This window comes from Bufo bufo, chromosome 1 (assembly GCF_905171765.1).
Source record: "Bufo bufo chromosome 1, aBufBuf1.1, whole genome shotgun sequence".
In the NCBI taxonomy this organism is placed as follows: domain Eukaryota; kingdom Metazoa; phylum Chordata; class Amphibia; order Anura; family Bufonidae; genus Bufo; species Bufo bufo.
Genome location: NC_053389.1, coordinates 591,168,192 through 591,229,139, shown reverse-complemented (window position 1 = coordinate 591,229,139; position 60,948 = coordinate 591,168,192). Strand labels below are relative to the sequence as shown.

General features: G+C 46.3%; 1 protein-coding gene across 1 annotated transcript; it reads right to left on the bottom strand.

The window, feature by feature from the left end:
- Positions 1-8,896: 8,896 nt before the first annotated feature.
- On the bottom strand, positions 8,897-53,114 carry TMEM209 (transmembrane protein 209). Its single transcript, XM_040413432.1, has 15 exons — positions 52,858-53,114; positions 45,038-45,179; positions 44,466-44,524; positions 41,393-41,524; positions 31,648-31,889; positions 30,126-30,330; positions 29,610-29,785; positions 27,101-27,172; positions 26,400-26,496; positions 25,077-25,202; positions 23,980-24,077; positions 15,942-16,056; positions 13,534-13,631; positions 12,435-12,508; positions 8,897-9,690 (listed from the first exon to the last, which is right to left on the bottom strand). Exons 1-15 carry the CDS (start codon positions 52,901-52,903, stop codon positions 9,633-9,635), a joined length of 1,740 nt encoding a protein of 579 aa, XP_040269366.1. The 5' UTR covers positions 52,904-53,114; the 3' UTR covers positions 8,897-9,632.
- Between the last annotated feature and the right edge of the window lie 7,834 nt (positions 53,115-60,948).

Here is a 60,948-nt window from a genome sequence, read left to right as displayed (position 1 = left end):
CCTTAGTTATATTACCCCGCCCTGTATAATTTAACCTGATACCCCTCAGTTATATTATATAACTGAGTGGTATCAGGGTACATTATACAGGGGGTAATATAACTAAGGGGTATCTATCAGGGTACATTATACAGGGGTAATATAAGTGAGGAGGGCTATCAGGGACATAATACAGGGGTGAGGGGTAAGATAAGTTATATTACCCCTGTATAATGTCTGATAGTAGCCTAGCCCTCCTCAGTTATATTACCCCTCATGTACCCTGATACCCCTAGTTATATTACCCCCTGTATAATTTACCCTGATACCTCTCAGATATATTATATAACTGAGGGGTATCAGGGTAATACAGGGGACAACAGAGGATTCGTAGCACTGTGGGACAGGGGGGGGTACATACTTCTTTTTTTATATGCCCTCACCTCACCAGCTAGCAGACGGCCAGGCGCGCAGGGTACTCAGATGCAGCGTGACGTGACGTCAACTCAGCCTGCGCCGCACAGCACGCACTTCCTCTCTGCCTCCACCGAGTCTGGGACTCCGCCCCCCTATTTAAATACTAGCCACCGCCCACCGGCAGCCCACAGCCAGGTATTGTAAATGAACTGACCGTGCGGCGGGCGGCGTCAGCCAGCAAAACACACAGGGGAATCAGCTGGGGGCAGTGCGCACCGAGGTGATAAACCTATTAGGGTGTGCCCAGGCACACCCGGCACAGCTGGGTGAGCGGGCATTATAAAATTGTGAGCGGGGCCACAATAATTGCTGCGCGGCCGCCCACCCGCGCAGCTTAGAGGGAACACTGGCGCCAAGGCCAAAGCAGCATCTAGACTAAGACCCACATTGAAATCATGAATCCCTTCCTGTAACCTTAACACTGTTCTAAATGGTCAAACAATGAGTCAGTTCGAACCTCTGAATGACTGACCACTACAATTTCTATCTTTCAAAACAGTCTTTCTAATAGCAATCACGTCTGCAAAGAGGCTGGGTGAAATCCAGTCTATTTCCATCAGGGAGCCTTATCTTAGAATTTTGGAAGATAGAATAGTGCTTAGACTGGACCCGGGGTTCCTTCCTAAAGTGGTGTCAAATTTTCATAGGGATGAAGAAATTATCCTCCGTTCCTTTTGTAACAACCCAATAGTAAGGAGGCCTGCCTTTCACACTCCAGATGTTAGACGTACGGTTCTGAAATACTTAGAATCTACTAAGAGTTTCAGTAAGTCTGATAGCCTGCTTATTCAGTTCTCAGGGAAGAATAAAGGTAACAAAAAAGTGTCCAGATCCTCTATTGCTAGGTGGATAAAAAACACTATAGTATTCAAGGGTTTTCTTGTCCCAATAACTAAAAAGCTCACTCCACCGGGGCTCTGTCCTCATCCCAAGCGGAGAAAGCAGGTGCCTCTTTGGAAGAGATTAGTAAAGCTGCAACATGGTCCAGTATGCATACTTTCATAAAACACTATCGTTTAGATTTTTCCAATACTTCTTTGTTGTCTTTTGGACGTAAAGTCCTCCAGGCAGTAGCCCCCCCCCCCCCTTAATGTTACAATTTTGTATATCTCCTTGTTACGTGGTAATGGTGATGAAAATCTGAATTAGACTTACCTATAATTCGGTTTCCATGGGATCACCATGACAGCACATTAATCCCTCCCAATTTTTCTGTGAAGGTTTATCGCTGGTATGAAGTAATACCTTATGATCCCATATTGTTATGGTCACTATAATTTTACCACCTCCCGTTGACTATAAACGTCCGGGAGGTGGTTCTCTATCTCTGAATGGACGTTTCTGAACGTACATTCAGAGATCGCAGCTGCACGCTAATTGTCAGTGACAGCAGGGCAACCCAGAGAGAAGGCAGGGACAGTTCCCATGTGTCCTTGCCTTCTAGATTGCTATGCGCTTCCTGTTCCTGCCTGGCGTCATCTGAGAGTCCGGGAGAGTGCAGCAGCTGTCGGGTCTTCTACAGACCTCGATTAGCCCTGCACTGAGGCTGTACAGCGCAGTATACCGCTGTACAACCCCTCTGGGGGGTGTATTTCTCCTGTAACTGGGGCTACTATGTCAGCCCCAGTTACAGGATAAATCAATAGTGAAAAAAAAAAAAAAGTTAAGTTAAATGTCCCCCAGAGGTCTAGTATGACCTTATGGGAGACATAAGTGTAAAATAAAAAAAATAAAAATAAAGTGTTAAAATTAAAAAATTTAAAAAAGGTTTCACATGTAAAAAAAAATAAAAAAATCCCCAAGGAATAAAAATAAAAAATGTTAAAAATAGAAAAAAATAATGAAATAGAAACCGTCAAAAAAAGCAATGATGCAGAACAAATTATTATTATTAACAGAATTTTCAATAAAATTTATCAAGGTACTCACACAATCTTAACCAAAAGTAAATCAATCTAAGGGAGGGAACTCCCAGTGCCGTTGGGGAGGCTAATGGAAAATCCAATTACCGGTAAGAGTGATTAACCCTTTTCCCCGGCGCCTCCCCAACAGCACTGACAGGAGGAATAACAGAGAATAGTTATACTTTAGGGAGGCACCACTGTAAAAAGGATTCTACGCCCGAAGTACAAGTCCTGATTATGAGCCACATCGAGCCTGTAGTACCTAAAAAAGGTCATAGAATTAGCCCAGGTCGCCGCCTTGCAAATCTGTTCAATTGACACTGTGGCGTTCTCTGCCCAAGAAACTGACATAGCTCGGGTCGAGTGGGCTTTAAGCCCTGGTGAAGCAACCAGATTCTAAAAAAACTAAATCGCTATTAACCTCGCTGAGGATATACATATTTATAATTGTGAATTCATGCAATGGGAGCATATGGATCACAGTAAGCATGAATAAAACGTAACTTTTAATGTTAATTATTAAATAATCAATGATCCACCCACTTCAAACAAAACATAGATACATACAAACATATACACTGCTCAAAAAAATGCAGGGGAACACAAAAATAACACATCCTAGATCTGAATTAATTAAATATTCTTCTGAAATACTTTGTTCTTTACATAGTTGAATGTGCTGACAACAAAATCACAGAAAAATAAAAAAATGGAAATCTAATTTTTTAACCCATGGAGGTCTGGATTTGGAGTCGCACTCAAAATTAAAGTGGAAAAACACACTACAGGCTGATCCAACTTTGATGTAATGTCCTTAAAACAAGTCAAAATGAGGCTCAGTAGTGTGTGTGGCCTCCAGGTGCCTGTATGACCTCCCTACAACGCCTGTGCATGCTCCTGATGAGGTGGCGGACGGTCTCCTGAGGGATCTCCTCCCAGACCTGGACTAAAGCATCTGCCAACTCCTGGACAGTCTGTGGTGCAACGTGACGTTGGTGGATAGAGCGAGACATGATGTCCCAGATGTGCTCAATTGGATTCAGGTCTGGGGAACGGGCGGGCCAGTCCATAGCATCAATGCCTTCATCTTGCAGGAACTGCTGACACACTCCAGCCACATGAGGTCTAGCATTGTCTTGCATTAGGAGGAACCCAGGGCCAACCGCACCAGCATATGGTCTCACAAGGGGTCTGAGGATCTCATCTCGGTACCTAATGGCAGTCAGGCTACCTCTGGCGATTACATGGAGGGCTGTGCTGCCCTCCAAAGAAATGCCACCCCACACCATTACTGACCCAATGCCAAACCGGTCATGCTGGAGGATGTTGCAGGCAGCAGAACGTTCTCCACGGCGTCTACAGACTCCGTCACATGTGCTCAGTGTGAACCTGCTTTCATCTGTGAAGAGCACAGGGCGCCAGGGGCGATTTGCCAATCTTGGTGTTCTCTGGCAAATGCCAAACATCCTGCACGATGTTGGGCTGTAAACACAACCCCCACCTGTGGACGTCATATCACCCTCATGGAGTCTGTTTCTGACCGTTTGAGCAGACACATGCACATTTGTGGCCTGCTGGAGGTCATTTTGCAGGGCTCTGGCAGTGCTCCTCGTGCTCCTCCTTGCACAAAGGCGGAGGTAGCGGTCCTGCTGCTGGGTTGTTGCCCTCCTACGGCCTCCTCCACGTCTCCTGGTAGCGCCTCCATGCTCTGGACACTACGCTGACAGACACAGCAAACCTTCTTGCCACAGCTCGCATTGATGTGCCATCCTGGATAAGCTGCACTACCTGAGCCACTTGTGTGGGTTGTAGACTCCGTCTCATGCTACCACTAGAGTGAAATCACCGCCAGCATTCAAAAGTGACCAAAACATCAGCCAGGAAGCATAGGAACTGAGAAGTGGTCTGTGGTCACCACCTGCAGAACCACTCCTTTATTGGGGGTGTCTTGCTAATTGCCTATAATTTCCACCTGTTCTCTATCCCATTTGCACAACAGCATGTGAAATTGATTGTCACTCAGTGTTGCTTCCTAAGTGGACAGTTTGATTTCACAGAAGTGTGATTGACTTGGAGTTACATTGTGTTGTTTAAGTGTTCCCTTTATTTTTTTGAGCAGTGTATAAGACCTGATAGTCTCAATGGTATCTGAGGGGGAGGGCACTCCAGGTGGTCTCTCTCTATGTAGTAATTTAAGTCTTATTTGATATGGACATTATGGCACCCTAATTGGGCGCCTTGATTATAAATTGCTGCCCCGGGGCCCCCCTTGGATTAGGTGTGAGGATCTGATGGACATTGTATCCATAAATATAGTATTTGCCTTGCCTTTCTTCCTTTGCCCTGCTAGACCATCGGCGATCATTGTGGAGCGCATTTGCGTTCCATAGACAGGAAGTCAGCGGCAGGTGGAACGCATATGCGTTCCAATAACCGGAAGGGAGGCGAGCGCTCCATAGAAAGGAAATTCTAGCGGTGAACGCACACATGTGAAGCTAGCATGTGCTCCATTGACCGGAAATGCATGAGATGAGACAATTTATTTCAGCCCTATAAAGAGGAGTTTCGTTTTTGGCACACACAGCGATTTTGCTCCCAGAACGTCCGCCTCTTCACAAGCTCCCTCCACCAGCAACATGGCCATGTAATGTATACACCAGGTTTCCTATCAAAAGGACAAGTAAGAGGTTCTCGGACCGCAACCTGTTATCCTACTCTGAAGCTGTATATGAGATTGATATGTACTGGTGATAAGTGCTTGCATCGAAATAAGGTCCACAGTATGTGACATCGTTAATTTCATACATGTGACCTGGAGGAATAAGTGCTTGATTGATTATATTAAAACATCTGAATAATGATCAGTAAGGTGACCAATAAGCGTTTCTTTACATTGGTGTGACTCCTGTACATATCATATAAATCGTATGTTTATCATAACTACATGAGCTGGTGTCATAAGCAAGATTGACTTTAGGGGCTTTTGATTAATTTCAATATCTGTACCAGTTATTGGGTGACATATCGAGCTTTCATCTAAGACTTATACGTTATTGTATGTGTTGATCTGTTTCTTTACCCATTATCTCTCCCCTGATGAATCTATACTAGGGGAAACGCGTTGGAAGGTTTTAGGGTCTTTTGAGGGAAATTCAGGGCAGGTACGGGACCACAGGCCACCGACCATCAGGGTGTTCCTGTGGGTTAAGGTAACAGTGAGGGTCCCCATAGGGATAGTGAGGTCCCTTGCGTTGCCCTGCTCCTCTAATTCTGCCCTCCCCCTCAGATACCATTGAGACTATCAGTTCTTATATATGTTTGTATGTATCTATGTTTTGTTTGAAGTGGGTGGATCATTGATTATTTTATAATTAACATTAAAAGTTACGTTTTATTCATGCTTACTGTGATCCATATGCTCCCATTGCATGAATTCACAATTATAAATATGTATATCCTCAGCGATGTTAATAGCGATTAATAAATATTGAGTTTTGTTCGGCTGTTAACCCTCAATGTGTTAAAGAAAAAAAAAATGGATTAAAATGGAAAATCTGCACAAAAAAGTGAAATTTAAAAATTTGATCTCCATTTTCCTTTAATTCTTGTGGAACACCTAAAGGGTTAACAAAGTTAGTAAAATCTGTTTTAAGTAACTTGAGGGGCATAGGTTCTACAATAGGGTCATTTATGGGGGTATCCACTATGTAAGCCCCACAAGGTGATTTTAGACCTGAACTGGTCTTTAAAAAGTGGGTTTTGGCAATTTTCTTAATGTTAAGAATTGCTTCTAAAATTCTAAGCCTTCTAACGTCCTAAAAAAATTAAATGACATTTACAAAATGATGCCAACATAAAGTAGACATATGGGGAATGTTAAGTAATAAATATTTTATAAAGCATCTGTTTTAAAAGCAAAGAAATCGAAATTTTTATAAATATTGGTGATATATTGACTCAAATTCATGACTATAATGAAGTACAATCTCTGAATGGCTTGGATAAGTAAAAGCGTTCCAAAGCTATTACCACAAAGTGACATATGTCAGATTTGCTAAATTAGGCCTGGTCAGGAAGGGGGCAAATGGCCCAGATGTGAAGTGATTAATCATCACCAACTTGCTCTTTAGTAATTTTGGAAACACTGGTGTATGGTGGAGGGAGGGGGTGTTTTAACCTCTCTCTGTTCCTGCCCCTACAGAGGTCAGGGGTCAATCTCCTTGTTACGCAGTCATGGTGATCTCATGGAAACCGAATTACCGGTAAATCTAATTCAGATTTTTTATATTAAATTAAAAAAATAGAGACACTTTCTAATATGCACCTTGTGTTTCTCACCTCTTGATCCGCTATTTGCCCAGGTAGCAACAGGCTAAAGCTTGGACTGTGTATGATAAAAGCTTCTGTAGCAAGGGAGCCACACAATGTCATACTGACATTAAAGGGATTGTCCAGGATACAAAAATATGCCTAAAGTTGGCCAAGATACAGCTTATTTTAGTAACACCTGTCGTCAACCCTATGTGTATGGCCACTACGGAAATCAGATCTCACCAAATTAAAGTCGACCATACACATGAGAAATACAATCTGGAATCATTCCCATGGCTGGAGGGAAAACACCTAGAATGGGCTTGCACAACATAGTAAAAAACTGGCTGAATTTGGCTACGCACTTGTATTTTCGACGTCCATTTTCCAAACAAACAGATCACATTTTTAGAAGACTTAGTCTGCCATTGGCCATGATAATGTAAGGCCTCTTTCACACTTGCGTTGTCCGGATCCGGCGTGTACTCCACTTGCCGGAATTACACTCCGGATCCGGAAAAACACAAGTGTACTGAAAGCATTTGAAGACTGAACCGTCTTCCAAATGCTTTCAGTGTTACTATGGCACCCAGGACGCTATTTAAAGTCCTGGTTGCCATAGTAGGAGCGGGGAGCGGTATACTTACAGTCCGTGCGGCTCCCGGGGCGCTCCAGAATGACGTCAGAGCGCCCCATGCGCATGGATGACGTGATCCATGCGATCATGTGATCCATGCGCTTGGGGCGCCCTGACGTCACTCTGGAGCGCCCCGGGAGCCGCACGGACGGTAAGTATGCTGCTCCCCCACTCCACTTTACCATGGCTGCCAGGACTTTAGCGTCCCGGCAGCCATGGTAACCATTCAGAAAAAGCTAAATGTCGGCTCCGGCAATGCGCCGAAACGACGTTTAGCTTAAGGCCGGATCCGGATCAATGCCTTTCAATGGGCATTAATTCCGGATCCGGCCTTGCGGCAAGTGTTCCGGATTTTTGGCCGGAGCAAAAAGCGCAGCATGCTGCGGTATTTTCTCCGGCCAAAAAACGTTCCGTTCCGGATCTGAAGACATCCTGATGCATCCTGAACAGATTTCTCTCCATTCAGAATGCATTAGGATAATCCTGATCAGGATTCTTCCGGCATAGAGCCCCGACGACGGAACTCTATGCCGGAAGACAAGAACACAAGTGTGAAAGAGCCCTAAATCCCACAGAATCGGACAGAGAGCCAAGCACAGGCTTGGCCAACTCTCCAACCATTTTCCACTGCGTGATGGGAAGCAGGAGATATGAAGCCATGTAAAATAAAGAAAGAAGCACCCACAAATACAGGCACATTATCTGCCAATTAATTTACTGTACTAAAATAATCTCTGAGAAGTGGGCCTTGCTGTTCACAGAAACCAATCCACACCTGTATGTCAAATAGCATTTAAAAGCTAGTTTTTTGTACCCACTCTACATAATGGGAGGTTTTATACTTAAAACATAAAAATTATGAAAGACAAAATTTAAAAAGTTTATTTCTTAAACAAGTCCATATAAAATACTTACAGCTCATGAAAAGATAAGTTACAAAACCGGCAAAGGGATAAGTAAATGGAAAGATTTCTCACAATGTGTTTTTTGTAGCTTTCATGTGATTAATTTAAATATATACACTCCTGTACATGCACCACTGGTAATACATAAACCATTTTATTGCAATATCCAATCATTTTGTTTAAAAAAAAAAAAACACTCAATATCACTGAACATAGCATCTCAACTGAAATCAGTGTATTCTCATGATGTCCTACCAAGACTCTACAGAGACAAAAGGGGACTTTAAATGGGGTTTCCAGGAGTTCAATACTGATGGCTTATTCCCAGGATTGGTCATTAATATCTAGCAGTGGGGGTCCGACACGCAGAACCCCCCCACCAATCACCTCAGAGGCAGTGAGCACTTGCCTCCTCACAGCTTAGTATCCATTCACACGCCCGTAGTGTATTGCAGATCCGCAATACACACGGCTGTCACACCGATAGAACTGTCTATTCCTGTCCGCAATTGCGGAAAAGAATAGGACATGTTCTATTTTTTTTCCGGAGCTGTGGACCGGAAGATTGGGGGCACGCTCCGGAAATGCGGCTGCGGACAGCACACTGTGTGCTGCCCGCATCCATTCCTGCCCCATAGAGAATGAATGGGTCCGCACCAGTTCCGCAATTTTCAGAACGGGTGCGGACACATTCACGGACGTGTGAATGGACCCTTACCAAGCACTGTGCCGTACATTGTATAGTCCTGTTTTTTTGTCTATCAGCTCAGCAACAATCACTTGAATGGGACCAGGCTGCAAATAGGCCATGTAATCAACAAACATGACAGCTCTTCAAACAGATGTCCAGCGGAGGTGTTGGGAGTCAGACCCCCAATTTTCATGAAGCAACCAGATTCTACGACGTATCTTCAGTATAGGCCATCAATAATGAACTCCAGGAAAACCCCTTTAAACCCTGATATAACTTGACTTCAGATAACAAAACCTGAAAAATGAACTGGATGCCAGACAAACATGAATCACCCAAAGAATATAACTTGTGTGTCAACATGACAAAAAGGTCCATGTAGTAACATGGTTTCTGTGTAATCCCAATAACCTTTCATGAGCTCAAAAAACACTTGACAAATGTAAAATAACTTTCCAAAGGCAGTTTTATGTAGTTTACAAAATCGAAATATGAATGGGGATACCAGAAATATAAGTAAAACTTAGATGGCCAGCATACAATTACATGAGATCTGTTTACATCATACCATATAGTTGTATATGAAAGACAAAAAAGGGGCAAAAACATGAAAACTGACTGTAAACCTAAATACATAATGAGTTGGAGAACATCCATGCCATGTTTATAAGTTCCCAGAGACTCCCTTTAAATAACTACATTCATATCAATTTTTCAAAATTTTATCATCAAAGGTCACCGAAAATCCACAATATATTCACTCCAGATAAACCAAGATTTACTCTCCTAGAAAAGAAAAAATATATAAATTAGAACAAGGAAACGGCGCAGTACATCATACATATGATCTGGGAACACATTGGCAGAGATTTGTCAAAAGGAAAAGTGGAGCAATTGTCTATCTGCAACTAATTAGGTTGCCAATTTAATTTTCTCTGCAGATTGCAAGCTGAAATTTGTTCTGCTACACTAGTTCTGATAAATCGCTATCATTTATATTAATGCTGAGCTTTAAAGCATACTATTTTCAGAATAACCCATAGTGTATTTAGGTCACACACACCAGCTCTGAGCAATAGGACCCCGTAGTTTGATTAAAAGCTTAGAATACCTTCATTCCCGACAGTTAAAGGGGTCGTCCGAGCTACAGATATTAAAGAGGACCTTTTACCGCTCCTGACATGCCTGTTTTAATAGCTCCATGCATCCCCCCATGTAATAACAATTCTGGAGCATCTATTCTTATGTCTCTATGTTGTACCATTCCTTTATTATTTCTACTAGAAGTTATGAATGAAACACTAGCAGTCTGCAGTAAGGGTACAGAGGGGTGGTGTGTACCTGCACAGACTCACTCTATCCTGTCTTTTTTAGACTGTGCAGGTACACCCGCCCAACCGGTTACCACCCCTCTGCACCCTTACTGCAGACTGCTAGCAATTCATTCATAACTTCTAGTAGAAATAAAGGAATGGTACAACATAGAGCCATAAGAATAGATGCTCCAGAATAGTTATTACATGGGGAATGCATGAAGCTCTTTAAAGATCAATTGTCAGGATAGGTCATCATTATCAGAATGGGGGTGGGGGTCGACTCTTGGCACCCCTGTGGATCAGCAGTTTGTAGTGTGCTTGTGCAAGCCCTGCGTCCTCTTCAATGTTTACCTGCACGCTGTCTACATTATTGCACCAGTGCAGTATAATTACAACTGTTTGTCTTATTCACGTGAATTGAAGAGGAAGATGTAATTATACTGCACCACCACCAGAGACAGCATGCAGGGAGACAACGAAGAGGACCCTTCAAACTAGGGGTGAACCGAAATTCCGGCGGCCGAAAATGGGCCTAATCCATTTCGGCCGATATTGGTACATATCGGCAGAAAATATGGGGTTTGGATTCGTTGCTATGCGGGCGGGCGGTTTACTTCAAGTCACTGCATCTTTATTTTACCTTACAATCGTGACGCTCCAGTAACAACTCTGCAGGCAGAGCGGAGGGCGGCGTAACGTCACTTACTCACGTGACGCGCCTGCTCCGCCTCCTTCATTCATAAAGTGGGCGGAGCAGGTGCGTCACGTGAGTAAGTGACGTTACGCCGAGCTCCGCTCTGCCTGCAGAGTTGTTACTGGAGCGTCACGATTGTAAGGTAAAATAAAGATGCAGGGAGTGATTAGTCTGCTGTGAGCAGCAGGGCCGGGGCTGTTATGGGTAGGGGGGATCGGTCTATGGCACTGCTATGGGGAGGGGGGATCTGTGCACTGTTATGGGGAAAGGGATCTGTGCACTGTTATGCCCATAACAGTGCACATATCCCCCCCTCCATAACAGCGCCACCCACAGATCCCCCTCTCCATAACAGCGCCACCCACAGATCCCCCTCTCCATAACAGAGCCACCCACAGATCCCCCTCTCCATAACAGAGCCACCCACAGATCCCCCTCTCCATAACAGAGCCACCCACAGATCCCCCTCTCCATAACAGAGCCACCCACAGATCCCCCTCTCCATAACAGACCCACCCACAGATCCCCCTCTCCATAACAGAGCCACCCACAGATCCCCCTCTCCATAACAGAGCCACCCACAGATCCCCCTCTCCATAACAGAGCCACCCACAGATCCCCCTCTCCATAACAGAGCCACCCACAGATCCCCCTCTCCATAACAGAGCCCCCTCTCCCAGCAAAAATTTGTTCTTGACCCGAGGCTACGTCTGTTTACAGTTTGAGGTTGGTTTTACAACTGTTTCTTGCACTGTTGTTTTGTACAATCACTTATACATGTTGTTTTGTACAATCACTTGTGTATGAGGAAGCACCATGTTATATAATATGATTTATTAAATTCATGAAAAAGAATTATTAATAAAATAATAAAAAAAAAAAAGTATTTTAAAAGTATTTGGGCAAAAAGGCAGTTTCGGTTTTCGGTCAAGGGCATCCTGAATTTTCGGTTTCGGACCAGAATTTTCATTTCGGTGCACCCCTACTTCAAACAGCTGATTGTCAGGGGTGCCTGGAGTCAGAGTCCCACCAATCTGATACCAATGGCCTATCTTGAGGTTAGTTCATCAACATCTGTAGCTATGACAATCCCCTTTATGGTTTTTTTTTTTTTCCGAGTTTATGAAGCGTTACAGACAGTGAGATTGCCAAATACAGAGGAAAAGAGGAATATAGATATATTTCAAAGTGTTGCCCTGTTTATTAATGGCGAAAGCAAATAAAATTATGGATATGCTTTAAAAGGTGTTATCCTATTACGAGCACTTATCCTTATCTACAGTGTCTGATCGTTTGAATGGAGCGGTGGTGATTTCTGTGCTCCCACTCCATTCACAAGGGGACCACAGTTGGACCCCTGCTGATCAGACATTTATGCCTCATCCTGTGGAAAGGGAATGAGTGTTTGTAGTGGGACAACACCTTTAACAGAGGAGGAGCACAAGCCTTATTTTATAGTGTTTAATCCACAAGTGGTAGGAATTCGGTTTGAAAATCCATAATTCTTCTATTATACGTACCCAAGCATTCCAGATTCTTTAGTCTTTATTATGTACAGAAACATTAGTAATGTATGGAACAAGTTGTTTCTCCCCTAAAAAAATACAAATATTAGAATTATTTTTATGTTGACATAAATTGCCAATGATAGACGACTCATTACATATTAGGGATAGCTGCTAACTGTAGACCCACAATTCTGTGTTCTAACACCTGAGAAGTTCCAGATGGCAGTACTCACAACAGACCATCCAAACACACAACCAGCACACAAATATTTCATGCAATGCATTAAAATGTAACCCTTGCATCCGCAACCAGAAGTTATCACCTCCTGTAATATTCTGTGCGGCAAGATATTATGACTGCAGAATCCCATCATGCACAAATAATCTACAATTAATCTCTTAAAAGGACAAGTAGGAGTGTGGCAATCCAGGACGGTGCCTGGAATCCTGAACTGTCCCACTCAATGCTGGTCTGAATGCTGTGTGTGGCCACCCTGGCAAAGTAAGTACAACAGTTACGCTGTGAGGCATCAATTGAAACACTATATTTTACAGTAAGAAGAGCACAGGCACCCCGCACCTACGCGGATCGGCAGCGTAGCTCTAGCGCAGACATCTGGCAACAGAGCTACACCCGAAGAGCTGATTACTTAGTAAAAGGGTAGACAACCCCTTTAATGGTGTCCTTTGGGATTCATCCAGATCTGTTTGAAAGTATGAATAGCTATTATGGCGTCTTCAGGGAGATCAGCCATGATAAAGTTAGAGAGCTTAACAGAATTTGAAATCAGAAAAATGACACAAGACTTGCCCTTTTTCTCCCAAAGAAACAATTGTTAAGAAGGGTTTCCCACCTTAGAAACTGATAAATATACCACTAAGAAGTCTTCACTTCATGATCACCGGCAAGCCATAACCCATAAGGCGTTTCATCATGCCATGCTTCATTGTTAGTGAAAAAAGTGTGCTCCTATCTTTTGGCCCACTGGAAATACAGTTTAAATATTACAAGTACTTCCTAATAACTGAAAAGTCAATATATATATTTAGTTCTGAACGACTGAAACATGCAGGTAATGTATGCCCACATAATCTTATATAAAAATACTACCTTTGGCAAGTTGTATATGTGCTTTTGGTAAACAAGTTCATAGTGGGGCGGATTGATGTGGCTCTGGTGGATGCAAAAGACATTTTCATTTGAAGTATCTAAAAAGACAAAAGAAAGAACATAGAATTAAAACCAAGTTATGAGGACATGTTCACTTATACAACCATCTATCTATCCTCCATTTCACTGTAGTACAAATACATTTCCTTTATATCACAAACTGTATCATTTTCTTGGATTATCTCAGAACAACCGGCCTTCAGGCTAGCATGGACAAGGAGGACAACCAGCTCTCATGCTGGCAGGGACAAGGAGCTACATGCATTTCAAGTAAGTCTTCCGGCAAAAAACATTGGGGTAAATTTACTATTGAAAATTAAATTTGCACCAAAAAAACTGGGGTACATGCTTTGCACTGCCTTTATCAGGTGTTTTAGAAACTTTTCTAACATATGCATGCCTTGTCCAACAAAAAAAGCATAGTATTGGGGGAAAGGGCATGATGCAGGAATGGGGGGTGGGGTGGCTTAAAAAAGGTCACTGATAGGGATGACAGTTTTTGAAGTTAGAGTTCGGGTTTACACTGAATTGAACTGCCACGTTCTATGTGATCCACATAATTGAGTGCCAGTCTTATACTATTTTTTTCTAATTTACACTGAATTGAGTTATAGATTCCGTTACCACGGACCATAACGCAATTCAAGGATTCCTGAATAACGGAAATCGGACAGATGCGTCACGCTGGCCATACACTTCTATTATGACGGAATGCTTCTAAAGACATTCCGTTATGGTCCGTGGTAACAGAATCGATAACGCAATTTCGCGTAAACATGAACTTCAAAAACTGAAGTTCGCTTATCCCTAGTCACTGAGTTTCCAGAAAACTTTTGATATATCAGACATATCAAAAGTGTTGATCAGTGGCATCTGAGTGCTGAGTCCTGTCCCCCCCCCCCCCCCCCCCCGATCTTTAGAACGAGGAGAGAGAAGTACTTGCATATAATGCTCTCTCTTCTAGCTGCAGGAGAGGAAGTGAGACAGACTCGAAAGAAAGTCTATGGGTCTGTCTCGATTCAGACTCTACCCATCAAAACTTTTGATATGTCTTAAAACTCAGTGCCCTGTTAAAAGGTGATGCTGTGTGCCAACCACTGTGATAAATCTGGCACAGTATTAGTAAATCTGTCCCATTTCATTTACAAGACAGCTTATATATAATGTAACCAAAGATGAACATGATAGAAAAAAAATAAAAAAAGTTTATACAACTGCTCCTTTAGATTTGTAAAATGAAGAGTGAATAGATCATAAAGCTCTGAAATAACACACAATTTTCCTTTAATGCTGCCAAACCTCTGCCATAGCTGCTCTGTTGAAAGGAGGAGTTGTTGGAATCAAATGAAACGTTATATGTGTGAATGTAATGATGAGATATGTAAGGGAATACAACATTAGAGTGAAAAGATACATTTATTGGGGGAAACTGCAAAATTAACAGGAAACTCTAGTCCCCTGTCAGGCAGACTCTAGCTTGGATACAAGATGAGATATGTTTGGGATGTTGCAGCTGGGCCTGCAGATCCTGCACACTTGTAGGTTGCTGAAGCTGAAGTCCCAGCTGGTCCCCTAAGTGCTCGATTGCTGATAAAATCGGGGGTCCGAGCAGGCCAGAGAAGTGTTGAAATCTGGTGGAGACATTCACAGGAAACCCTTGCTGTGTACAGACGAGCATTATGCTCCTGCCAGCTGGAAGCCCTGCCATGAGGCACCCCAGGTGGCTTTAGGATGTCCTGCACATATTACTGAGCTGTGTCCCTCCCATCACTACTAGGGGTGACTGACTGTCATATGTGATAGCTCGCCACATCACACCAGCAGTTGGGGCAGTGTTTCGCTTCACAGGAAAGGCAAAATTGAAGCGCTCACCACGAGGCCCCATATTCAAATCTAACCATCGTTGGATCCCTAAGTATCACCTGGATTCATTGCCAAAGATGATACAGTTCCAGTCCATAACAGTCCAGGTTCCTCATCCACGACACCAGTGCAAATGAAGACGACAGTGGCTGGCTGTCAATGGCAGTAAAGGGCTTTTCAGCGGATCAAATGATCCTCTCTACTGGTGGTCTGTCTGGGCCGTCCAGAGCCTGTTCCCCATGTGTATGTGCCCATACCATTTTACCTAATAATGTGGGTGCATTATTTTTTGGCTCAATGACTGTATGAAAACAGTGAACCATGAATCTCTATACGGAGATTATCGAATACTTCATGGTCTCCACTGATATAACTAATAAAAGCAGGGGCTTCAGAGAAATCTAGAGAGTTAAACCTGCACATTATGTTCCATGGTAACAAACACATTACAAAACATATGCATCTTAAAACCTAGACTTGCATACCAGGTTTATCAGGCGTCTGAACAAAGTGTTGAGAGGTGAAGGTTTTGCCATCAGGATACTTGGGATGAGGGGGCAGTCGAGAGTCGAGGTACGTACAGAACACATGCATGAGTATCTAAAATGAAAGTTAAGAAAAAAATAATGTAAAAAATAAAAAGGAGACTTTTGTATTACTTACCAGTAAAGTCTCTTTCTCGCTCTTCCTTGGGGGACACAGGAAACCATGGGTATAGCTCTGCTCCCTAGGAGGCGTGACACTAAGTGAAAGCTGTAAGCCCCTCCTCCATCAGCTATACCCTTCAGCCTGGAGAAGAGACTGCCAGTTGCGTGTCCAAGTAGTGAAAGATAACCACCAACCGAAAAAAAGAACTGTCGAGCCCCAACGGGGGCAACCAAGCCGGAACCACAACTGTAACCCAAATGAAGGGCGGGTGCTGTGTCCCCCAAGGAAGAGCGAGAAAGAGACTTTACTGGTAAGTAATACAAAAGTCTCCTTTTCTCGCCCATATTCCTTGGGGGACACAGGAAACCATGGGACGTTCCAGAGCAGTCCCAGAAGGGAGGGACCAGAACAAACTAGACCAACACCAGAGGCATCAATCAACTGCCGCCTGCAACACCAGACGGCCTAAAGCAGCGTCAGCCGACGCATGAGTATGCACCCTGTAGAACTTGGTGAAGGTGTGCAAGGAGGACCAAGTGGCCGCCTTGCAAATCTGCTCCGTAGAAGCCCGATTCCTCTGAGCCCAGGAAGCCCCGACCGCTCTAGTGGAGTGAGCGGTAACACCGAGGGGCGGAACCTTGCCCTTGGCGAGATAAGCCTCAGTAACAGCCATCTTGACAAAACGGGCGATAGCAACTTTGGATGCCGCCATCCCTCTGCGCGACCCCTCCGGAACCACAAAGAGCGAGTCAGTACGCCTGAAAGAGCTGGTTACCTCCAGGTAAACCTTGAGCGCCCTGACAACGTCCAGGCGATGAAGCTTCCTCTCCCGCGGGTGGGAAGGGGAAGGACACAAAGAGGGGAGAACGATGTCCTCGTTCAGATGAAAGGCGGAGACCACCTTAGGAAGGAAGGAAGGGACCGGACGAAGAACCACCTTGTCCTGGTGGAACACTAGGAAAGGTTCCAGATAGGAGAGTGCAGCCAATTCGGACACCCACCGAAGAGAGGTGACGGCTACAAGGAAAATAACCTTGCAGGACAGAAGTCGCAAGGAAACCGTCCGCAGAGGCTCGAAAGGAGAAGCCTGGAGCGCTGAGAGAACCAGGTTCAGGTCCCAGGGCGGTACCGGAGGGCGGTACGGGGGAACCGCGTGAGCCACGCCCTGAAGGAAGGTCTTGACAGGACCAAGGGGGGCCAGTGGGCGCTGAAACAAAATGGACAGCGCAGACACCTGACCCTTCAAAGAACTAAGGCCCAGACCTTGGGCAAGTCCGCTCTGCAGGAAGGACAAAACGGTGGGGAGAGAAAAGCGGAGCGGAGGAATCCCCAGATCGGCACAGAACCCCAAATAGGTCCTCCAGGTCCTATAATAGATCCTAGAAGAGGACGGCTTACGGGCGCGGATCATGGTGCGGACGACGTCCGCAGAAAAACCCCTACGTGTCAGGACGGTGGTCTCAACAACCACGCCGTCAAACGTAGGGACCTTAAACGCGGGTGGAAGATTGGTCCCTGAGAGAGAAGATCTTCCCTGGCGGGCAGCGGCCAGGGCGCGTCTGCCAGGAGCAGCATGAGGTCGGCATACCAAGACCGGCGGGGCCAGTACGGAGCGACCAGAATCACCGAGACGCCTTCCGCCGCGATCTTCCGAAGGACCTTGGGCAGGAGTGGGATGGGAGGGAATATGTATGGACGCGCGAAGCCTCGCCAAGGAAGAACGAGGGCGTCGGCTCCGCAGGCTCCCGGATCCCTGGCCCTGGACAGATAGGCGGGGACCTTGTGATTGAATTTGGAGGCCATGAGGTCCACGTCCGTATGCCCCAACGCAGGCAAATGGCCTCGAACACCTCCGGGTGAAGAGACCACTCGCCGGGGTCGACGGTGGTGCGACTGAGGAAGTCCGCCGCCCAATTGTCCACCCCTGGAATAAAAATTGCAGATAGGGCCGGGACGTGGGCTTCCGCCCAACGGAGAATGCTGGTGACCTCCCGCATTGCTGCAGCGCTGCGAGTGCCCCCCTGGTGGTTTATGTACGCCACGGCCGTGGCGTTGTCCGATTGCACACGAACTGGATGACCCCTCAGCAGATGAGTCCAGTGTCGCAGAGACAGAAGGGCCGCTCTCAGCTCCAGGACATTGATCGAGAGTTTGGACTCCGATGGAGACCAAATGCCCTGGACGGATCGGGGAGGAAACACGCCTCCCCAGCCCAAGAGACTGGCATCGGTTGTAACCACCAACCAGTTGAGCGGCAGAAAGGACCTGCCCAGAAGAGGGGACTGCAACCACCAGCGGAGAGATGACCGCACCGGAGGCGATAGATGGAAGGGATGATCCAGAGACTCCGGCGATTTGTCCCAGGAGGAGAGGATCGCCCGTTGGAGAGGGCGGGAGTGAAACTGCGCAAATGGGATCGCCTCGAAGCAGGCAACCATCTGCCCCAAGACCCGCATGCAGAAGCGGAAGGACGGTCGACGGTGGAGAAGGAGACCCCGAATCGCCCGACGGAGGATCAGTCGTTTTTCCGAGGGAAGACGTACCTCCGCCGCTCCCGTGTCTAAAAGCATTCCCAGGAAGACCAGTTGTCTGGAGGGAGGAAGGGAGGACTTGGGGAAGTTGATGACCCAACCGAATCTCGCCAGAGTCTCTAGAGTGAGATCCACGCTGGCAACCGCTTGAGAAAGGGACGGAGCCTTGATGAGGATATCGTCCAAGTACGGTAGCAGAAAAACACCCCTGGAACGGAGTAAGGCCAAAACCGGGGCCAGGACCTTGGTGAACACCCGGGGGGCTGTTGCCAGCCCAAAGGGAAGGGCGACAAACTGGAAGTGGAGGTCCCCCACGGCGAATCGGAGGAAGCGATGGTGACACCGGGCTACCGGAACATGGAGGTAGGCATCCTGTATATCGATGGAAGACATGAAATCTCCCTGCTCCAGGGAAGCCACCGCGGAACGGAGGGACTCCATCCGAAACCGTCGAAGGAGGAGAAAACGGTTGAGCTTTTTGAGGTCCAAAATGGGCCGCACCGAACCTCCCTTCTTGGGAACTACAAAGAGGTTCAAATAGAACCCTTGGAACCTTTCCTCTAGAGGAACGGGGGTAATCACCCCCCTGTCCAGTAAGGCTTGAACAGCCGCGGAGAACGCAGCCACGCTTTTCGGGTCCCGCGGGGGGCGGGAGCGAAAGAACCGATCTGGAGGGAAGGACGCAAATTCGATTTTGTATCCGGAGGACACAATTTCGAGAGCCCAGGCGTTGGAGACGTGAGCCATCCAGATGTCCCTGAAAAGGAGGAGCCGGCCCCCCACCCGGGTGGGGGCGGGCGCGCCTTCAGGCAGAGGACTGCTTTGCTGCGGGTGTGCGGGCAGCCTGCGCCAGGAGGGCTGTGCCCGAAAAAACGGCTTCCTACGCTTATCCTGGGGAGGGGCCGAAGCGGCAGCTGCGGGGGGAGCCCCAGAGGTCCTGCGGGAGGACCGAAAACGAGACGCACCAGGGCGTCCGCGGGGGGCGCCCCTGGCTTGGGGTTGAGGAAGATGGGTGCTTTTACCACCCGTGGCCTCCGAAATAAGCTCGTCTAGGCGGACCCCGAAAAGGCGGGAACCCGCAAACGGTAGCCCCGCCAAGGAACGTTTGGAGGCAGCGTCCGCTTTCCAAACCTTCAGCCAGAGCTCCCTCCTGACTGAAACTGCCAGGGCGGAGGAGCGTGCAATAAGGGCTCCCGCATCAAGGGAGGCCTCACAAACAAAATTCCCGGCCCGAATAATAAGCTGGGCCAAGGAACGTAGGTCCTGGATGGGGACGTCCGAGTCCAACTCCTGTTCCAGCTGCGCACCCCAAGCAGAGATTGCTTTACCTGCCCAAGCAGAGGCAAAAAAACGGTCTGAGAGCAGAACCGGAGGCAGCAAAATTGCCCTTGGAAAGGGTCTCCATGCGACGGTCCTCCGCTGACTGAAGAGAGGACCCGTCGGGAACAGGGATGGCCGTGTTCTTTGACAGACGGGCCACAGGGGGGTCCACCTTGGGTGGGGACGACCAGGTGGCCACGACGTCGGCTGGAAAAGGATAGCAAATGTCCAGCTTCTTGGGATTGACAAAACGGGCGTCCGGGCGAGCCCAAGCCTTAGACACCACGGAGGAGAAATCAGAGTGGATTGGAAAGACTTTTGAGGCCTGCCTGGGTCTGATAAAGGAGACGCTAGCTGCGTCAGAGCTAGGGGGGGTCATCTTGCACCTTAAAGGTGTCACGAATATCAGAGATGAGTTGACCCATCGCTGAGGCTAGCTTGGACGGCAGGGCCGAGTCCATTTCCAAATCTGAAACCGCCAATTCACCTTCAGAGAGCGAATCCTTTGGAGAGGAGAGGCCCGTCTGAGTGCGCACGCGTGGCGGGGAGAGGGAGGCATCCGAGGAGGAGGCTCGCTCTACTCTAAGACGCTTCTGAGAGTGCCTAGCTCGGGAGGGGTCACTAAGAAAGGGTGAACCCGCTGCAGCGGCAGAAGCGGTGGACCCGGAGGGCGCGACAGTAAGAGTGGCGTCCTGCGGGGTAGGCGGCCTGTCTATTAGGCGGCCCACGACATGAGTGAGGCTTTCCACAGCCTGGGACAGGGATCTAGCCCAGTCAGGCAGGTCAGAGGAAGCAGGGAGCGACACAGCGGGCGACTGAGGCTGCGGTGGAGCTCGGCATGCAGGACAGTGCGGATCAGACTGCCCCCGGGGAAAGGGTTCCCTACAAGCAGTACAGGCATGGTACCAAGGCTTGGCGGCTGCAGAAGGGTCTGACATGGTGGAAAAAATGTTGCACTTAAAGTGGGAGACCCCAGGGCAAAAGCGGAACGGGGATTACACCCAAGCAACAGTACTGGTGGCACCGAGGGGGTTAACAGTCCTACCAGACCCGGATGATGCAAGCGGCAGCAGCAAGGGGAGCAGACTGAAGGAGGCTGTGGAGGGGAGGCAGCAGGCACGGAGATGAATAGCTTCAGGACCGGACGGCAGAGAGGATTCCACGCAGCACTATGAGATGTGGAGCCCGACGAAACCGGAAGTAGCGGAGCGCATGTAGGAAGCTCCGCCCCCCCCCTGCCGCGCTGAAGAAGCAGAGCCGCGCGCGCGCGGCAAAATGATTTTAACCCCTGAGGTGGATGAAGTGCCGGCCAAGATGAAATGGCGCCGTTCGCGCCAAGTAAGCGGCCCCTGCCGCGCCTGGATGTGGCAGACGGCCTCCTGCCTACAGCCGTCCCCTGAAGGCAGAGTCCGTGCCCTGCCGCTAAATAAAGGACTTGCCCAGATAAAGTCCCCCCCAAATGATACCCGGTAAGGTTGCCGGTCCGATATGCCCATGGGGGGGGGGGGAGATGTAGCAGCGGTGGGAGGAAGGAAGGGAAGGCTGGAGCAGCCACTCTCACCATACGCTGTCTTCGCCCTCAATCCATCCAGCAGGGTCGCCCCTTCAGCTACTGGCACCGCAGTGGCAGGAAGCCGGGGGAGGGACTTGGCGTGCGGGCGACCCTTGAGCTGGCGGGACGCAGGGGAGCGAGGCTGCCCTGGTCCACCTTGTCTTCTGTGGGGGAGGCGGCAGTGCGGAATTACCGGCACTGGCGCAACTCAACCCTGGGAGAAACAGAGGGGTCTAATGCGCCTCTGTTGTCCCTGTAAGTAGAAAAAAATCGAATTAAAACAAAAAACGCAAAAATAAAAATTATAGGAAAACAACCCTGCATAAGCAGGGGGTGTCTTGCCTCCTTGGACACTAAGCAAAAACTGGCAGTCTCTTCTCCAGGCTGAAGGGTATAGCTGATGGAGGAGGGGCTTACAGCTTTCACTTAGTGTCACGCCTCCTAGGGAGCAGAGCTATACCCATGGTTTCCTGTGTCCCCAAAGGAATATGGGTGAGAAAATACGTTTTTATTGACTATATGAAAGCAATTCAAAAAATTCTGATAAAGAACCATATGCAGTAAAAATAGAGTGCCCTTAAAGCACATTCTGATAGAAGAAAAAAAAAAAAACAGTACAGAAAAACATTGCCATCTCTAAACTATTCACAGCAACACAGCAAACACATACGGATAGATTATAACATCAAACTGATTGTCTCACAAAGACAACCCCTTATTAAAATAAAGCGGCTTGCAGCAGGGTCCTGCTTCGACCCTTGGCGATTAGTCGTTAACTCCAGGGAAATCAGAAGCATACTTTTCTCCTACAGATGCAGATGCAGAGGAAAGGTTGCATTATATGCTGGTGACTGTAAAGTAATAGCTGTGCATGTAAAGCACCAAGTCCCAGCAGGCGTCTCTGATTAGGCACATTGATTTTGGTTGGTTGGTTGGTGCTCATTGTCAGAATTACTCTAAACATTCTGGGAGCAGACCAGAATGCCGAGTGAAATATAGAGCCAGAGCAGCCCACACTTTCAGGAGGAAGCCCAATGGGTAAAGGCTGTATTACACCGCTCAATTCCGTTCCTTCCCAGCAATCGCCTGCTTGCTAGCAGAGGCAAATCGTGAAAGATCATGATTAGTGTTGAGCGAACTTGTGTTTTCAAGTTCGGAGTACAAGATTCGGGTTATCTAAGTATTCCGTTATGGATTCCGCCACCACAGACCATAACTTATGGTCCATGGAATCCATAACGGAATTCTTAGATAACCAGAACCTGAACCTTGTACGCTGAACTTGAAAACACAAGTTCGCTCAACAATAATCACAATTGCCTGATGAATGAGTTTTTGCTCATTCATCGGGTAATCGGCGGCAGTATTACACTGCCAGATGATTGTTAACCAGCGTTACTAAGAATGCCTGTAAGCGATCATCTAGTAGAAAATCTGCCAGTGTAATACAGGTTTAAGTGGTAATGTACAAACATTACTGTCAATTGGTATTAAAAAGTATACCAAGTGTGGTCACAGTAACATCAAGGGGCTCTGGTTTGCAGAGAAAACCCTTTAACTGTATCCCTTCTCTAGTAAGTCTCCAATCTTTCAAGAAGGCAGAGACAGTCCTGTAATATAGGCTTGCTGTGTTTGAGTCTACCATCTTGCTTTTACTACAGGCTCAAGCACACGACCATTGCCTGTTTTGTGGTCCGTAAATTGGGAATCGACAAAAAACACGGATACCTGCTGTGTGCATTCCGCATTTTGTGGAACGGATCATCTGCCCCATAATGGAACAGTCCTATCCTTCTCCGTCATGCAGACAAGAATAGGACATACTCCATATTTATGCGGATGCCACAGAACAGACATACAGATACAAAACAGCACAAAGTGTGCTGTCCGCATCTTTTGCGGCCCCACTGAAGTGAATGTGTCCACATGCGACCAGCAAAAAATGTGGATCGGATGCGAACAAAAAAATAAGTTTGTGTGCATGAGCCCTAAGAAAGAAAAAATTACCTATCCACCAATAATTTGCTAACCTTAAATCAAGGCATCCAGGTCCATCGCTCTCAAGTAAAGGAGGATGAATTCATATGCATGTCTGTCTGTTTTACACTCACACTAGGTTTACACCATGGACATTTCCACTGCACAGATGGCCTGAAATCCCAAGCAATATCCCCAGATATCACATGCAAATTTGGATACGGATTTCATCCTTTACATAAAATCTGTGGCAAATCCACTAATAAATCCGTGCTGTGAATTGGAAAATTGGCAACATGCTCTCAAATCATTTTTTTTTTTTTTAAACACACCTCATTCACATTCATAGCACAGTACATTGTTACAGATCTTCTGTGCAGAATATGCACCAATAATCCACGATATAAACACGTGTGAAGGTGGTTTACTCTCTTTACTTCATTGTGTAAACTATGACAACTAAGCCTATCTTTGCTCAAACACCCATGACCATACCGCAGAGTCTGTAGGGAGGTCAGTGTCCCATTTCCGACCTTTGAAGTCTCCACCTCCATTCCACCGGAAAGAGCTCATGCATCCCCCATGGGACAGTTCTGGAAGAAAAACGCATGGAAATAAAAGCAAATACTTAACTCCCTTTATGAATCACAGACATAATGAACAAGGAGTATTTCCACCCCAGCCATTGCCGACAGAGAACGGTATACCCATTCTATGTGGTGGCTGGGCCTATGGAAACAGTTGAGGGGGTTGCGCTATGCCGCTTCTATTGTTCCCATTCACTTCTATGGGAGTTCCGGTAATGGTGTAGCACAGCCCACTTTGGTGCTTCCAAAAATTAAGTCCGCTGCATATGATTGCTATTGGGCTCTCAGCAATAAATGCTGGAAGGAAAATATCCATTTGAGAAAGGATTCAAAATATATTTATTACATAGACATGATATACATCAATTAAACTCTCTTTACCATATAATTTCTAAAGAAACCATGGTCCCTCTCCGTCCCTGTGACCTCCTCATCCGCCATCTGCACAGGTTTGCCAATCATTCATACCTTTTTTTTTTTTTCTAGAGAACTTGTAAAGTAATATATACTATATCTAAAGCTAAGAATACTATGAACACAGCTGGATCAACTTGCAGGATAACAAGCTGAACTGGATGGACAGATGTCTTTTTACTGCCTTATAAACTAGGTTACATTAACAGCATTTATTGTGAACTAAAAAGTTACAAGAATCTACAAAAGCTAACCCCCCAGACTTTTTTTTTATTTTTTTTTTAACATAAACTGGGAAATTGGTTGCCAACCATGATCTTTCAAGAATCTCCTGGTAAGAGGCAGAGTGGGCAGGCCTTTTAGTCACCCATACTCTCAGCTATCTGACAGAGCGAGGCTTGGCAGCACATAGTAGACGTCCACAGTGAGGGTCCAACAGAAAGACACAGTCCCAATCATATTTTGGGAAGTCACCTGAATTGTTATTCTGAGGCAAAAAACCCCCAAAAAAACAACAAAACACCACAATCTTAAAGAAACTAAAGGAAATGCAACAAAACCCTATTGTGTATAGGACACAGAAATTGTTACCTTTAATACGCTCAAAGAGGTATTCTTGATTTGGAGTGACGTCCAGGTACTGAACGATGACATTGAGTGAAGGGATCAGCGGTGCCTTTACAAGAGCAGCTTGCTTTAAACTGCTAATGTTGGACTCTAGAAATAAATAGAAAACCTACCAGATTACTAAGTTTTCCTTTTCACAGGACTGTCAGGAACACACAAGCTGCTGATAAATAAATTGTGAGGAGTACACACTGCCTAGTTTCCCACTTATTCATTGTATGTGCTCAAAATGATAACCTGCTCAGCAGAAACCATGAGCTTTCAAAATAATTTCTTCTCACAGACACTCAAGGATCATGCACCAGGGTGGAATAAGACCTGTGGATAGTCAAGCAGATCATCACTAACAAGCATTCGTAGATTTACAATTTATTCTGTATGGGGACGAGCGATGGCATTAGTGATATATGGAGGGGGGGGGGGGGGGGGGAAAATCAGCTGTTAAAAGGCCATGTGACGTCACTGTACATTGGTCACATGGCCTAGAGCTGCAATATCAAGCACAGCTGCTATATGATGTATGGCGCTGTGCTTGATAAGGCCACCACGTTAACCAGAGCTCCAGTGAGCGGCACAGCTTCCCAAACCAGCTGATCGTGGGGGTCCCAGTCCTGTGGATAGGTCATCAATATTATTTCCCAGATAACCATTTTAAAGCTAGTTCCGCACAAGCCTAAAATGGAGATTATACACAAATGTTAGCACCCACAACTGCACACAGTGATCACACAAGCAATACATATCAAAATGTATGCCGAGAGTCAGAAGGGTTTTGTCACTTCAGTAAATAGCATTTATTATGTACAGGACATTAATGCAAGGCACTTACTAATGTACTGTTATTATCCATATTGCTTCCTTTGCTGACCAGACTCATTTTTCCATCAGATTATACACATCTCGTTTCCATGGTTACGACCACCGTGCAATCCAGCATCAGTGGCCGTGCTTGCATACTATGAAAAAAAGCACCAGCTCTCATGGTCCCGTTCACCAGAAAGGCTGACATTTTTTCCTGTAGTGTGCAAGCACAAGTGCCACTGCTGGATTGGAGGGTGGTCGTAACCATGGAAACTAGCAGTGTATAATGTGATGGAAAAATGAATTCAGCAAGCAAAGTAGGAAATATAGACAATCACAATACATTAGTAAGTGCTTTGTGTTAACTTTCTCTACATGAAAAATGCTATTTGCTGAAGTGAGACAACCCCTTTAAGTAAGCTGTGCTGGAGATCTATATCAATCTTCCACATATTTTAGCAGTGCTTTAAGTTTCAAATTATTTACCCCCTATTTGCAGCTCAGGACATCCAAGCCTTCTCATCTGCATGTTCACAGTTTCCATCTCTTGAACCAATGGCACCAAAATAGTTTCATTAATCCACTGCAAGGAAAAGTTTATGCAAAGTAACAGTGAACATGTCTGGTGAAGATTGCAGATTTCAAATATTAGCACAGTACTACTGACTACATAAACAAAAATTCATGAAACAGACTATCAATGTAGTACTGCTCCTAATGATGAGCGCTGCTCATGTAAGGCGAGAAATTCCCATTACACAATAACGTCTTGGCTTGATTTAGCATTATCAGATAAGTGACAGACCGCTGATTTGAACATGTCTTTAACGCTATCCTCAGTGAGGGCACCATAAAAGAGGAACCAAGACCCATTTAATATTATCAACCTAGACACTAAATTTCTAAAGAACTTTTACTAAGATCGGAAATATACAGAATGACATTTGGGTTATTATAGTTCATTGGTTTTATACATATATTTTTATAAACAATATCTGTGAACTTGGGTTATACTCCATGTGGAGATGGAATCACATATGCTGAAAAATATGACTCCCAATGATGACGTACACTGTATAATATTTGCATGCATTGATGCCAAGTGTTCAAATGTTATTTGTGCACTGCAATACTGTTAGTTTTGCCCAAAATAAAACTGAAATATATATGAATTAAATAGGACATACATTCCGGAGTTTTTCTGTCCATGAATCTATGTGGTCCAAAAGTTGGCGGTTCATTGTAACTCTTGCCCAGATCTGCAGTGGAAAAATAAAGCGTTACCGCACGTGGTCACTTCATGAAATGTAAGACCTCATGCACATGTCCGATACTAAATGTTTGATTGCACACAGATCCATAATTTTTTTTTAAAAGGTCTTAAAAAAACAAAACAAAAAAAAAGCAGACGGATGTCATCTTTGTGTTGACGGCATCAGTATGTTTGTTCTGCAAATTATAGAACATGTCCTATTCTTGTATGTATTGCAGAATAGTTATTTCTATTGATGGGGGTGAGAAAAATGTGTACTGCAAAAGGAAGGTGTCTGCATTCTGTGAATCCATTATTTTCGGACCGCAATATGGACATAGTTGTGTGCATGAGGCTTAATTGTGCCTCCCGTCACTCCTCTGTAGTGTCCCGCTAGATTATTATTATATATATATATTTTTTTTTTTACCGTCTATGATCAGGATATACAACACACATGCACCCTCAGCTGTGCATGCCTACCCAGAGGTATAAGCACTCTGCAGGATCATTAAAAGGGTTATCCTAGAAGAATTGTAAAAAAAATAATCATGTAGTACATGACAACCTCTTTCTAATAAAGCTAGAACCAGCCCTGAACCTCACATGGATCCAGAGATCTCCCCATTCATTACTCCAATTGTTCTGCTAGCTTTATTTTAAGCTGGGAGCTTAGGTGGCATGTACTTTCAGCTGCAGCTGATGGCAGTTGAAGGATGGAACAGAGCATGCGCTTCCAACTCAGTGAGCAGGACAGGGGGATTTAGAAAATAACTAAAAAAAAATAAAAATAAAGAGCAAACAGCGGGTAGTGCTGTACAGATAGATTTCATTGAATAACTCTAGCTATACTACATTTTTTTTATTAAATGCAATTACAAAATGTATTCAGATCCAGGTGCTGGTTTGAAAACTGTAGATCATCATCTGTGGGAGAACCCCTTTAAGGAATGAGTCAGGGGGTCTGGCACTTCTTGATCACCCTGCCTGCAGACTATTAGACGCAGGTATTTTTTTGCAAGATTTTTTTCTGGCTAAAAATTATGCCTTTAGTCTGAAAAATATGGCACTTATTCAGTTAAACTTTAGAATTTAGTTTAGAGGTTATTCATTTTGAAACCACCCGATGAAGTAATTATGTATAAGTAAAGAGGGCTCTCCCTTCAAGATCTTTCTTTTATGGTGGAAAGCAGCTTATGATAATTTGTGGATTACGTAGACAGTCTGTTGATTTCAACAGGCACTGTGCACGTCACAGTATGGGACGTGTACAGTGATGTACCTCTGCAGCCAATCACTGTGCTCAGCTATAGACAGTGACTGACTGCAGCAGGCACATGTCATATCAAGGCAGGTCTCCACAGCACGTACAGGACTAGTGCTGCAGTTTGTAATGTTTTTTTTTCATTTTAGGACATTGTAGGGGTTGTCGGACAAATTTAATAATCTTGAACAACCCCTTTAAGGCTGCTTTCACATGGCCGCTTGTGGTCCACGAGATGGGCAGATTTCCCAGGCCAACCACGGCTCACGTGTCCACACGTTGCAGTGATCTATGATGCTGTGAAATCCAGTCCAACCGCAGGTCAAATGTCCTGTACTAAAATTATGCTGTGAGTAGTGTACAGAAGACCCGTAGTCGGGATGAAACTCACAGCATCAGAGATCACTGTGATGCAGTGAGTCTGGTTCATGTGAGCCGCGGTCGGTCCGGGAAAACTTGTCCATCACACAGTGTACATTTCACAGAACCACATACGGCCATGTGAAAACAGCCTTAAAGGGAACCCGTCATCAACTTTATGCTGACCTCACTGAGCGCAGCATAAAATAGTGACAGAAATGCTGATTTCAGCGGTGTGTCACTCATCAGCTAAAACTAAGTGGTTGCCGAAAACCAGCATCTTAATCATTGCAGCCCAGGCCTTGAAAAGAGTCAAATCTACTTGACAAGAGTCATGGTTAGTCATAATCTCCTGCTCTCCCGCCCATCTGCTGACTGACCTCTTCTCTTCTAGAGAGAAAGAGAGAAAACTAGGTAGTCAGTCATCAGCAGGTGGGCAGGAATATATGAATAACCAGGACTCTTCTCAGGTGGCTGGGACTCTTTTCTAGGTCTAGTCTGCAATGATTGTGATGTTGGTTCTCGGCAACCACTTAATTTTAACTTATAAATGACAGACCTCTGAAATCAACTCACCTGTCTCTACTTTATTCTGCCGTTAGTATGGACAGCATAAAGGTGATGACAGGTTCCCTTTAAGCCGACAGAACAGCTCCCTGCCACATTTTGGCAACAAGGAGACTAGTCCGTGAAAGCGGAAGGCTGTAGAAAAAACAGAAAAGCACTTTTTTAGCCTAAAATAAATACAATGCAATATTAAAACAAAACACTATTATATAAATAGGTAATCACAAACAGCGTGCTTTATTTACTACTGTACCTCTTCTGCTGCCTGCTTGGAGCCAAGGTCTGCCTCATCCTTGTGTGCAGAAGGAGCCTGAGACTTGCATGCCAGCTGGTACTGGTACTTCCTGAGACTGTATGCATAATCTCCCATGGAACGGCTGTAATTCCAGAAGGTTGGACTGTTTGATGTGGAGTTGGATTCTGGACTCCCTAAATTACCATTAAAAAAAAGGTACGTAGTAACTAACCAGACACAGGATGGGGGGGGGGGTCTTATAGACAGCACAAGGTTCTGCTCCATTTTCTAGCTTGATTTCACAAATGGAACATACACTTCATTTGGTCATATAGTCAGCAGGGCTCTCTCTTCTCAAATCATTAACCCAACAAAAGCCTCGAAGTAAAGTAATCTAATTACTCTACCAAAGAAGAAAAGGAATAGTGTTGAAAGATATTTTTTTTTTTTTACTATGGTGGCTCGTGCAGGAGAATTACTCAGAAATAACTGAGAAGTAAAAATCATTATACAGCATCTTTAAAAACCTCATACCCAGCTGAGAGCGCTGTTGCTTTTCTTCTTCACTACGAATGAACGTATCCAGTAACTTGAGATCAGTCATGTAGTCATCCTTGCCAGCAGGGGAACTGTAAGCAAATGGTGATGAGCGATATCGAGATCTCAAGCCACTGTTTTCCAATGGACCAAGACTACTGGGGTATGATGGTGATCCAGGTGTGGGACTGAAGCTTTGCATCTGAAAGAAAAACAAAAAAACAAACATTGAGAACGTGTTAAAGGGCTGCCCACTAAACCGTTTTTTTTTTTTTTTGCTTAATAATAACCCCTACACTGCGATTTATCCATACATAAGTAAAATAAGAATTTTGGTTCAGTAGAATTTGCTAAAACCCTATTTTTATAATATGTAAATTACCTTGCTACCAGCAAGTAGGGCGGCTACTTGCTGGTAGCAGCCGCATCCTCCGATGGTAATGACGCCCCCTCTGCTTGTTGATTGACAGGGCCAGCGGACGGGATCTTTCTCCGCTGGCCCTGCCTGTTTTCATTCAATATCTGGCGCCTGCGCCGCGGCCGTACCTATCTTCAATCGGCGCAGGCGCACTGAGAGGCGGCCACTCACTCGGCCGCTTCATCCTCAATGCGCCTGCGCCGATGACGTCACATCTTCCCTTATAACCATGTTATAAGGGAAAATAATAATGATCGGGTCTCCATCCCGATCGTCTCCTAGCAACCGTGCGTGAAAATCGCACCGCTTCCGCACTTGCTTGCGATTTTCACGCAACCCCATTCACTTCTATGGGGCCTGCGTTGCGTGAAAAACGCAGAATATAGAGCATGCTGCGATTTTCACGCAACGCACAAGTGATGCGTGAAAATCACCGCTCATGTGCACAGCCCCTCAGAAATGAATGGGTCGGTATTCAGTGCGGGTGCAATGCGTTCAACTCACGCATCGCATCCGCGCGGAATACTCGCCCGTGTGAAAGGAGCCTAAATCAGAGACAGACCTAAGAAAAAACAGGTTGTGTCTGCCTCCTACAGACACTAGACAAGTGTTTGTATAGACGGTATAGACCACCTGGGAGGAGCAGCACTTTTTGGTGTAGAAAAGTTACATATTTAAAAAAATAATAATAATTTATACTTTTTAGCCATTTCCGACACCCTCACCACTGGCTGGGGGGTGGGGGCGTGTGGAGGCTTATCTACAAACTTGTGCACTAGTTTTCTGATGTATATTAGACCAGACATCTAGTCCGGCTCCTGGCTGGAGAAAATTTCTCTTCTGGCACTTGGACAGCACCTCTTAAAATGAAAATCTATTAAAAAAGGTGGGCGCACGAGTTTTTTTTTTTTCTTTTTCCTAATACCGGTGTGAAACATTCTTTAGTAAATGATCCCCGTTATCTTGTCTCCGTGGTCCCTCCTTTTGACCTGATGTCAAGGCCACAGTGTGGTACATCAACCACTGGTCAAAGTTTTCACCAATAAATAATTAGCAATGGAGATTTTAAGAGCTATTTAAAATGTACTCATTAGATATTACCTTGGTATAGCTATTGTTCGGTGAGTAGGCTACAGCTGTTGCAAAAGAACTGCCAGTGCTTGGTAGCAGAGCCTGCATCTGCGGACTGTACCCACTGATGAAGCTAGAAGTGAACTTGGGACTGGTGCTGGGCGAACGTGATGGACTGTAGCTCAGTACACTTTGCCCCTGAATGCAAGGAGAAGGTGTGGACGCAGGGACTACACTCTTCACAAGATCCTTTGGTGGAGTATACTGCACAGCTGCAAATGAAGCGTTAGAAATTAAGTAATAATACAGAGAAAAATACACACACAGGTAGATTAACTAATCAAAATGCTTCTGGTTCCATCCATTGTTAGGTCTCCGATCCCGGTGGAAAATAAAAAGCCTTAAAAGGGGTTGTCAGACACCTTGCTTTAGCCAAACTGACTACAATTTACTTTATATGCATTTCAAGCTCAACTTTCTTTTAGCCATTTCAACCCTGGTGCTTTTCTCTGCCTCTAACCGGCCTGATGCAGTTCTGCGCACCTTTCTTATCCCCTTAATGACCGGGCAATTTTCCATTTTCATTTTTTACTCACAGCCTTCCCAAACCCATAATTTTTTTATTTTTCCATTCACATAGCTGTATGAACTGTACTTTCTAATGACAACATTTACAGCTGCATAGAATGTAGTGGGAAGCAGGGGAGGGAAAGAAAAAAAAAAGAAAAAATAAAATGGGGTGGAATTATAAAAAAAATAAAATAAATTAAGTAAGATTATTTAGCCACATTTTAAGTGTTTTATTTTTGCACGGTTTCCTATGCAGTAACACTGACCTGTTACTTTCATTCTATGGGTCACTATGATTACAACAATACCATATAGGTTTCGTTTTTCTTGTATTTTAAAAGGGCTTTTCAGACATATTTTTATTGATGACCTGTCCTCAGGATAGGTCATCAATATCAGATCGGCGGGGGTCCGACACCCGGCTTCTGACACCTCATTCCCATACACTTGTATAGTAACGAGTCATCCCATTGAGGTGAATGGAATGGCTATTTGTAATTACACCCGCTCACTAATGCGATGTCAAGCAGATAAAACAATTAAGGGAAAGCTGCGCTGACACGGCAAATGGCCTTCTCTTCAACCAGCTGATCAGCCCCCCGCCGATCGAACATTAATGACCTATCCTGAGGATAGGTCATAAAAAAAATAAAAATTTAAAATCTCAGAAAACACCTTCAATACAAAAAAAAATGTATTTTTCTTTGCATGCATCACCATATTCTTACCCAAATAACTTTTATTTTTGAGTGTACGGAGCAGTATGAAGGCATATTCTTTTTGGGGGGAGGAATCTGTCATTTTCATCGATACCATTTTGGGGTGTGTATGGCTTTTTGATCGCTTTTTATTCAATTTTTAGTGGGAGGCAAAGTGACCAAAATATAGCGAATCGGCCATTTTGACTTTTTCACCCGTATGGGATACATTTTTTCGTATTTTAATAGCATGATGTTTAGTTTTTACATTGTTTATGTATTTTAATTTTAGGGAAAGGGGGCGATTAGAATTTTTGAATGAATATATATATATATATATATATATATATATATATATATATAAAAAAAAAAAATAAAAAAAAGTAAAAATATATATTTTTTTACTTTAATAGTTTCCCTAGGGAACTATAAGGCCCCTTTCACACTGGCAAGTATTACGCGCGGATGCGATGCGCGAGTTGAACGCATTGCACCCGCACTGAATACCGACCCATTCATTTCTATGGGGCTGTTCACATGAGCGGTGATTTTCACGCATCACTTGTGCGTCGCGTGAAAATCGCAGCATGCTCTATATTCTGCGTTCTTCACGCAACGCAGGCCCCATAGAAGTGAATGGGGTTGAGTGAAAATCGCAAGCATCCGCAAGCAAGTGCGGATGCGGTGCGATTTTCACGCACGGTTGCTAGGAGACAATGGGGATGGAGACCCGATCATTATAATTTCCCCTTATAACATGGTTATAAGGGAAAATAATAGCATTCTGAATACAGAATGCATAGTAAAACAGCGCTGGAGGGGGTAAAAAAAAAAGAAAAAAAATAGATTAACTCACCTTAGTCCACTTGATCGCGTAGCCGGCATCTCCTTCTGTCTCCTTTGTTGAATAGGACCTGTGGTGAGCATTCATTATAGGTCAAGGACCTTTGATGACTTCACTCCGGTCATCACATGGTACGTCACATGATCTTTTACAATGGTGACCTATCTTTGACCTATAATGAATGCTCACCACAGGTCCTGTTCAGTAAAGGAGACAGAAGGAGATGCCGGGCTACGCGATCAAGTAGACTAAGGTGAGTTAAATTATTATTTTATTTTAACCCCTCCAGCGCTGTTTTACTATGCATTCTGTATTCAGAATGCTATTATTTTCCCTTATAACCATGTTATAAAGGAAAATAATACAATCTACAGAACACTGATCCCAAGCCCGAACTTCTGTGAAGAAGTTCGGGTTTGGGTACCAATCATGCGCGATTTTTCTCACGCGAGTGCAAAACGCATTACAATGTTTTGCACTCGCGCGGAAAAAGGAGATTTTTGTGAAACTCACCTGTAAAATCTTTTTCTCGTAATTTCCATTGGGGGACACAGACCATGGGTATAGCTTAGAGATATTACTAGGAGGGACACTATGCAAAAAAAGAAGCTCCTCCTCCTCGGGCTATACCCCCAGGCACCTCCAGGAGAACTTCAGTCGTTGCAAAAGCAGTAGGAGAAGGAGAACGGAAATAAAACACTATGGAAACCATCACACAGCACACCATAAGGCGTAAACCAAAAAAGGGGCGGGAGCTGTGTCCCCCAATGGAAATTACGAGAAAAAGATTTTACAGGTGAGTTTCACAAAAATCTCCTTTTCTCGTTCATTCCATTGGGGGACACAGACCATGGGACGTCCCAAAGCAGTCCATGGGGTGGGAGCAAGAAACAAACCCAACACCGCCTGGAATAAACGACCCGCAGTTAAACAGGAACCACAGCCTGCAATACCCTGCGCCCAAAAAAAGCATCAGCCGAGGCCAGAGAGTGTAGCTGATAAAACTTTGTGAAAGTATGTAAGGACGACCAAGTGGCCGCCTTACACAACTGGGAAACGGATGCGCGATTGCGTCTAGCCCAGGAAGCTCCCACTGCCCTTGTGGAGTGAGCAGTAATCCGTGACGGCGGAACCTGGCCACGAGCGCGATAGGCCGCAGCAATAGCGGAACGGATCCACCGCGCCACGGTGACCTTGGAAGCCGCCAGGCCCTTACGAGACCCTTCAGGAATCACAAAGAGAGAGTCTGAACGCCGGAAGGAGGCAGTAGCCCCCAGGTACACCTTCAGAGCCCTGACGACGTCCAGAGAGTGGAGAGCGCATTCCTTGGGGTTCGCCGGAGAAGGACAAAAAGAGGGCAGGACAAGATCTTCGTTAAGGTGGAAGGGAGAAACCACCTTGGGCAAAAAAGAAGGCACCGGTCTGAGCACCACCTTATCCTGGTGAAAGACCAGAAAAGGTTCTCGGCAGGAAAGTGCGGCCAGCTCCGAAACTCGCCTGATGGAGGTTATGGCCACCAGAAAAACTACCTTCCAGGTGAGTAAAACCAGAGAGATCTCCCTCAGAGGCTCAAAAGGCGCCGACTGAAGGGCGCGCAGAACCAAGTTGAGATCCCAGGGGGGCAAGGGAGGCACATACGGGGGAACAGAATGCGCCACCCCCTGCAGGAAGGTTTTCACAGGTCTCAAAAAGGCAATGGACTTCTGAAAAAAGATAGCCAAAGCAGAAACCTGACCCTTCAAAGAACTGAGCGACAGACCCATGTCAAGGCCGGATTGGAGAAAGGACAGCACCACTGGGACAGAGAAACGTAGGGGCGGGTAGCCCGACTTCTCACAAAAAACCAGGAAGGCCTTCCAGGTGCGATAATAGATCCGTGAAGAAGCCGGCTTCCGAGCCCTGATCATGGTTCTCACCACCGCATCAGAGAAGCCTCTCTTCCTTAGGATGGAGGTCTCAATAGCCACGCCGTTAAACGCAGCTGCCGTGAATTCTGGTGTAAGAGTGGCCCCTGAGACAGGAGATCCTCTCTGTCGGGTAGCGGCCACGGAACGTCGACCAACATACGAGTGACGCTGGAGAACCAGGCGCGGCGAGGCCAATCCGGGGCGACGAGAATGGTTGGTATCCCCTCCGCCTCTATCTTGCGCAGCACCTTCGGCAACAGAGGAATCGGAGGGAAGACGTAAAGGAGGCTGAACCGCTGCCATGGAGCTACCAGCGCGTCTACCCCGTCCGCCCGCGGGTCTCGAGCGCGGGCTAGATACACCGGCACCTTGTGGTTGAGCCGGGAAGCCATCAAATCTACGTCCGGACGGCCCCATCGGTTGCAGATGTCCTCGAAAACCTCCGGATGGAGAGACCATTCTCCCGGATCCACCCTGGTGCGACTCAGAAAATCCGCCGTCCAATTGTCGACTCCCGGGATATACACTGCCGACAATACTGGAACATGCGACTCCGCCCATAAGAGGATCCTCGCTACTTCCTGCATTACTGCCCGACTGCGGGTCCCGCCCTGATGGTTGACATAAGCCACAGCCGTGGCATTGTCCGACTGAACACGCACCGGGCGAGTTGCAAGGAGAGGAGTCGAGTGGGAGAGGGAGTGGAAAATCGCCCTTAGTTCCAAGACGTTTATCGGGAGACGGGACTCCTCCGTCGACCAGACACCCTGAACTGTGAGGTTCCGGAGAACACCTCCCCAACCGATGAGGCTGGCGTCGGTGGTGACTACCGTCCAGGAGAACGGAAGGAAGGACCTTCCTGACGCTAGGTTGAGGGAAGACTGCCACCAAGGGAGAGAAGCTCGAACTTGCCGGGACAGAAGAACAGGAGTGTCTAGACCCCGAGAGCTCTTGTTCCAGAGGGCAAGGATCATTTGTTGTAGCGGACGAGTGTGAAATTGGGCGTACGGAATCGCCTCGAAAGAGGAGACCATAAGGCCCAGCACCCGCATGCACTCCCGAATGGTGGGACGTGGAGAGCGTAGAAGAAACACCACTGCCAGTCGAATCTGGGAAACCTTGGAATCCGGAAGAAACACCCGAGAAATCGAGGTGTTCAAGATCATCCCCAGGAACGAGAGTCTCTGGGAGGGGTGAAGAGAGGACTTGGGAAGATTGATCAGCCACCCGAACCGTTCCAGGGATTGAACGGTGATTCGGACGCTGTCCTCGGCCTGTAGAAGAGACAGAGCTTTTATCAAGATGTCGTCTAGGTATGGTAACAAAGAGATGCCCCTGGTGCGAAGAAGCGCCATGAGAGGCGCCAGAATCTTCGTAAAAACCCGAGGGGCGGTCGCCAACCCAAAAGGTAGGGCGACGAACTGGTAATGACGCCCCCCTATGGCAAAGCGCAGAAAACGATGGTGGGACTCTGCAATAGGGACGTGCAAGTAGGCGTCTTGAATGTCCACAGACGCGAGGAATTCTCCTGGACTCAGAAAAGCAATAACGGAGCGAAGGGACTCCATGCGAAACTTCCGCACCCGTAGAAACTTGTTGAGAAGTTTTAGATCCAAGATCGGACGCACTGACCCCTCCTTCTTTGGAACAACGAACAGGTTTGAGTAAAAACCTGTCCCTTGCTCTTCTGGGGGAACGGGGGAAATGACACCACGGTCCAGAAGAGAGGAGACCGCAAAAAAGAGATCCGAGGCCTTGGCCGGATCCCCCGGAACGCGAGAAGGGAAAAAACGTTCCGGCGGACTGGACGCGAACTCCAACTTGTAACCGGACGTCACCACTTCCAGAGCCCAGGCGTCCAGAACGTGAGCCCTCCAAACTTGTTGAAAGGAGAGCAGACGTCCCCCCACCACGAGGGGTGGGGGCACCCCTTCATGCGGAGGGTTGCTTGGGAGCAGGAGGACGGGCTGACTGCGCCCGAGGCCGCCAAGAATGCTGGGGCTTGAAGAAAGGCTTCTTGCGGGAGTCCTGGGACCCCCCTGCCGATGAGGACGACGGCGTCCTGGCAGTGGAGAAGCGACGAAAGGACTGGCCCCGGAAACCTGAAGGCCGAGACCGAAAGGGACGCTTGGTCCTGGGCTGAGGTAGATGAGTGCTCTTGCCCCCAGTTGCGGCCGAAATAAATTCATCTAGTTGAGCCCCAAAGAGCCTGGACCCTACAAAGGGAAGGTTAGCGAGTGAACGCTTAGATGAGGCATCAGCATCCCACACCTTCAGCCAGACCTCCCTGCGCTGAATGACAGAGAGGGCCGAAATACGGGCAAAGAGGGAGCCGATGTCCATTGAAGCCTCACAGAGATATTTGGAAGCTTGAGACATCTGAATGATAAAATCCAGAGTATCTACAGAGGCGTCCTGCTCTGACAGATCCTGGTGGTGGCGCTGCAACCACATTGTAAGGGCTCTGGCGACCCAAGCTGACGCGAAGGCCGGTCGCAGGGAAGCGCCCGCCAGGGAGAAGATAGACTTGGAAAGTGAATCCAAACGTCTGTCCACCGCATCCTGCAGAGAGGAACCGTCTAGGACGGGAAGGGCCGTGTTCTTGGCTAACCTGGCCACCGGAGGATCTACCTTAGGGGAAGAAGTCCACTTTTCCACTGTGTCAGCTGGAAAAGGATACAGTGTATCCATACGCTTGGTGGCCGAAAACTTTTGATAAGGACGATCCCAAGCTTTTGATATGACCGCAGTGAATTCCTCATGAATAGGGAACACAGCGGACTCCTGCTTCTTAGGTGGAAAAAGGGAGAACTCCCGACTAGTGGAGGGAGGAGAATCCCCTTGTATATTAAAAGTGTCACGGACGGCTGCCACCAACTCGGTTACCATGGTGGAAAGCTTAGGCAGGGGTTCCCGCTCCGTGACTTCGTCCGATCCGGACAATTCCCCTTCGGATTTGCGCTCCCTGCGGGGGGGGGGGGGGAGAGTCAACCGGGCATGCCTCAAGGCGAGGGGGAGAAGCGGAGTCATCCGAGGAGGAATGCTGCCGCTCATGCTGCCTTTTAGAAGTCAGACGCCCTCTGCGAGAGTCACTGAGAGGAGATGGAGTGGTGGCTGCCACAGGGGTAGTAGCCGCCATGCGCTCCATGAAGGACATGGCTGCCTTGGCAACTAAGGCCAGATCAGCTGCCGCATTAGACATGGCGGAGGCCCAGGCGGGTACCGCTGGTTCCGCAGGGGCAGAGGGAGGACCGGGCTGAGCAAGAGAAGGAGGCTGATCCTGTATAGGAGCAGGGCATGAGTCACAAGAACCAGTGACAGAAAAAGGCCTAAGGCATATCTTACATGACTCCAGTGGAGCCTGAGAGGGAGCCTTGGAAGGCTTAGGGGGCCCAGGTTTAGGCATGATGGATTCCAATGTGAATCAGATTTCCTACCAGGTTGCTGCAATTCCTACCACCCAGGCAAACAGCAGAAGTCTCCGGTCACTGAGGAGCTGCACGGCCACAATCCAGCAGAGTCTCCGGAGTAAGGAGAAAACAGGCCGGACGCCGAAGCTCCGCCCCCTTGAGTGCGTCATTGCGGCGCGAAAAAAGCGCGCGCGCGATTCAAACTACACCCCATAGCCGTACGGCGCGGCGGGGGTTAATGAATGACGGAGCGGTCCGGCGGGGAGCTGCAGAGAGCGCAGCGGCCGCAGTCTAAAGGAACAGAAATAATCATATGCAGAGGCGTCCTGTCTCTGCCGATCTTAAGCTGCCGTTTGAGTTGTAGGCAGGTAGGAAAAATGAAGATAGGGAATCATCAGCCCTACCCGGAATGGCCCCCTTCCCTAGGAAAGAATGCCCCCAGCAGGTCCTTTTCCAGCTCACCCAGGCGGCCTCAGAGTGCCAGACCAACGACATGAAGATTAGGGGGGAGGGAAGAGAGAGAAGGGAGATTGAAGCAGGCAATACTTATCTGCTCATCATGCTCCCTCGATGTCCAGACCAGCAGGGAGTCACCTCTTCAGACATCTGACTCCAAGGGAGAGCAGTGCTCTGGGGAGGGTAGGCAGCAGGTGTCCCAGCAGCTGGTGGGATGCCAGAGCTTACATGTCGAGCCTGGATCCACTTTTCTTCTGTGGGGGAATGGGAGGTAGCCAGGAACCTTCAGAAGACCGTGGCAGACACTCCACAGGGGCCAGGAAAGCGCAATGCTGACCTGCGTCCCCATCTGAAAACAGAAAATAACAAAACAGGAGAAGAGTAAGAGTCAACCTCCTTGGACGGACACTAAGCAAAGACTGAAGTTCTCCTGGAGGTGCCTGGGGGTATAGCCCGAGGAGGAGGAGCTTCTTTTTTTGCATAGTGTCCCTCCTAGTAATATCTCTAAGCTATACCCATGGTCTGTGTCCCCCAATGGAATGAACGAGAAAATCGCGGGTGTTCCCGCAACGCACCCGCACATTTTCCCGCAACGCCCGTGTGAAAGAGGCCTAAGAAGTTATCATTAGATTGCTTCTCTCTTCTCCTGGTTTTTATCCCCACAGATGCTGTGGGCACATTTGACCACGGCATCTGAGGGCTTAAAGAAGAACTCCTACAAATTTTTTTTATTCTCTGACCTGTTAGAAGGGTACATGATCTGTAGTGAAGGTAATCTTCTTACAAGTGTCAGTATTTGTGAGTTATAACCTCTCTTCTGATACTCAGCTGTGTCATGTGACTAACTCTCTTCTCTGCTCTCCAGCCGACACAGGACAGGAAGTCAGTTACTTCTCTATTCATTCCTATGAGACTAAAACATTGAGGCTCCCATAGGAATACATAGAGAAATTGACTTTCAGTCCACACATAAGATGCTGTGTTATTTGGAAAGTCTGATTGCTGGTCATATGACACAGCTGAGAAGAAGAAGGGAGGTATAACTCACAAATACATTCACTGGTAAGAAAATGACCGTAATTACAAATTACATCATGCACCTTTCTAACAGATCAGAGAATAACATTTTTTGCCGGTGTTCTTTTCTAAATGTGTGCGATCGACATTGTCAATTGCATACATTAGTCTTGGGTGTCGGCTGTTTAAAACAGCAGACCACCGGCTGCTATGCCGAAGGCAGCACTCGCGAGAGGGTGGCATATTTAAAGTCCCAACTGCCAACGTATATAGTCCTAAGGCGGTCGGAAACAGGTTAAGTAGCTTTCCCAAATTGCCTTTGTAGTTGCTCCCCTCATTGTCAGTTAAATCCCCAGCCTGACCTCTCACCACCCACGAGCCATACTCTGCCAACATCCCACCCTCTGTAGCGTAGCGTCGATACATGGCTCCTCCTCACTTGTTCTTGTCACATGACCAAACTGCAAATAAACAGGGCCAATCAACTTTATCTTTGGACGCATCCTTTTCTGCTGATCATGTGACTGACAACTGACTGCGTCAGTCACATGGTCAGAGTCAAGTAGACCCATACAGCACTGTGAGCAGGATAGGGTTAGCTTTCATTGAGTGAAAGAAGTCATTGCTATGATGTCATGTGGTTGATTCCGTGTCATCATCACAAGACTGTTTGAGTCAGTGTCTGATACGCATTTTTTTTTTTTGCAGGCATCAGTAAAAAATGCGGACAACACGTGTCCGTCCGAACATTATAGCACGTCCTATTCTTGTACGTTTTGTGGACAAGAATAGGCAAATCTCCCACCAGAATATACCACTTTAATATAAATTCTAAGTTTACAAATAAAGTAAAAAATAAACCCATAAACTTACATGAATTTTGTACTCCAAGAAGCTTTTGTTGGGAGGGGCTTAGTGTAAGATTTGGCGATGTCATAGTGCATTTGAAATACCTCCAGAAGTCAACCAATGCATTCAGACTGAACAGTAAAGCAAATGCCAGTTCTGTTAAGGGAAAAAAAAAAATAAAAAAAAAAAAAATAAAAAAAAAAATTACAAATCACATGTTCACCTTTTACACATAACTGTACATTCAGTGCATAAGATCTAAAGTTACAACTTGTATATGACTATTTAATAAAATACGTCTCTTAAAAGGGGTTCTACAGATCAATGCTGAGCAATATCTGCTCACACAACCGCACTTCTAACTACAGAAATTTCATCCAGTCGCCACTTGGGATCAGGAGGGAAGTTTTTCCTATGGGTTTACGACCTTCCTCTGATTCACTAAGAAGAGCCAACACCTCTTTTCCTTCATCCACATCCTCTCCAATCACTTGGTTGACCTCGTGGACATGCAGTCTTTCAACCGTACTATGTAAGGTGCCCATACACATAAAAGCAAAGTTGGCTGAACCCAGCAATTTTTACAGGTCTGGTTGATTGGCCCATGACATTAAGCAGAATGAGGCATGCCTAGTTTCTGGTCTCACAGGAGAAGCCACCACTAGAGATATTTGGCAGCAGCTTATTCTCCTCTCTCCATGGAGAACATACGCATCCTTAGTGAGCCAAGTGTGGATGTGTATGGGTGAACTGGAAGGAATACTTGTTGGCCCCCAGCTATTGCAGCTGCACAAATATCTCTATGGTTCTGCAGACTGATAACTCACATAGATACAGCCATGAACAACACCTCACAACAAAATCTCAGATATTGAAACACAAACTGTACTAGAGATAGTTGCAAAACATGTTCTAGGCTTTGTTCAGATCCATAAAAAAGCCAGACCTCCAGTTCTGGCCCACACTTGTGAAGATGTGGGGTAAAGTGCTCTGAGCCTGCCACAGTGCATATCTATTTACTCCGTTAGGGCGCAATACCTCACATCCACCCTTTGTAGAACTTCCTGGCGTATGGAGAAACCCCTTCTACTGTTCTGGGACACCTTCAAACAGCCCTTTGACAAAGAGAGAAAGCAGGGCGCCATGTGGCAAGATGGCGCCTGATCTCCCGAATACCACCAAGAGCGAGAAATCACCTTTGGGGATTACTCTGTGGAGGTGGCCAGAAAATGCAAAGCGTTTAATGTGATTTGTTCCATTTTGGTGAAGAAACAGATATGTTTTTTCCAGAGGGAGGGGAAGCTAGAATCCTTTTCTAATCCAGAAGCAGCTGGAATCAATGCTGAATCCTTAGACCACATAGGCCCACCAGCAATGGTGTCTGCCAACCCTCCACTCCCCAGGCAGATTAGGACACCGCGGTGGACACAACAACATCGACACTGGGATTTTATGGAAATGGATATGTAACTTGCACAGTATTTCTTGCTATTATTTTTTAATGTGGGGGAAAGAGGCAATTAACTGTTTAATAGAGGAAGGGATGTTGCATGCAGAAGGGAGTTTGGTCGGGTAGGAGACGATGGAGAGAGATCTCATTTTCGGAGGTGGAATTCAGAGTTACAGAATTGTTCCCTCGGATCTGTCCCTAGGGATATTAGTAATACTCAAACACAATGTTCACATGACCAAATAAATCCCACTAGGGGCCTACTCCTTGCATTTGATGTGTGTTAAAACTTTGCTTTTATTTAAACTCAATTAAACTACAAAAATAAAGTGCCCAAAACAAAAAGGAAAATATTTAAAATTATCAGTTGCCAAGCTGGGGGAACCAAACTCTGTATATCTCAGGGAATTAGCAGTACTTCGTAACAGTTTATAAGGCTGAAAAAAAGACATTGCCCATTCAGCTCAGCCTGTACTTGCCACAGTATCTGGTTATTTTATTTTAATTTCCTTTTTGTCTCTTAGGTTACTTTCACACTCGCGTTTGGTGCGGATCCGTCATGGATCTGCACAAACACATCCGTTCAGATAATAAAACAGTCTGCATCCGTTCAGAACGCATCCGTTCGTATTATCTTTAACATAGACAAGACGGATCAGTCTTGAACAGCGATACTTTGTGGCATTTTTCCTATACACTTAACGGAAGATGATACATTTATTGCTTATACGGGGGTGGTGGGAGGAAAACTGCGGAGTGAAGTCACATCATAGAGATTGTTTGAAGCGTGAATATACCCATCACCTTGCAAAGTTGTGTTTTGCATTATGTTCCAATGGATCCGGATTGCATTGACAAGCTGTCTCTAATAAAGGGCTATACTTGACAATTCTGGCGAGTAAGAAGCATATACTCTGCCACTGGTTGGAACTATAGCCTCCCTCACTGTCAGAGATAGTGCTGACATGCAAAAGTTTATTATTCATGGTCAACTTGGATACAGAAAGAAGTAAGGAGACAGCCATGAAAATTTTTCATGAAAATGGAGAAAGTTCATTGACTAAATCGCTGACGTGCCAAGAAACAGAGAGGATGATGGAACCCTTTAGATATATAGGACATGGTATCACACAGAAATGATCAGAGGCTCCCTAGGCAAATTGGAGGAAGAGATTGGTCCAACGCCCACCAGCAGTATTTAGTATGCTTAGTGATTTGCTCAGTAGATAAAATAGCACTGGGTTCACACTTGAGCGTTTTACAGCGCGTTCAAACGCGCTGTAAAACGCTCAACACATGAAAACCAATGCTTCCCTATTGCCCTGGTTCTCACTTGAGCGTTTAACAGCGCGTTTGAACGCGCTGAAAAACGCCCTACGCTCAAACAAGTTCTTGAGCTTCTTTGGGGCGTTTTGACGCGCGTTTGTGGCCATAGGACACTGCAGTCAATCACACAAACGCGCGTCAAACACGCGTTTACTATTGCAAAAAATGCACATAAAAACGCGCGACAAAAACGCGCGTTAAACGCGCATATCAAATACGCTCAGGTCTGAACCCAGCCTAAAGGAAGAGGATGAAATAGACACGACATATGCGAATATCGGTTTTGTGGATGTCTATGAGAACAGGTGCATCACGACTTACCAATGTACCACAAGGGCCAGCATGAAATCTTATAATATGTACTGATTATTTTCCCGGACCTGAAATAGAAAGAAACAAAGTCAGGTTACAATGTCCCTAGAATGCATAAAATAATGTACTCCTCTCAGCTTGGAATATTCTTAGTGAAGGAGAAGCAGGTAATGGGACGTATCTATATATTTCCAGACCCTCGGCTGGTAACGCTATGTCAGTGCGGTCTATGCACTATACTGTAGACTACATAACATGACCTACTGTTTAAGGCCCCATCAATGGCGGATTATAATAGGGGCATTTGAGTCTGCAACCCTGGGCCAGACATCTCTGGGGGCCGAAAACGCCCACACTGAATTCAGTATAGGACTCTGTACACTGCTCTGTTCGGCTCTCCGAGAAGACCTAAAGAAAGGCAATCATGGCTGAAGAGGCACAAGACTCGGCTGAGCGCTTCTGCTCCTTCATATCAGCAATTGATGGAGAGGTGGGGGGTTCAGACTGAACAGGACAAATATGGCAACCAGGTGACATGGGCTTTGTCAGGAAGGTTAAAATAGTTAAAATCTTTTACTCACATTTCTGTATAAAGCATTCCTGCCAGAGAGAAGTTTAGGAGCCCCCAGGCCAGGACGATGTTGCAGGCATGTGCCTCTCGTCTAATCTTGATGGCTGTATCAATAAATGACGTAGATGGACTTTGCTGCTCAATCTTCTCTCCTAATAAATAAGAACAAAGCAATTACACCCAAATTAGCAGGACCTAGGTGTGTGGGTTACTGCTTATTGCTGGACAGAGCCTATACGTGCTATTGTTTCAAGCAGAAGCTCAGCAGTGGCAGCAATCGGCTCACAAATCCCGCTGCCAGACAACATTCATATGGGCAGCCTTACTACCATATCCAAACAGGACACCAATCTCTCTGATGTACACCCTCTAGGTGTCCATACACGATAGATTAAAGCCGGGTCAAGCCCACCGATTCCGGTAGGAGCAGCTGACCAAGTAATGTGTATGGGGGGGGGGGGGGGGGGGGGGGGGTGTCCTCACGCTCCCTCAATGTCAAATCCTATGCACTCAAAGAACAAATAAGCTCTTCTCTGGAACCTCAATCAGGGGACTTCCTGTGGAAAATTTCCAATTAGGCCACTGTGGGGCAGTTGCAGCAGTTCACTTTAATGGGTCCGCGATCCGGTCGTTCCGCAAAAAGATAGGACATGTTCTATCTTTTTGCGGAACAGAAGTACGGGACGAAACCCCACAGAAGCACTCCGTAGTTCTTCCGTAAGGTTCCGTGCTTCCGTTCCACATCTCCGGATTTGCAGACCCATTGAAGTGAATGGGTCCGCATCAGTGATGCGGAAAGCACACGGAACGGTGCCCGTGTATTGCCGATACGCAAATGCGGTCCGCAATACAGCCACGGAGCGCACACATTCGTGTGCAATAAACATTACAATGTCATTATCAGACCTGCTGCCTTTACTAGTACTACACAGCTTAAAGAGGGTGACAAGCCCTAAACCGTGACCAGGACTGCATTAAAGGGGTATTCCGGTTTTTAAAAGTTACTCCCTATTCACCGGATAGGGAATAACAATTACCTGTCAGGCAGCTCAGCTAATGGCTTCTTTTCTCTCAACTCCTGACCTCAAACACTCAATTATTTTTTTTGCTCAATGTGGCTTAAAAGGGGTTGTCTCACTTTAGTAAATTGCATTTATCATGTAGAGAAAGTTAATACAAGGCACTTACTAATGTATCGTTATTATCCATATTGCTTCCTTTGCTGGCTGGATTAATTTTTCCATCACATTATACACGGCTTGTTTCCGTGGTTACGACCACCCAGCAATCCATCTGCGGTGGCCATGCTTACACACTATAGGAAAAAGCACCATCCTATCTGGTGGCCGGGACCGTGGGAGCTCACATAGGCTAGCGCTTTTTCCTGGTCATAACCATGGAAACGAGCAGTATATAATGTGATGGAAAAATGAATCCAGACAGTAAAGGAAGCAATATGGATAATAATATAGTAATAAGTGGCTTGTATTAACTTTCTCTATATGATAAATACAATTTGCTGAAGTGAGACAATATCTTTAAATAAGTGCTTCTGAGTAGTTTAAAGATAAGGGATATACATAGCCAGAAAAAAAACACTCACAGCTAGGCAGTTAGGCCACTTTCACATCTGCTTCCATCATGATAATACAACTGTCTGCATCCGTTATGAACGGATCCTGTTGTCTTATCTCTAAAACAGCCATGACGGACGCGTCACTAAAAATCATTGTAAGGCCTTCGAAAAAAATGGATCCGAAAAAAAAATTTTTTAATGACGTCCGTGTGCATTCGGGATTTTGCAGCTGGCCCTTCATAGAACAGTACTATCCTTGTCCGTAATGCCGACAATAGGACATTTTTTTTGCAGAACGGAAACGGAATGCACACGGAGTACATTCCGTTTATTTTTTGCGGACCCATTGAAATGAACGGTTCCGTATACGGTCCAAAAAAAAAAAAAAAAAAAAGGACACGGGATGAAAATACATTCGTGTGAAAGAAGCCTAAGTCAATGGGGGGATGGAACAGTTTTCTTTTGCAGTGTTTTTTATATCTGGTATAGGAAAGCAACCAAATGGAGGGGAGTGCATACTGACAATGAATGGGGACAAAAACTGAAGAGTTTTCCTCCGGTATTAAGATCCTATGACGGATCTCAATACTGAAAAGGATAAAAGGAGATGTGAAAGTAGCCTGAACAAAAACTGCTGAAAGTTTTTTTTTATTTTAGGATAACTGTCATATTTTCAGTCAAAATTCAATTTTCATATATATTGCTGCTGCTGTGGTGATAATCCATAATCACTAATTATTGCGTTCACATACCACTTGTTTAACCCCTTAAGGACCCATGACGTACATATACGTCATTTCTTTGCGGGACTTAAAGACCCATGACGTACATGTACTTTATGGGGATCGGGTGGGTGCAGGAGCTGCGCCCGCCCCCGATCAGCGGCAGGGGTCCGGCAGTTACTGATAGCCGGACCCCTGCTGCATGCGCCGGCATCGGTGAAATCACATATGCCGGTGCATTAACCCTTCATGTGCCACGGTCAGCGCTGACCGCGGCACATGCGATGTCAGGCGGGGATCGGCGCTGCCATTGGGTCCCCGTGCTGTTGTGACTGGGATCCAATGGCATGTAAGGCAGCCCGATGCCTTCCTTAGGCATCAGGGATGCCTTCCGGTGGAGAGCCTGTGAGATCCAGCCCCCTGGATCTCACAGGCAGGAAGCTGTATGAGTAATACACACTGTATTACTCATACAGCCAATGCATTCCAATACAGAAGTATTGGAATGCATTGTAAAGGGGATCAGACACCCAAAAGTTAAAGTCCCAAAGTGGAAAAAAAATGTGAAAAAATAAAATAAAGCCGGCTTTCAGAATGTGGAGACACAAAAAAAAAAAAAATGCTTTGTTATGTAAAACTGAAACAAACAACCAACCATATTTGGTATTGTCGCATCTGTGACAATCTGCTCTATAAAAATACCACATGATCTAAGGCTACTTTCACACTAGCGTTCAGAGCGGGTCCGTCTGATGTTTCATCAGACGGACCCGCTCCTATAATGCAGACGTTTGTATCCGTTCAGAACGGATCCGTCTGCATTATAACTTAGAAAAATTTCTAAGTGTGAAAGTAGCCTGAGCGGATCCGTCCAGACTTTACATTGAAAGTCAATGGGGGCGGATCCGTTTGAAGATTGAGCCATATAGTGTCATCTTCAAGCGGATCCGTCCCCATTGACTTACATTGTAAGTCTGGACGGATCCGCTTGCCTCCGCACGGCCAGGCGGACACCCGAACGCTGCAAGCAGCGTTCCGGTGTGCGCCTGCTGAGCGGAGGCTGAACGCCGCCAGACTGATGCATTCTGAGCGGATCCGCCTCCACTCAGAATTCATTAGAGCAGTACGGATGCGTTCAGGGCCGCTTGTGAGCCCCTTCAAACGGAGCTCACAAGCGGAGCCCCGAACGCTAGTGTGAAAGTAGCCTAACCTGTCAGATAAATTTTGTAAATAACAAAAAATAAAAACGGTGCGAAAACAGCTATTTCTTGTTACCTTGCCGCACAAAAAGTGCAATATAGAGCAACCAAAAATCATATGTACCCTAAAATAGCACCAACAAAACTGCCACCTTATCCCGTAGTTTCCAAAATGGGGGCACTTTTTTGGAGTTTCTACTCTAGGGGTGCATCAGGGGGGCTTCAAATGGGACATGTTGTCAAAAAAACCCAGTCCAGCAAAATCTGCCTTCCAAAAACCGTATGGCGTTCCTTTCCTTCTGTACCCTGCCGCGTGCCAATACAGCAGTTTATGGGCACATATGGGGTGTTTCTGTAAACTACATAATCAGGGCCATAAATATTGAGTTTTGTTTGGCTGTTAACCCTTGCTTTGTAACTGGAAAAAATGAATTAAAATGGAAAATTTGCCAAAGTGAAATTCTGAAATGTCATCTTTATTTTCCATTAATTCTTGTGGAGCACCTAAAGGGTTAACAAAGTTTGTAAAATCAGTTTTGAATACCCTGAGGGGTGTAGTTTGTAAAATGGGGTCATTTTTGGGTGGTTTCTATTATTGTAAGCCTCACAAAGGGACTTCAGACCTGAACTGGTCCTGAAAAAGTGGGTTTTAGAAATTTAAAAAATTTCAAGATTTGGTTCTAAACTTCTAAGCCTTCTAACGTCCCCAAAAAATAATGTCATTCACAAAATGATCCAAACATGAAGTAGACATATGGGGAATGTAAAGTAATAACTATTTTTGGAGGTATTACTATTATAAAAGTAGAGAAATTGAAATTTGCAAATTTTTCTAAATTTTTTATAAATAAAAATTAATTTTTTAGACTCCATTTTACCAGTGTCATAAAGTACAATATGTGATGAAAAAACAATCTCAGAATGGCCTGGATAAGGCTACTTTCACACTAGCGTCAGAGTCCTGCTTGTGAGCTCCGTTTGAAGGGTCTCATTAACTATAGTTCAAGGACCTGGGATGACGTCACTCCGGTCATCACATGGTACGTCTCATGTGACGTACCATGTGATGACCGGAGTGACGTCATCCCAGGTCCTTGAACTATAGTTAATGCTCACCACAGGTCCTGTACAGTAAAAGAGACAGACGGAGATGCCGGCTACGCGAGCAAGTGGATTAAGGTGAGTTAAATTATTGTTTTGGTTTTTTTTAACCCCTCCAGCGCTGTTTTACTATGCATTCTGTATTCAGAATGCTATTATTTTCCCTTATAACCATGTTAAAAGGGAAAATAATAATGATCGGGTCTCCATCCCGATCGTCTCCTAGCAGCTGTGCGTGAAAATCGCACCGCATCCGCACTTGCTTGCGGATGCTTGCGATTTTCACGCAACCCCATTCATTTCTATGGGGCCTGCGTTACGTGAAAAACGCACAAAGAGGAGCATGCTGCGATTTTCACGCAACGCAAAAGTGATGCGTGAAAATCAACGCTCGTGTGCACAGCCCCATAGAAATGAATGGGTCGGTATTCAGTGCGGGTGCAATGCGTTCACCTCCCGCATCGCATCCGCGCGGAATACTCGCTCGTGTGAAAGGGGCCTTAGAATTTTTTCTACATTATAATGCAGACGGATCCGTCTGGGCAGACCCCAGACTGATCCACTCTGAACGCTAGTGTGAAAGTAGCCTTAGTCAAAGCGTTTTAAAGTTATCACCACATAAAGTGACACTGGTCAGATTTGCAAAAAATGGCCGGGTCCTTAAAGGGCTTCTGTCAGCCCACTAAACCGTTTTTTTTTTTTTTTTGCTTAATAATAACCCCTACACTGCGATTTATCCATACATAAGTAAAATAAGAATTTTGGTTCAGTAGAATTTGCTAAAACCCTATTTTTATAATATGTAAATTACCTTGCTACCAGCAAGTAGGGCGGCTACTTGCTGGTAGCAGCCGCATCCTCCGATGGTAATGACGCCCCCTCTGCTTGTTGATTGACAGGGCCAGCGGACGGGATCTTTCTCCGCTGGCCCTGCCTGTTTTCATTCAATATCTGGCGCCTGCGCCGCGGCCGTACCTATCTTCAATCGGCGCAGGCGCACTGAGAGGCGGCCACTCACTCGGCCGCTTCATCCTCAATGCGCCTGCGCCGATGACGTCACATCTACACCCGGCGCAGGCGCATTGAGGATGAAGCGGCCGAGTGAGTGGCCGCCTCTCAGTGCGCCTGCGCCGATTGAAGATAGGTACGGCCGCGGCGCAGGCGCCAGATATTGAATGAAAACAGGCAGGGCCAGCGGAGAAAGATCCTGTCCGCTGGCCCTGTCAATCAACAAGCAGAGGGGGCGTCATTACCATCGGAGGATGCGGCTGCTACCAGCAAGTAGCCGCCCTACTTGCTGGTAGCAAGGTAATTTACATATTATAAAAATAGGGTTTTAGCAAATTCTACTGAACCAAAATTCTTATTTTACTTATGTATGGATAAATCGCAGTGTAGGGGTTATTATTAAGCAAAAAAAAAAAAAAAAAAAAATATGGTTTAGTGGGCTGACAGAAGCCCTTTAAGGTGAAATATGGCAGGGTCCTTAAGGGGTTAATAAGATTGCGTCCATAGCAACCGCTCCTCACAAGACTTCTTTCTGACTATCTTCTCAAGATGGCCACTGATGCCCTTACCCTGAGGCTAAGACTTCCCTAACTACCCAGAATTAATTCGGCTCATCTCAGTAACAAGCAGCCTCACCCCAACCAATCGGCTTTCTCCAGACTTAAAGGGAATCTGTCACCTGCTTTTACCATTTTAAGCTGTCCCCATCGCCATGTTCACTAAAGTACCTTATTTCCAGCAGTCTTCTTTTTACTTTATTTTGTTTTGTCCTTTTGATATAAAAGCGCTTTTTATGATATGCTAATAAGGCTCCAAGGTGCCCAGAGGGGCGTTTTTTTCCCCTCTCCGGTGCCCAGTGACGCCCCCCTGCAGTGCCCAAGAACGCCTCCTGATCCTGAAATAACCTCCCACAGCCCGGCAAACGGTTCCACCCCCTCCCCACGTCATAGTCTACCTTCTAGAAATGCCCCATCCTTCTTCCTGTCAGCGGCCAGAAAACTCACGCAGGCGCGGTACCGCCTGCGGGATCATCAACCTCCTGAGGGCAACAGTCTCAAAAGTCTCACTGGGCATGCGCTGAGCCCAGTGATGTAACCTGAGCGCTGTTGCCCTGAGGAGGTTGATGATAATACAGGAATGGCACAGAACGTGTGTAGATGCTTTAGAATTGTTATTACGTGGGGAATGCAAGTAGTTACAAAGACATGTCTGGAGAGGGGACAGGATCAGTACAGTGGCACCCATAGACTGCCACCAGTATACAGTACCACTGTGCGTCACCAATTGCATAGGGAGGCTTTCGTCATGGGGGCTCACAGTTTCCATGACGCTCCATCACCCCATACTGTAACATGAGGTAATCCCACCTAGAAGGCACCGTAGGGATGAAGAACAAGCCTGGGTCCAGCTGTGGGAGAAAACTTCAGTAAACCCATCTCAGAATACACGCCTACAAGTGGATATGGCGTGACCCTACCGCAGATATCACTGCTCTGATTTCCATGCAGATTTGTTTCAGTACATGTAGTTGGGGTTCAGAAAACTCCCTCCATTTGTGATTTGCTGTGGATTTGTTGGGCCCCACATGTGGGCTCAGCGCAGTACACACCTGCTAGGCAGACCACTGGTGAGGGGGGGGGGGGGGGTACACAGAGGTCCTACCAGTGTGACCCGTATTGTACCTTCACGCTGACCTAAATATGGCCGCAATATACAAAACAATGGCGCCATTTACCCCTCGCAGCCAAGAAAATAACAGATCTATAAGGCCATGTTCACACAGCGTATCCCGACATTGTCAATATCTGCCCGTTTCTCAGTTTTAGTGACGTGGACCTGTTTGCGGTTTAGCCACACTGAACAGAGCTGAATCCGTGAGCAGACTCCACCACAGTTTCCCGTGGTATCCACGTCCACATGTATGGAGGCGAAATATCCACGTCCACATGTATGGAGGCAAAATATCCACGTCCACATGTATGGGAGGTGAAAAATTTGACAACCGTGGTAAATATCCGCTGTGTGAACATAGCCCAACGAACATTGTCACAGGGGGTTTTAGGTTTCCTGTCGTATTCTGATTTGACATCATTTCTAAGATCTCTGCTTATAATCAGTGAATGGAAACATTTCTGATCAGAGGCTGACTACCTGTCACACTACACAGTATAAGACTCTGGCACTACTACCCCCATCTTCACAAGTCCTTGGACTTATGCGTTACCTAGCCTGGCGTCCAGGTAAGAGCCGCTCTTGGTACCGTCAGCCATCACTGGGGTTAATAACCGGCGGTACACACCAATCACCACCGAAGCCGGAAAGTAAAAAAATAAAGTCGCTTTCACAGAGCAAAGTGGTCAAAACAGTGCGGTACAGCTCCGGTAATCATTCTGTCCCTCCACGACTCGGCACAGGGATCCTAACCGTAGCCGCGGTAACTTCCCGCCTACCGGTGACGGCCAGGCATGGAGTAAGCCCGGAGTGATGACGTCAGAGTCACGTGACTGTAATGTACTGAGAGGGGCGGGGCGCAGGGCAGGCGTGTGGAGGGAGTGTCCTCTCCGCTGACAAGCAGTGACGGGTTCACATGCTGACCTAAGAGAGGAGAGGCTGGGGAGGGGCTGCCAGAGTATCAGGGGCGACAACAGTCACTTGCTAAAGGGGCTTTTTACGGGAATTAGTATTTTATTTGAATAATTGAAGGTGCTCTTTAAAAGAGGTTGACACGTGATTAAAAGCTTCCTTTAGTATAGTAATAACAGATGTTTTATTTGTACATATAAATGTATAGGGATGTATTAAAAACAATATAGTAAAAATAAAAATGAATTGTGTAAAATCACTAATATCCAAGATGTTGAACAATAGGGGTCTTAGTATATGGTGACTGTGGTGTAATGGAGACCTTGATGTGGTTCGGTCCCTGTAGTGAATATCTCAAATAAAAATAGCAATAGTGCGACTTGATCCAAAATAATAATCTGTGCCAAAAAGCTCTAACTAATATATCACAGTTTCAGTGCAAACAGGGGTCCAAAATGCCGGTTAGTTTTGCGTAGCTGTGGTTGGTATCAGGTGCCAGGGAAATATTTAGAGCGCTCTGGAGGACATAAGGGTCCGATGATGATTGATGACGTTTGGCTGGGGGTCCTCTCTCACCATACGCGTTTCAGAGATCTCAGTCTCCTTCCTCAGTGGTTAGGAGACCCCCAGATATAGTAGACCTTTTATAGTCTTATTGGATCAGTATCTTGAATCGGCTGGAAAATCTGATATGGACTCACTCTTCCACTGGAAATAGTATGGCTATATCTGAAGTAGATGTGGTTTGACAAAACACTTTGCGGTTTTTGTGTGGTTTTTGGTTATACAATTGATTTAAAATAATAATTATAAATATAAAAAATATAAGAAATGATAGTAGGGTTTGGACATACAGTCAGGTCCATAAATATTGGGACATCGACACAATTCTAACATTTTTGGCTCTATACACCACCACAATGGATTTGACATGAAACAAACAAGATGTGCTTTAACTGCAGACTAACAGCTTTAATTTGAGGGTATTTACATCCAAATCAGGTGAACGGTGTAGGAATTACAACAGTTTGCATATGTGCCTCCCACTTGTTAAGGGACCAAAAGTAATGGGACAGAATAATAATCATAAATCAAACTTTCACTTTTTAATACTTGGTTGCAAATCCTTTGCAGTCACTTACAGCCTGAAGTCTGGAACGCATAGACATCACCAGACGCTGGGTTTAATCCCTGGTGATGCTCTGCCAGGCCTCTACTGCAACTGTCTTCAGTTCCTGCTTGTTCTTGGGGCATTTTCCCTTCAGTTTTGTCTTCAGCAAGTGAAATGCATGCTCAATCGGATTCAGGTCGGGTGAATGACTTGGCCATTGCATAACATTCCACTTCTTTCCCTTAAAAAACTCTTTGGTTGCCTTTGCAGTATGCTTTGGGTCATTGTCCATCTGCACTGTGAAGCGCCGTCCAATGAGTTCTGAAGCATTTGGCTGAATATGAGCAGATAATATTGCCTAAAACACTTCAGAATTTATCCTGCTGCTTTTGTCAGCAGTCACATCATCAATAAATACAAGAAAACCAGTTCCATTGGCAGCCATACATCCCCATGCCATGACACTACCACCACCAGGGCCGGTACAAGGCAGGGGCCGAAGGAGCGGGTGCCCTGGGCGCTACCATTTGCGGACAGGAGGGGGGCGCAGGTGAAGTGCCAGCAGCAGTGGCGTCGCCAGGGGGGGGCCAGAGGGGGCCACGGCCCCCCCTACATCATGCTGTGCCCCCCCATGTGCCCCCCCAACTAAAATGACCCCCCCCCTAAGTGAGCAGCCGCCGCCGGGCACAGGGAGATGAGCGCTTCCATTGCGCTCATCTCCATTGTAAACTGTCTGTGCCAGCGGAGGTGCAGGGGAGGGAGAGGCGTGTCCCTTCCCTTTCCTCTGATAGGCTGCAGGCAGGCACCGAAGTGGAGGAGAGGCCCCGCCCCCTAATTACTCCTGTTTACCTTTCTAAAGCTAAAGGACCTTTGATGATGTCATCACAGGTCCTGTAAGGGAACTGCACAGTATAAAGTGTAGTTCCCCGGTTAGAACAGTGCATCTGCCAGGACCTGTGATGACATCATCTTCAACATCACAGGTCCTGCAGAATCTAGCAAAGGAACTGCACCAAAAATGGTGTAGTTCCTAGGTTTCAAAGGTACATCTGCCAGGACCTGTGATGACATCATCACAGGTCCTTCAACCCCTAACAGCAAGTATTAAAAGTTCACAAGCAGCTCTGTATTGATCCATACAGACTGGAATGGAGAGGTAAGAGGAGGTCCTCCACTTTTCATCATTTACCCCCCCCCCCCTCCATGCCCTGTTTTTACTCATTGCTCACTCATGTATAATACTTCAGACAGTTACCACTACCTCATGTACCTCACAGTGACTATAATGCATAACTGACCACATATTTCTATAAACACTGCATCTACAGTATTATACCTTCTATGTGTCACATCAATACACTGCTCTGTATATATATATATATATATATATATATACACACACATACATGCACACACACTGCATATATTACACAGTATTATACATGCAATATGTACAGATATATAGTATATACCGCAGTGCACTGATATGTGAGGTATGAGGTATAATAGATGCTGTGTGTACAGATATCAGTACACTTCTGTATATACTATATATGTGAGGTACGAGGTATAATAGATGCAGTGTGTACAGATATATAGTATATACAGCAGTGTACTGATATGTGAGGTACGAGGTGTCAATACACTGCTGTATTTACTATATACCTGTACACACTGCATCTATTATACCTCGTACCTCACATATTACACTACTGTATATACTGTATACACTGCATATATTATACCCCGTACCTCACATATCAGTACACTGCTGTATATACTATATATCTGTACACACTGCATCTATTATACCTCGTACCTCACATATTACACTACTGTATATACTGTATACACTGCATATATTATACCCCGTACCTCACATATCAGTACACTGCTGTATATACTATATACCTGTACACACTGCATCTATTATACCCTGTACCTCACATATCAGAACACTAGGGAATATACTATATACCTGTACACACTGCATCTATTATACCGCGTACCTCACATAACTGTACACTGCTGTATATAATATACATCTGCATCTATTATACCTCTTTTGTGTGCCAGGGCTGTTTTGTAATCCCATTCCGGCCCTGATGGCTTAAATTATAAAACGCAGCAGCAAGAATAGTTCATGGAACAAAGGGAGGGGCTATAAAAGGGGAATGGGGGCCCAATTTAGATTCCTGCTATGGGGCCCAGTGATTTTTATGTACGCCCCTGGCTGCAGGCACTAGGCCGGCAGCCTATCAGAGGCCGGCGCAATGACGTCATCGTGCCGCCTGAGCCTTACATTACAGCGTGGGACACAGGAAGAGGCTGCATCGCATCGCTGACACTTAGGTAAGTATAAGTGGTTTTTTTTTGTTTTTTTTTACAATAGTGTTACTGGCACATTGGGGGGGCTTATTACAAAACTGGCACATGATGATGGGGGGGACTTTATACTGGCACATGATGATGGGGGGGAACTTTATAGTGTCTGTGACTTTCAAAGTCCCACAGTCCTTTGTTCTATTGCTTTAAGTATATTCTTGTTTTGAAACAACATTGATTCTTTCTTAAAAACGGGGGGGGGGGGGGGGGGGGGGGGGGCGCAGTTTGCCATCTTCGCCCTGGGCACCAAATGGCCTTGTCCCAGCCCTGACCACCACCATGCTTCACTGATGAGGTGGTAGGCTTAGGATCATGAGCAGTTCCTTTCCTTCTCCATACTCTTCTCTTCCCATCACTCTGGTACAAGTTGATCTTGGTCTCATCTGTCCATAGGATGTTGTTCCAGAACTGTGAAGGCTTTTTTAGATGTCATTTGGCAAACTCTAATCTGGCCTTCCTGTTTTTGAGGCTCACCAATGGTTTACATCTTGTGGTGAACCCTCTGTATTCACTCTGGTGAAGTCTTCTCTTGATTGTTGACTTTGACACACATACACCTACCTCCTGGAGAGGGTTCTTGATCTGGCCAACTGTTGTGAATGGTGTTTTCTTCACCAGGGAAAGAATTCTTCAGTCATCTGCAGCGTACTCAAGTTAGGTTTAGAAATGTTCCTGGGTGTTGTAGTGCAATAGACACTAACCTGAGACGGCTGACTCTCTGCAAGGGCAGGTGATGATGAGAAATGTTCGTGACGCCAGTGCCAATTAAACGGTGGCACGCCGTTTGCTGATAGCAGGAATAACTGAGGAACCACGTGATGTTAAAGCAGAACTCAAACTTTAGTAGTCATCATATAGGGACATTAACGGAAACGCAGTTCCTTTGCAGACAGTTGATTTTCAATACAGTTGATGCAGGCAATATATGTATAGCAAGGTGACTTCAGAGTGTTAAACACAGGACTTGCAGTACAGGCAGCTTGCACTCTATTCCTGACTGATCCTGGAACATAGAAAATCTTCTCCAAGGCCCAATGCCCTAGCTCTGGTGTATATCCTTGGTTTTATCTTTATCAAGTACCTCCTCTGTTGTCTTGAGTACCTCTTGCTTTTCTGAGCTTTGCCTCTGTCTCTCTCTCAGCTTCCTCAGGCTCTAGAAACTTCTGAACTGGTGAACTCAGGAGGGGAACCTTCTTTTTGAATCTGGAACCCGGTTACAGGGACTGCAATACCCTCTCCTGGTCCGCAGGCTTCCGGCCTGGACTTGACTCTGACATAGTCTAAACTCCAACTGCTGTAGACTGGCTTTAGACTCCCACTACAGACTCCAGACTCCCTTTCCTTTCCCTGACTGGGCCTTATATAACCTAGGGCTCCCTAGCTCCCTCTAGTGACTAAGAGCTGGAATGACACCCCTAGCAGGCCTGTACATGCAAGTTTCACAGTAACAGGGAAATACATAGCATTACAGTTTATAAAGATGACTTATACCAACTTCCCCATAAATAAGGGGGGCGACAGCACACAAGTGACCCTTCTGTAGTGACGGGCATTACAGTCCCCGTACACTACATACCCCACTGCTTTAAGCTGAGTACGACCTCGTACCCTATCAGGGCCCGCCCAACTGGAATCTTTACCTGAAACAGAAAAAGAGACATGCAGGCATACATATATGTAATTCATCTGCATTTACATTCATCTCAGGTCCAATTGGCAAAAGTGAAGGTTGGTGACAAGGGGCGTCGTTCTCCTCTTCTCAGGATAGTGAATGGAACTGGGGCGCTGACCTGGCACAGCGTGACATTAATAACCAGGATAGTCCATGACAATGAATAAGTCCATAATAGAACAGCAAAAAGATAAAACAGTATAAAAGTTCTTGGAGGCTCAAAGAACAAACATGAGTCCGTACCCAGGTTATTTTCCTATTAAATCACAGAGGCTCTCGTGCGGTGGAGTCCATCTCTGGGCACATTTCCTTTAAAAAGAGTAAGAATCTCAGAGGCTCAGGTTCTTTTGAGTCTGTCTCCGGGCACGGTTCCTTAGTATCAAGTTGCACAATATAAAACAAGTGCTGTAATACCCCTGATCAACCTGAAAAGGGGGGTAAGGGTAAAAGGTGCAACAAAGGAACAGGCACAACTTGGCGTGGGATAGCAAAAGCAGGCAGGAGATCCTGGGAACAAACTCGGCTTTGTTGACCTTGTGATTTCAGTGGTTAACACCTACCACTGAGCCGTGGATGAACTGGCAGCAGCAACAAAGAACCAGAAAACATAGGACTCCTGTCCTGGAAGGGTTAAGCTGTCAACATCATCATTTCTAACAAAATAAATCAAAGGCCTAGCAGGCTGATTCACAGTGGCATGTCATAATTACCCGGCTCTGCTGGCAAGTACGGCCTGTAGTAGTCCTCTACAGGAGGATGTGCCCACATAACGGTGTCAAGGGGCAGTTGCAAGGTAAAGGGGCCCCTAATAAGTATTGGCCCCATGGGCCTAGGGGTAAACCCTCGAGTGGACCGTACCGGTCCCGGCATACTGATTGTGGGTGGTGCTGCATTGGGTACCGCCGCCGCAAGCGGTCTGGTGGGCTCTGCGCAGCAGTCCACAGCAATAGCGGGTCCTCTTTGGGGCCGCAACGGAGCGGTGGTGACAGAAGGTGGTCTACGGGTGGTGACAGGCACCCTTACCTCATCCTTCTTTGGCGGTGTCCGGATCCTGGCGGTCGCGATCTTGCGCAGCTCCCGCAACCTCTCTTCCAGCCGGACAATCTGGTGACCGATGCTCTCCGTGTCGGAGTCGCTGTCATCTGCTGGCGCCGCCGGCGCAGGTACGGTCAACGATGGCTCGGACTCGGCCTCTGCAGGTTCTGGTGGCGCATCGGGTCTCCGACCCTTCCGGATGTTCTCTAAGGTAACCCGAAGTCCTTTTAAGTTCTCCAGGTCCTGTATGGTCTTCTCCCGACGAGGCAGCTCGGGGGAAGGATAGGGGCTCACCCATTTTTCCAACACGGTTGGCTGCCAGAAGACATTAGGCCCAATGAAGGAGCTCCGCTCCTGGAAGGCGTGATAGGCCGGCTCTGGAGAGCGTTCAGGTTCCCGCTCGCAGCCAGAGTAGTCTTCTTCTGCCTCCCAGTCCTCAGGTTCTCGCTTGGGACGGGTCACGGCAGTTGCATAAGGGCCTCTCAGGCTCTCGGCAGGGGTGAACTCCACTTCCTCTCCCTCGCGGAGGCTGTGCTGATAGGAAGGGAGGTAGTCTCTCTTGACAGATCTTCTGTTAACATACAAGTCTCTGCCAGTCAGATAATCTTGGATGAACCCGTAGCCACGGGTTTTGTCAAAGGACACCACCAACCCCTTTCTCCTTTCCAGGCGGGGTTGGGTGTCGGTGTGTCGTTCATGGATAGTCTTGGTCAATTCCTCATAATAGATTTTAGTCTTTGTATTCCGCTTTATAGCGGCCTCCCGGATCTCTGCCATTAGTGAAGACCACTTGAAAGAGGGCTGAAGGAAGTCTCTCCAGGAGCCATAGCAGGGCTCCGGTTCTTTCTCCCGTGGCGGGCAGGCGGGTCTCTCCGGTCCCGGAGAGTAGGCCGGTGGAGCCTCCTCTGGCTCTACACCAATATCAGTCATCTTTGGTATTTCAGGCGTGGACGTTGCAGCAAAGCGGTGCTCACTCTCCAACATGCTCGATCCTTCTCTGGAGAGCGATAGGGTGGCGCCAATAAGATCAGCCAGCACCTCCCACTGCACTGGGAGGCCGCCCCCCAGGTATTCCAGTATGGGGAAGGCGGAGTCCATGCTGGTCGACATGCAAATGTCCAGATAAGCAGTGGCGCCTGACCTTGAACCCCTTCCCGCTATTTCCTCAGAAAGGCGCCAATTTTTCCCGCTTTTTCGGGATGAAGATGACGCAGCAGATATTTCAGTAGCCTTAGCGGCCATCTTTGGTAGAAACGCTGTCTATTCACTGACAGCAAGCAGGATGGTAAAAAGTCCATAAAACCACACTCCAGTGTGGCGATTTTCTTCCTCTTGATAGCGCAACACTGTACAGCGCTTTTTGGAGGTTTTAGGCACACTTTGGGTAGGATTTTCAGTCCACAAAGTCCACTTTAATAAAACAGGCAATTTGTCACTTTGGTCACAGGGCAACTGTATAAGGCACAAAGTTCACGCTTCTTGCACTAGAAAGCGTGCGTATCCTGTTCGTGACGCCAAAAGAGAGGTGC

Excerpts from the sequence above, each read along its gene's own strand:
- TMEM209 (XM_040413432.1), bottom strand. The coding sequence starts at position 52,903 with ATGGCTGACGGTACCAAGAGCGGCTCTTACCTGGACGCCAGGCTAG. Across the intron at positions 45,180-52,857 it reads TTACCTGGACGCCAGGCTAG|GAGAGAAGATTGAGCAGCAA; the intron begins GTAACGCATAAG and ends CTTATTTATTAG. Across the intron at positions 41,525-44,465 it reads CTGGCCCTTGTGGTACATTG|AACTGGCATTTGCTTTACTG; the intron begins GTAAGTCGTGAT and ends TTCCCTTAACAG.